Source organism: Saccostrea cucullata, unplaced genomic scaffold (genome assembly GCF_032062105.1).
Source record: "Saccostrea cucullata isolate Sc308-1 unplaced genomic scaffold, CSIRO_AGI_Scuc_v1 ctg659, whole genome shotgun sequence".
In the NCBI taxonomy this organism is placed as follows: Eukaryota; Metazoa; Mollusca; class Bivalvia; order Ostreida; family Ostreidae; genus Saccostrea; species Saccostrea cuccullata.
In genome coordinates this window covers 141974-214062 of record NW_026927632.1, presented here as the reverse complement: position 1 = coordinate 214062, position 72089 = coordinate 141974, and the positions used below count along the sequence as shown (strand labels likewise).

The following is a 72089-nucleotide window of genomic DNA, read 5'->3' as shown; positions in this document are numbered from 1 at the left end:
CATCAAAGAAAAGTATATGATTTTTTGGCATTTTTAATCGCATCATTTACAATGAAAATCGGCCAAAAGTGGGATCAGATGCCATGGAGGAGTGACCTTCACCTGCCTACATGTCACATCCGCCGTGTGCTACTTGACATGGTCGGGAAAACGGAAAAGCAATATAGACAATTTAGTCCATATTTGGTATCATCTGCCCTTTACATCCTGTTGGAATCTATTTGCGATCTTGTGTGTTTGATCAGTGTAATACAATAAACACTGATAAAACAAACTGAATACTTCAGCTGATAAAAAGGAGAAAATTTTTTTTCAAGAACAATAGGGCAATGATCAGATGTTTCGATAAGCAAGCAGCTGCAGCAGATTAAAGTTTGTTCAGTTCTTGCCATAGTGCCAATAGTCAAGAAAATAAATCTTTGAAAAACTTCTCCAGATCTGAAGATGTTTTCAATCATGTATCGTCCATGTTATCTAAAGAACATGACACTGTCAAATTGTCTCTTGTAAGCGTGTTTTTGCCAATTGCAAAGAGTCTGTCACTTTGACTGTTCAATTTTTATTCACATGAAAAAAATTAATTGCTCTTAATATAAACACCGTAATGCATTCTAATATAGACGTTTCTGTTTCATTATGAATATAGGGTCATGAAGAGAGTGCTGGGCAGATCGGTCTGACCATTGTAATAGCCGGAGTAGGCGGGTCAATTGTAGCCGGAATCTGGCTGGACAAAACCAGGACATACAAGTACAATATAGAGTGACAGCTTTTGTACATGTACATACATTTATATGAACAAACGGTTACAAGAATCCAGAAAGACTATAGTGCTAAACAGAAACATTGTACCACCGTTTCAAAATATTAAATAATTTAAAATTGTAGACATTTTAAATAAAGTTTTGACATTTGAAAGGATATTGAATACATGTACTAGTATGATGATTTCATGAACATGTCGGCTGAATTACATTTAAAACTCAAGAAACTCCGGGTTATTTTCAAATCAGTGAATCATATCATTATTATAAAAGATAAGAACATATCCTTTGTTACAGGGGTACAACGTTTGGTATCTATTTCCTGTCAATGGCGGGTATGGTGGCCTTCACCTTTACCCTTGATGTTGACATTTTATGGGTTGTCTTTTTATGTGGAGGGGCATTAGGGTAAGAAATATATACACGTAATGTTCGAATTATTTCGTAATAAATATTACTTGTTGAAAATGATTGTTTCTTACCAAAATAATATTAACTAAATAATAACTAACGACTAGGTTGCATAAATTATTATGTTTAACTGATATTATTGATCCGTAGAATAGATATCTTTAAAGGTAGAAATATTGAAGTATTTTCTTAACAGAAAAAAAAATCAAAATTCATTTTGACAAAATATCTAAAATATGCAGAGCGGAAAAAATGACTGATTTCATATCATTATTTCTGTTGATATAACTAGCTTCTTTATGACCGGGTACCTTCCCGTTGGTTTTGAATTTGCCGCCGAAATCACCTACCCGGAATCGGAAGGAACGTCTTCCGGTTTACTGAATGCTTCTGCGCAGGTACAAATTAGTGGTCCTGCTAATATAATTATAATAATGTAAGGGATTGATAAAAGTCGGGTGGTCCTAAATATAAATAAAATATTATACTTAAATAAAATTTAATGTTTTTCCCTGACATTTAGTAGGTGAAAAATGATTTTATACGGGTCTAAATACATCTATTGAAAGTTCTAAATCTCAGATTCTACATGCTGTATTTTTATGATATCGGAGGTGATCTTGCTTTACTTTGCAGTTCTTTGGGATCATTCTAACCATTGGTTGTAGAGCAATGATTAACAAAGTGGGGACGTTCGGTTCAAATCTCTTAATATCAGGAACACTTTTGCTAGGAACCATATGTACGGGTAAGTATTGTGCATCGATTCAGTCTTCTGCTCATATCACCGGCATAAAAGGCGTCAATTCGTTTTTGAGCCCGTATTGAAGGTTCAAAGGCACTGAGGTTTTTGGTCTATCCTTTCTATTTTTGTATGTTTCTTGTCCAGGCTGCAAAATCTGTAACATTGCTCATAAACTTTTGAATGGTTGATGTTAGCCTAAGACTTTCATATTTCACATGTGAATACCTTTTGACTTTTCCTTGGCTACATGCACTTGACCTCCTGACTTTGACCTACTTTTGCAAAAATTTACAAAACTTTCATCTAAACTTTTGGTCAGTGGTACATGTAGCTTGGAATGTACTTGTAAATATGATTATTCCATTTCTCCAGAGCTTTCTTTAGATACCAGCATTATTTGCAAAAGTTTTCATAACTTATCAGGAATTTCTTTACTTTTGGACAAGAATTTGGTCTAGTCTTGGATGTACTTTCAAATATAATTATTCCATTTCTCCTTTTCACATTTTCGAGCTTTCTTTTTAACCAAACTTGGTACAAAGCATCCTTGGGTAAAGGGGAGTTTAAATTTTTAAAATGAAGGGCCAGCATTATTGACCTTCTTCTCAAGAACCACCGGGCCAGGAAAGCCTTGAAGCCTTAGTGTAGATATTAAATTGTTAAAACCATGCACTTTTTACAGAAATATATATTTATTTTGACAGAAATTTTTTTTTTGTAGATATTAAATTGTTAAAATCATGGGGGGGGGGGGCCACAATAGGGAAGTCAAGTTTTACATAGAAATATATAGAACAAATCTAAAATCTTCTAGAATTTGTAAAAAAAAATTAACCTTGTCTATGTCTTTTGTTTCACCATTTTCGCATTTCTTGTGAGACTTCTTTTTGGACAATTTTTTGCTCTCGTGACATTGACCTCAGAGTATGACCTATCGTATGTACACGTACTACCAAATATTTCTAACTGTATATGCTAGCTTCAATCAGGCTCAGTCTCTCAATCCTTAGTAAAATGTTTCATTTCATTTCCTTTTAGGATTCATTGCAGCTGATTACAGACGGCAGGAAGCTGGGAAAGAGGTAATTATGTGAATCGATTTGTGATGGAAATATTAGGAAGTTTACTGAGAGATTACTAGATATTTTCTTTGTCCCTTTGTATGTAGTATGTACAATTTTGTATGGATCGTGTTTATGTCATCATCATAAAAATATTAAGTCACTGCTAATTGTAAGATACTATTAATATTAAATAATGAATAGTAGGTATTGACCTATTTATAATTAAGAACTGACACATTTTTACCCATTTCAGTACACCAATTTCGAGATCAACATTAAGCCTGAAAATACGTGGTATATGTGTCTCTTTCAATGAGAGTTTTAAAAGTTATTCATTCAGCACTGCACTGGAATTATTCAATCATAAAGACCAACACAATCATACACAATACCTTGGTCCTATTTAACCATTCATGGCGTCTCTTTACCCCCAGCCGAGATTTTTCTCAATAAGTCGAAAAAAACTTAAAAAATAACTTGTGAATTGTATTTTAAATTTTTAACTTTTTTTTTTCATTCTACACTGTTATTGATATCCAAGTTATGGGTTGTCGGTTTATATGGAGCGCTAGAGTTGTCATTAATAGAGGTGTCTAAAGCATCGTCGGAACCCAGGGGTTTTTCTCTCCAGTTCATCCGGGAAGAATGTGGTGTAACGTAGATAGAAAACACGTGAAACTAGCGTGTAATACTACACATGTAGTACTTTTGTATACTAGTATGCTCAGTATTTTTAATTTTTAATTTCCATGATTTTTTTAAGTTTTCATTAATAATAGGGCTAAACACATGCCGTACGTGTAAATCGTCTATTAATGAAACCAAGCATATTTTATTTTTAAAAAAAGATTTCAGTATACATGTGTATCTTTCGTAATAATATTTCAAAACTTAATGCAATTTTCATCAAAAATTGGAATAACGTTGTTTATAATTATACTAATTTGTTAGTTCCTATCAACATAAAGGAAATAATAAAAATATTTAATTCACAATTTGCAGGATTCTTTTGAGCAAAATTTTTATCAACAAACAACATCTGGTGTGAGAAGTTACTTGTTGTACACACGTAAGATCTACAGTACTTAATCTTATATTTTAATTTTACAGATATTGGAGCAGATGGATACTGCTTTGGAGATAGAAATATCAGAGAAAGACAGTGAGAAGTCCCGAATGACGGAATCAAATAACTGTGACAACCAGTTGTGATATCATCAATTGTATTACGTGCGTTAGTCGTCTTTACGGTCTGGATGGCTAAAGAAAGAGTATCACGATCTCGATTTATCAAGATCTCTCAATATAAGCTTAATTTTCTCAATGTTTCCGAACGTAAAAAGGTGCTACTTGTATTGAAAAGCAGTATTGCATCTGATGACCTATGACAGTATTTCTTAATTTATACATGTTTACACCTCTCCTAAAGTTTGGGAAGTGGTGATATCATAGCCATAGGAACTAGGGGCTCGGGGGAAGGCCTCCCCTCCCCCAATAATATTGTCGATATATATAGAATACATGTACTTGTACCAGACCTGTTTACCCTTATCGTTGTCTCTCAGTATTCTTTATAAGATTTGTCCGTGAGAATTGGCATTTCCCAGTAAGATTTCATTTTCCATCAATTTTTCATATATTTAATGGAGACAACTGCTTTTCTGATTACTAAACTAAAACATGGTTAAATAACATGGTCTTTGTCATTTCATACCACATCGTTTTAAACTGAATTTGAAGTAAGCTGAACTTGGCAACCCGACATCACTTGTGTGTTTGAAACCTCTTTTTTTAGAGATAAAAAAGCGTGAAACTGAGGCAAATCATAACGAAAACTAACTGCTCAATTCAAAACAAATGTATTTCCAATTTCCGTACTTTCATAATAGCAAAACGTGAGACGTAATTTGGACTAAAAATCTGTACAAAATACGGCGAAATCGTAAGAGTAAACAGGTTTGTTGTACTATAGAAAACATAGCTTCTATATCGTTGTGCCCCCTCAATAAAAAAAAGTCTTATGACCCCCTTTTTAATTGCATGTCAAGGAATTTTTGGCAGTTGATAGAGCCCCCTAGCTCTCCCAAACTCAAAATGTATGGCAGTGGCCCCTGGGATTCATTTAGGTTTTTGGGAAACTATCCTTTCTGAAAAAATTGTGGAAATCAGCTGGGGGTCTGATTGAATGTCAGCCTTTTTATAACCATTCAGTGCATAAAACAGGGGGGGGGGGAACCCATATTTCACACTTTCTGATAATCCTGATAATTTTTACTTTAAATTTCCAATTTTTCTGAAGAAAAAAATTGTTTGAACTTTTTATTATTGTTAGGGAAATCTTTTACTCCCTAAAAGAGGAAAAAGGGATATTTGGGGAAAAATACCTAATATCAGTAGTAAATTTGCACAAGCACTTGTTTCAAATACCTAATATCAGCACTTGTTTCAAATACCTAATATCAGTAGTAAATTTGCACAGGCACTTGTTTCAAATACCTAATATCAGTAGTAAATACACACAGGCGCTTGTTTCATATAGTACGCTATTTTTTTTTTTATTATATAGTAAAGAAAAAACAACTAGCGTACTGTATGAAACAAGCGCCTGTGTAAATATGCCCTAGATTAGATCACAAAATTAGAGGATAAGGAGAGAAATATTAACCATGTAAAAATCCTTGGTCTATTCAAGGACCCATATAGGTCCCTGGTCTATGGCTTTGGGACTTTTTATCAGTAATTATGCAAGCACAAATTCAGGAGGGAGGAGCAAAGCAATATTGTTGGGACAGCAGAAACTGACAATTTCATGAAATATAATATGCAGGATGCAAAGAGTGTTCCCTAAACAGTATTGTGTGTGGTCTATTAGGGCATAAGGCCGGTTTAGGACGCTTTTTTTTTCTTTCAGATACATTTGTTTGTATGGAATTTAGTATTAGTTATAATTAGTCATCGTATGACTACGGATCTCTTGGTCACTGTGTTGATTCACTGAGAGTATGGTATATACCTGAGGTGATCTAGAGAGAGCAGGATTGATTGTGCCATATACATGTTTCATTATTTTTCATCATCACAAGCAACAGGTTTTGTGTCCATTCTTTTTGCACACACAGAATGGAACAAAATGCATAACTTGTGACTAAAATTTTAAAAATAACTGCAAGCTTAATGTGTAGTTACAAACGCATTGACCTTGCAGTTCTAATTACTACATTGTACCACCGAATAAATGTACCACATATTTTGTTGCAGTAAAACTGACAAGTTTGTGTTTATTTTTAAATTCATTTTTTTTATGGTTTTGTGTTGTGTCTGGTAATTGGACTGTATGTGTTGTTGTATTGGATATGGGTAGAAAATATTTTACTACATTTACTATATTGATGTATAATTATAGGAAAAGAATATAAAGATGACTTCAAAGAATTGTATGTATTTTACAACTGGAAAAGTAATTATTTTGTGGATACTTACAATAAAGCTACCAGTATTCACTATGTGGTTTTCAATAAATTTAATACACATGTACTTATGTGTATATGCTGTAGGAATTAATAAATGAAATAGATAATACATTTAGATCAGTGTTACAACACTTGAAACAAATATTTAAATAATGAAAGATACATGGCAACTTTTTGAGAAAAAAAAATTAACACATTTGTTTGAGTATTTGGTTGCATGCATTTTAATACAAAGAATTTGATGATTTAAATGAAATATTGTGTGAAGAAAACTTCCAGAATTTATTGTTATTTTTTCTTTTAACATTATACATTTTAAATCAAGTGCTGCTGAAATATGTGTACATGCATTTATAATTTATATTAAGCAAGAAAATGTAAATAAAATTAATAATGCTTGTAAAATTTATTGTTCTGTTTACAACAATACAATTGAAACATGTTTATAATGATGGATATAATAGTTCTTTTAGCACCCCCCTTCCATTCCCCCTTTTCCCTTGTAAAGTACAAGTTTTAGTATGATGACTAACTTTCATTCTTTTAAAATGAAAATTCAATAATTACACTGTTTTCTGTAGGTCTGAACAAAATAATATATGTTTAATTTCTACTTTTTATGTGTAGTTGCTTAACATCAAATGTAAAAGGAACCCAGAAACAATTTTACTACAGTTAGCCTAGATTGTACACATGTTATTGAATGTACATTAAAATTTGAATTTTCTTAATGCAACACCATAATTAAATTGCTTTCAACGTATCTTCAAACATTTCTGACCTTTCTTGGTCAACAAAATAAACAACAAAACAATATAAGCAACAAATAACAATAATATATAATGAAATCCAAATGTTGAAATGAATCAATGATAGGTCCAGTCCTTTCCCTGATCTTAATGTCGAGAAACTCCACAGAAGTCTCAGTACATTGAAAACATGTACAAGTTGTCATACAGTAGATATGTGCTACAAGGAAATGTTAAAAACACATGGAATTAATTCTTGTAGTTTAAAATATTAATGTTGTATTCCTATCCTGCACAGATAGACAACATTTTGATAGTAGGGTAAGGGATGATATACATATATAAATCTACTGATGCATATCTATACATCTCCCCTTATGATATGTACTTTATAATACATGAGTAACAAAACATAAGTGCATGCCTGTTATAACAATAACTGTAAAAAATTGAAACAATCAGGGTTAGAAACTCCCTAACTACAAATCAATACTACTTCATAACAAAATTTTATTTACATATAATCTGTGTTTTGTTAAGCTGAAATTTTTCTGAAAACCTTTCACAAGGAAAGAATCAAATTGAAACAACTTACTATGACATTTTGGGGAAAAAATTACCAGAGGGAAAGCAATTCTCCAAGGGGAAAAAAAGACTTTGGAATTTACTTTGTTTGAGGGTTTGTGAAATAAGAAACATTCAGATCATTTTAATTATGATTACCCTGAAATAAACCTATGCCTCATCAACCCCTAAGACAACTCAGATTCTCCGCTTGTGTCGTCTGCTCATCATGGCCTGCAGAGGGTCACCAGAGGGAACTTCTTTTCTCTTTAAGTTCCCTCGAGGTGTTGATCCCTTATTTGATGCCTCCTCCTCTTTAATTCTACTGTCCTCACTCATTCTACCTGAACTAAAGTTTCTCTGCCCTCTAAACCCTTGACTCAACTCTTCCCTTCTGAAATTTTGTGGTACGTTCTCTTTGTGCTGTGCAGTCTCCAGATTCAGCGAGTTGCGTCTCTGTTGCCTGGTCTTGCTGCTGTGAATGTTTCTGACGTAGTTGTTGTGGCTCTGGAAGCTGTCGTCTGGATCAATTCCCAGGGGGCGCTCCTGCTGGTCGACCTTGTGGAGGTGCTCCAGGTGGGAATATGTACTCTGTACACTCTCCGGATAGTTGTCATGGTGACCTGGATGCTGTTGGGGATGTCGGAGTTGTGGTCTCTTAAAAATAGACTCGTCTACAACAAGAATTTATAAACCCTCAAAACCATGAAAATTAACTTTCTTAACAGTCCTGTTTCAAAATTTTCTTTGAACAAGATGTTTACGAAATCTTAAATATAATACAGGGACAGATGATGGAAAGATGTAGGTTGGAAATTTGAAAGTAAAGAAAATTAACTTTAAATTTTGGCTCAAGTAAGAAATAAACTATGAAAATTTTGATATCTGAAAACAGAAAATTTTAAAAGATCTGTACTTTTTTTTTTTTTTATAGATTTAAAATACCTGATTTCAAGCTGTGGCCATGACCTTCACCTTGAAAATAAAATGAAATTTCTTGAATTTCTGATATCCTTTCATAAGCCACAAAGAAAGTGAAAAGATTCTCAAAAAAGAGCAGATAAATAACCAGAAGTCTCTGTCGAGACTGTAGCTCTACTGGTTTGTACTTATCAAAAACCATTGCACTATTTTATGTATCTTTGTGCAAAACTTATTTTATAATCAAACTATAACTGTAGAAGGAGTAGCGTTTTAAAGGAATTTCACAGAAAATTCTATTTTTAGTAACCATGATAACACCGTTCATCAAAATCAAAAACCGATGCACTATTCTATGTATCTTAGTGTAGTCTACTTGTGTGCCAAGTTATATTGAAATCAGACCAAAACTGTAGAAGGAGTAGCAATTAAAATGAATTTCACAGAAAATTCTATTTTTAGTAACCATGGCAACACCGTTCATCGAAATCAAAAATCTATGCATTATTCTGTGCATCTTAGTGTAATCTACTTGTGTGCCAAGTTATATTGAAATCAGACTAAAACTGTAGAAGGAGTAGCGTTTTAAAGGAATTTCACAGAAAATTCTATTTTTAGTAACCATGGCAACACTGTTCATCGAAATCAAAAACCGATGCACTATTCTATGTATCTTAGTGTAGTCTACTTGTGTGCCAAGTTATATTGAAATCAGACCAAAACTGTAGAAGGAGTAGCGTTTTAAAGGAATTTCACAAAAAATTCTATTTTTAGTAACCATGGCAACACCGTTCATCGAAATCAAAAACCGATGCACTATTCTATGTATCTTAGTGTAGTCTACTTGTGTGCCAAGTAATATTGAAATCAGACTAAAATTGTAGGAGGAGTAGCGTTTTGAAAAATTGTTTACAGACAGACGGACAGACAGACAGACAGACAGACAGACAGACAGACACATGAAGTAAAAAATCATTTTCATGTTAACAATCTAAATTTGAAGAATTCAATTCATTATCACTCCACTAAGAACTCTTCACAGCAAGTACATGTATCTGCCTTTTGACTTACTATTACAAATTTGTGTGACTGGCAATTGTCCTGTAGAAAAAACTCGATTAGGCTGATGGGTGGGAGAAAGGAACCGTGGGGGAACACTGGAATAACTGCTGCAGGGATAGGACAGACTCTTCACACTCATATTATCGTCCCCCGCTCCTGTCTGGTACCCCTGCTCCAAGGCCAGCACTCGGTCATTCATCCCCTGCATTATGGCTGTCAGCTGTACGATACAAGTAAAAATAAGGTTCATACTTGATAAATTTTGATTGGATCAGTGTAAGAGCCTATCTTCTTTGCATCATCTTGTTTGATAGAAAATAAAGATTTCAGGTCAGCCTATTAGAAACTTAGATGAGTCCTAAGCTAAAATTTTACAACAATAAATATGATAAATGTTCAACTGTCAACTCATATAAATATATTTTTGTCAGATTTCATTTCTGTTTGTCATATTTAATTTTTTTCTCCATTAGTAGACAGCTGCTTGGTCAAACAACAATACAACTTGGATAATTCACCCACCTTAGACAGTTGAACATGTATATCTCTGATGTTTGCCACACTGAGAATGTCAGACATGTCTGTAGTTTCACTTCTCTCCTTGTCATAGCTTCCAATCTGATAACTAAATATTATAAAATATATTGTCAGTATTTTTTACCAATACACAGCCCATCTACATTTTACACACAATGTCCGTGTATAAGTTTGTTTGTTGTTTAATGTGCCTATTGAATTTTTCACTCATATGGAGATGTCTTTTGTAAGTATGTTACGTATGATGCATTATTTGTCAAATTTGCAAATTTTACATCATTTACAAATTTATAGTCAATTAAAAAGTGGACAATAATGTTATTTACTTGACAAAAGAGAGCGAAAATTAAAATACATTCTCAATATAATGTACCTGGATAACTTGTCAACAAACAGAGTGTATTTTCCTCTTGCTGAGTCCAAGTGATTGACAGCACCCTTATATTTCCGTCCAATTTCTTCTCTACACGTGGCACAGGCCATCTTGTAGTAAGTGCTACAATGAAAATGTATTCAACAGTCCATGTTTGGTCCAATATCAGACCATTCAACTTCTTTTAGAGTCAACTACATGTATGCTGATATATTTAAAGGACATTCAAAGGATTTATCATCATTTATGTGCAAAAGACAAAGATTGAATAAATTTTAAACCACAGCCAAAAAAGTAAAAACCAGACACAGTGCGAAAGCTCATCTTTCTCGCTTAATTTTCTTTTATGAATCTTATAGGGGCTTCAGGTATAAATTTTCGATGAGATATATTCAAATAAATATATTCTAGCTCAAACACATACACATTCAGAAATATAAAAAAACTTTAATTGGTGAAAAAATTCCAAGTAGAACAGAAGTTATGAAATTATCAATGTTGTGAATACTGCTATTTTATGTAAGAAAATTTAACTATTAAAGAGTACCTATTGATGGCACATGAAAGGAAGAAAAATCCGATAAGTCTAGGCAGATTTTTAAGTAACGAGTCTAATTTTATTTGGAAGTATGGCAAACTATATATTTTCGGAAAGGTCTATGCAAGCCCTAATTTTCTGTTTCCATGCCAGCTAAAAAAATATCCAAGATGGCAGCAAAATATCCAATATGGCCACCAGTAGTGAAAATGGCCGATACAGTCTTTTTGATAAAATGCTTTCAAAATCTAAGTTAGGAAAAAAATAATGAAATTTTATAAATATTTACAATTTATTACTTTCAGAAGATTTATAAAATAGTGATCTTAATCAAATATGCTCACTAAAAGTCAGAATTCTGTCTGGATATCACGAAGAAGAAAGCTGTCAATATTAATATGAAAATGGCAAAGATTGGGAAAAAAGAATTCACTACAGTTAATTCACAACTTTATTTAAAATTTGTATTGATCAATCTTTAAAATACATGATATCAAATTTCGGTATCAATCAATAATTGTATATATTCAGTCTAAATTATCCGTGCTTCTTGGACAAGTTGAGTGTTAAGGTTATCCAGACATCTGTTACTACCGGCGGGTACCATAATCATGACGTGGAATGATTCTCGCATTTTCCCGAAGTCTGACTGTTTACACTCACTGAAAAAAAAATAACCACAAAGTATCATGTTAACAAAGAAAATTATTAATATTTTATAGGGCCTAAAAGAACTTCAAGCTATTTATTTATTAATTATAAGTACATTATATGTATTTCAGAATCTAGAGGAAATCCTGGCAACAGAATCAAATTTGTACATTTATATCAGGGACCGTTAGTATATTATAAGGTCCCTGTTTATGTGTAGTACATTGTAGGAAATGATAATATTTTTCATAGATTTTTTTTTTCCAGTAAGTCGATCCTAATATTATTTAATGTCACATTTCTATTTTCACTTGTGGTTTTACGATAAAAAAGTGTGCATGAATTGAAAGGTACATAGAAACTGTTCAAAAGTTGCGTCGGGGTGACGACTTTTGATTAGAATCCGGGTGAATTTTTTTCCGAAATTATTACAGAACCACAATATTCAGATAGGAAATTTTCTCAGCTTTCTAACAGTGTATGTTGCATAAAAATATTTCGATTACTTACCGTAGTAAAATCGACCTCTTTCCTTTGAAACGAAAATACATAAACTTCTGCACATTGCATTGAGATGCAACATTGATAATGTTGATCTTCAAAATGTAAGCTTTCCTGTGATAGGTCAATGTCGTTAATTCCTTCAAAATCGCCTCCCGGAAAGCCAATCAAAATGACGCTATCAACGCCGCGGAAACAAAATTACAGTGCCATGCATCAAAGGGGAAACCCCGTTCCAATTTTAGCACAACTTCAACCGGGTTAATTTTTAATACAAACTTTTCAGAATGACATAACACACACATCATACGAAAGTTCAAACAATGTAGAAAAAATTCATTATATTTAATTTCTAGATAAATGTGAATAATAATGCAAAAATTACGTATATAAACATCAATAAATTGTGTGTATATGGCACGATTACACTAGGGCTGTATCAATATATCGATATATCGATACGTATCGACATTCAAGAAAAATATCGTATCGAAAAATAAGTTCCAATACGTATCGGACAGACAGTTTTTCCTCTAATTCTGTTAAAAAGATGGGAATTTCAATTACCAAAGATTATATTTCACTTTTTTGAATTAAAACTGTTCAATAATTTTATAATTTATAAGGAAATAACACAGTTTTTACAATTATTACAAAATACAAGGAGAATTTTATTTGAACATGTTGATTTTACTGTCATTAAAAGTTTTAATTTGAGGTGTTATTAATAAAGAAAATGAAACAAGAACTTTAAAATGGGTAATAAATCACTTAATTATCATGAAATTTATGCATTAAAATGATTTATAAGCCTATTCTGATAGACATGTTTTAGAATCCAATATATCGCATATCGCTTTAAAAAATATCGTATCGTACCGTATCGAAATTTTTGGTTCAATACACAGCCCTAGATTACACAGGTAAGTCGGGTCACCTGAACCCCCTAAATCTTATAGTTCTAGCTTAGTTTGCAATTTTGATTTTTTCACCCACATGTATTTTGCTTATTAATTTTGATGCCTGTCAGCCTCAAGATTAGGCAAGTCAGCTGCTTTCCGATGTTAACACACTCGGCAGATTTTCTTATTCCAGATTGACTTACCTTCCTGCATCAAAGCCTGAACTGGCAGTCTTCATTTCTTCTTCCACTACTGCACTCGTTACATCTATAATAAAATTTACAGGTCCAACAAAATATTATTCTGGTCTTAATTTAGTGATTTTAACATGTATCTTACAGTAGCTACAGTATATTGCATTAATCAGTTTTATCTATCTATTCAAAAGTCCAACAAAATATTATTCTGGTCTTAATTTAGTGATTTTAACATGTATCTTACAGTAGCTACAGTATATTGCATTAATCAGTTTTCTCTATCTAATCAAAACATTGATTTAACTATTTTGATAAACATTTTTCTTAAAAAAGTTCTGTCAATTATGTTCAATTTTTTCAGCATAGGCCTATAAGAAATGTCACACTAAAGTACAGTGAAAGTGTCAACTTTTATCTCGTCTAAAAAATAATTCACAAGTCTTACTGTTAAGTGTTATTGTCCTAGATATATCGTCTATGCAGACCCATGCTGTTGAGTCCCCAACAATAACGTTACACTGAGCACACTGAAACACCATAGGAGGTTCATCTAGATTGAATGACGACTTGGGCGAACCGGAGTTATGTGGGATCACTTCTTGGTGTTGAATATCACCCATATTACTGTGTTGACGTTTGTCTATCTCAAGTTTATTCATCAACTCAATCTTAGCAGGTTCCCGCAAAATTTTGGAAGGTGAAAGTAAAGCTAGCTTATATTTTTAGTATTAACATGTTATGTGTTTTAAATAATAGTAGAATTTCAATGAATTATTATTTATTTTTGATAAAAGATTAATACATTTACGACAGTTAAATAGAAAAAAAAACATATGGTATGAAAAATACGAAACTGAAGAAATATAAAAACGTAATGTTATTTTTACCTTCTCGGTGCAGAAGAGTTAAACACTGACAGACGATGTCGAAGATGAAATCATGTGTACCCCGAGCCTTAAAACTGATGTCAAGACATAGGTTCTATGGAACGGAACAAAAATTACAATTATCAAACAACGAACATTATTCTATTCGTCATTTACACAACTGTTTCCAGATTTATTGCCGTATTCTGGCCCCCCTCCGAACTAAACAACTAACTTTGTTGGACAAGCACCCAACTAAGTGTCATCCTTGGATAAGATTTAAAACAGGCCAAGATAAAGAGGATGTAACAGATACTGAAGAAAGAGACAGTTTAAATGAGGGTTCAGACGCCAAGCTGATTAATGTAAAAATCTATTTAGTTAAAAAATTAAATAATAGGCCTGTACAAACTTTCCATGCACTTTAGTTTTGATTTTTTTTAATCTTATGAATTAATAATGCATTGTAGAGATCCTTTCCTGATTATGATGAAGATGAGATTGCTAAATCAAAACCTAAACAACTGATGATTGTTGTTGGCTCAACTCGATTAGATGCTGTTATAACAAAAGCATTTGGGATCAGCAGATTGTAGGAAATTTTTGTCTTTTTCTCAAACCTTGTTAAACCCCCTCTTATATTTCTCTCTACCCGGTAATTCATGTATGATGCCACTCAATCCCTGCAACAATTTTGATGACATAAAGGATTTATGACTTAAAAGAAATTATCCCTCAAACATTTTTTCATATACTGGCTGTTATTAATAATACAGTGTTCAGATGTACATATTAAAGTGTGAAAATAATAAAAGAATGAAAAATGAGAAGATTTTAAATTCAAACTACTTTTTCATTTTTTAGAAAAACAGAAGAGAGACTCACAACACAAAACTGCTTAGTCAATGGAAAACTTCCTCAAAAGAAAGCAACACAGGTAACCATTGTAAACTTAACTCTAAACTGGTCTTGTTTTACTTTTAAATTTCTATATAAATTAGGGCTTGGCTTAATACCGATATTTATGTGGTATATTTCAATACAATGACAAAAAATATGGTATTGCAATACATTTGTGTTGTTTCAATACATCGGCAAAATGCTTAATTAAACTAAGGAATTTTATCATTAAAATAATATGTTTTACGGTGTGACCGTTGAGGCGAGCACAGTTGTACCATCAAAACACTTAAAAAATTGATCAGCCACTTCAAACATCAAGTCGCACGAGACATCTCGTCTAGCTGTGACGTCACACGACGTCAGGGAGCTCGTCGGAGCCTATGGAAACGGCCGAGCGTCTGGTTTAAACTATAGACCTAGCACAATTTTGGTCGAAAAACATTGCAGAGTTATTTTTTGTTTCTTTGAAAGATTTCTACAAACTGAAAGCTTTTTATGCTTTAAGTTATTGTTTATTTATTTATCTATTTCACGGAAGCAACCGACATGACTTAATTAGCATATCGTCAAAATTCGTAAGTTTCCGGTGATGTCATATGTATCATTTCCGAAGGGCAAGGTGAAGGCCAGTGTTGTGGCATGGGGGTATTTTTTTGAATAAGGCAAGGCAAAACCATTTCGTTAAGTTACCGTCTCGGTAAGAAACAATGTTCCTTTATTTTTTTTACTTTTTTTTGATTTATTCGCGCAAAGGACATTGGGTAGTGCAGGAATTCTGGGAATGTTGCACAGAGAAATTTGCCTGACGTATGTACAGATTTCATTCCGAATTTCCTCTGTTCTTACACATTAGTCTATTGAGCTCGCTGCGCTCGCTATAAAAATAAATGTAAGAAAGGCTTATTATAAACCAAACAGTAAGACAGAAGCTGTTTTATGGCTCTACTTCAGAGCATAACTTCAATAAAATCAAATTTCCTTTTGGTTACTTTTCATATTTATGTACAATCCTGCATGTAAATTAAAGTTGATATTAAAAAAAAAAAAATGCCATTGTAATTTTCAATGAAAATATTGCAACACATACGAGGGCCGTTCAAAAATTACGCGGACTGTGCTATTATTTACTCTTAGAGACGTCAAATAGTTATAATATTTCACAGAAATATGTATCTTAAAGATTCCAATAAATTTTGGGCAAAATTTCTGTATTTTAACAAAATTCTACTAAAATTATCGGTATGTTGATATTGTTGATGGAGAGGTACGGCGCACGACAAAAAAATTGAAGCAAAAGCATGCGGATTCAAAAATTTAACTCATTGATTTTCTAAAATTCGCGATATTTTTCAACAATTTTCTCAAATGTACCTTTAAATTGTTCTATTATTATGTATTTAGAATTTGGACGTAATATTTGAAGTACTAACAGAAATATAGTGATTTTTCTCTGATGCGATTCCCGTGAAAACGACTGTGAAAATGACGTTTCCTGAATTGACGGCGCACCAAACTTTTGTTAAAATATGTGTAATGCTCAAGATATCGGCAGCATAGATCCAAAATATGCATAATAAAACATGTAGTAAACTAGGCTACTCGTGACATTTGCCCACAAATAGCAAATTGAAATTTTAGACAGTTAGACCTCTGTAAAAAGGCTATACGGGAGGACGGGAAGAAGATTATAGACGAAAAGTTAACTTTATCCGGACTGTAAAGAGCGTGATTGAGAGTCACCAATATCACACTATATCTCATAAGTAGTTTTTGGTTTAAAAAAAAAAAAAGAATATTCTTTACTTGTTTTATAGATTTTAAGCTTGACAAGAAATGGTGTTTTGATGTTGAGTAGCTAAGGTAACTCAAACTATACAGGTACTCAAAGGAAAATGTTGAGAAAATGAAAGCTTAATTACATATTTTTTATAATGCTTGTGACGTCGAAGATTTTGCTGCGCCGTGACTTAATGGTATGTCCTGAAAAATCACTCAAAATCAATACCAATTTACAAAATTTTTATATGAAATTTTGAAGACCATATAAGTAAAGATTTTTTTATATTATTTGTGAAATTTTGCCCGATTATGTCGTCAAATATTTCTTCTGTGCAACAAGTCCGCGTAATTTTTGAACGGCCCTCGTATATATATCGCAATTAATACAGCTAAAAATATCGCAATATACATGTATCACAATACAAAATCTCTGGCCAACACCCAGCCCTAATATAAATCTTTTTTAGCTCACCTGAGCTGAAAGTTCAAGTGAGCTTTTCTGATCACAATTTGTCCAGCGTCCATCTGTAAGTCCTTCTTTAAACTTTTCACATTTTCGACTTCTTCTCCAGGACCACTGGGTCAATTTCAACCAAACTTGCCACAAAACATCCTTTGGTGAAAGGGAGTTAAGTTTTTTCAAATGAAAGGCCAGGCATTAATGATTTAGAATATTAAATGATCCACAATCAAATTTTGTATCACAAGCTATATTGCATTTAAATTATAAAACTGGGGAAGTAGCATTTGGAAAGGGATTCACAGAAATGTCTAATTTTAAATAACCATGACAAGTTTATATACATCCACTACATTGTATACAGTATCTTTTTGTGTTCTGCTTGTATATAAATCTTAATTGTAATCTGATTAAACTGTAGGAGTAACATTTTAAAGGAATAAAAAAAATATTTATTAAATTTTAAATAACAAACTCAAAAAAACTTAAATACAGAATTATGTTTCTCTCTGTAGAATGCTTGTTACCAAATATTGTAGGAGGAAAAACATCACAGTTCATAAAACTCATAAAATGTTATTCAGAACTATCTACATTAGTGTAGTTTACTTCAGTACTTGCAGGAGAAATAGCATGCTATGCTACCAGGCCAGCAAAATATATACACTGTAAGAAATGTGTTTAGAATCCAAACACTTTTCTAAACACTTTTTTGTCACCTTCTTATTTATATGTTTAATTCTTAAACATGTAAAATTTCTAAACATGTATGAGAAAGTGTTTAGAATGGAAGCACATAAGTGTTTAGATTCTAAACACTTTCTCATACATATTTAGAAATTTTACATGTTTAGGAATTAAATATATAAAAAAGAAGGTGACAAAAAAGTGTTTAAAAAAGTGTTTGGATTGATTATTCTAAACACATTATTTCTTATGTGCTTAGAAATTATACATATCTAGATTTAACAAATTCAAACAAGTTTACCTGCAGAAAAAGTATAAACACTTGTAAATTTTTACACAAAGAGCTTAATTAATACACATAATATTATTGTCAAAATTTTCAAATATTAACAGATATAAATTATTTATCATAAGGCAACTGAATGTTTTAGATATATAGACACTTTACAATTGGTGATGTACTTAATTTAGACAAATTTAATTTGTTCTCAAGTTTAAGTTCAATCAGCATGACATATTTTTAATGCAGAGATGGGCAACAAATTATGCATCTTCAAAATTATATACAGTATATTATAAAAAATAAATAAATAATTAAGCAGACAATTCTATATCAAAACTTCCGTGAATGGTTTTTAAAATGCTTTTTTAAAGAAATTGAAATTAAAATTACAAAGGTTTATTTTTACATACATATATATAATGATGATTAATTACAGTTTCAATAGGTTTCAGAGTTTTCCATATGTCAATCACCAAAATGTCAAACTTTATTAATTTTCAGCAGTTCTAAAGCACAACAATATAATATCCCATCAGTAATTAACTGCCGAAAATTAGTATTCCATTTCAAATGCACAAGGATGATTTAAGGTATTTGTATTCAAAACTGTCGAACATTGTCCAATTAACCCAGTACATTTCATAAAAATATGTTTCTTAGTGTTGATTATAGAACAACAATTTGCACTTGAAGATGATGCCAGGTACTTTCATACATGCTTGGAGTTTGATCTGGACTACTCACATAACCTGTAGGAAAGAAAGTCAGATTTTAATTGAAAGTACGCTGCCCACTGAAGTTGACATAAATTTTTCAAGTTGTATTGAAACTGTACTGATATCAAAATAGTTATTTTTAATGAAATTCAATATTGACTCCTCTCCTACAAGTCTATAAACGAACCCCAGTCACTGTTTACATTGTTCATCATGGTGTATTAATGCAAATCTTAAAAAAGAAAACATACCTTTAATATATTGCAGTAAAAAGATGCCTTTCAAATGATTTTCAATATTTCTGCGTGGTTATCCTTTGGGTTGTCAGTAACTCTTATTGATACGTCACATAAGGTTGTTGTGATTTGCTTTGTTTCGATGGCCGCTCAAATTAACGTTCAAATATACGACTGTTTTTGTGTCATTTCCGGGAAGATAACTCTGCACTTTACAGCAGAACGTGTTTAATTTCTAAACACGTTTAGATATAAAACATTTTTAGACATAAGTATTAAGTCGTTAAACATATTTCTATATATGTTTAGATCTATACACGTCATGGAAATGTTTAAATCCCAAATGCAATTTTTACAGTGATACTTTCTGTAATAATACCTGGGACCTATATAGTTAGTATATAGGTCCCTGATAATATTGAGTAACTTTATGATTACTTGTTTGCTATTATCTGTTTTTTCATTGAAGTGTAAAGCAGCTGGGTTTTTCCTATGTATTGTATTATTATTATATTTTATGTGATGCTTATTTTTCATTGTGAACTATACCAATATTTCAAATCTGAGAACTTTTGCAAGTGAGGATCAAACCAATTTTGCATCAGATGCAACCACTACTTGTTAATGCTGTTATAATCATGACTATATTGTTTTTTTAAAATTGTATATGCCTCTTGAGAATCCTTGATTGGTGAATAAATAAATAAATGTAATGAAAAATTCAGTTTCAGTTTTATTGAAGTCGAGAGACATACATCTCATAGACATAACACATGTAATAATGAAATAAACATACATCTTAACACGTGCAATAATGGAATAAACATACAACGTACATGTGCAAAGCATATAATATTTCTGATAATCTATAAAATTGATAAAGATGCTGTTCTTGAGGCATTCGCTAATTGCAAAAATTTTCCTAAATTACATAATTCTTTTATATTCTGTGTACTGAGTAGCTGTACCAATTTGAAGACGCTTGGTCTTCGGGAGTAGTAGGATTTAATGTATTTTTGTCTTAATGTGTTGTAATGTGGACATTTTAACACAAAATGGAATTCATCTTCTATGTTACCTAACTGACAGAGACTACATGTTCTGTTATTTCTCAAAGTTTTATTATATCTTCCTTGTTCAATCATTAAGTTATGCGCAGATAGTCTTAATCTGGTAATTGTTACTCTATATTTTAGATGTATTGGTTTACATAAATAAGACTGAAGGGTAAAATTATCTACCAGGTGTTGATAAATGAGACATTTTGGTGATTTACCTAAATCTGACATAATGTTTTGGATAAATTCGTCACACATTCTCTGATATAAAATATCAATTGTGTTACTATTTATACAATTGCTATCGAATAGTTCTACTAAACCAAGCCTATAAAATTCATTCTTAATATTTACAATCCAGTCATCATTATTTTCTAACCTTTCTTGTAGACATGCTTGAAGAATGCAATTGCACTATTTCTTAATTTTAACCAGTATTTAAAGATTTTCTTTTTCCTGACCAATTCAAGAGGCAATTTACCTAATTCACAATATACCATACTGTTATAAGTATTCTGTCTAACTTTAAGTGTTCTTTTACAAAATGAAAGATGTACTTTTTCTATATCTTTAGCTTTGTGCCATCCCCAAATTTCAGATGCATAACACAGTACAGGGCTAATATAAGTCTCAAACATATCTGATTGTGTTTTAACGTTAAAATTCAAATCTTTCATTCTATTCAAAACACTATACATGGCTTTTCTTCCCTGTGATGCAAAATGTTGTTGTGTTTTTGCAAATTTACCATGAAAATTAAACAACATACCAAGATAATTAAACTCATTAACTACTATATCATATTCCCAGTGTTCGTTAGCTCTAATATGTCCACTGTTTCTAAACACTAATATTTTTGTTTTTTCAACATTAACAGTTAAACTCCACTCTAATGTATATGTATACAATGAATTTAACATATTTTGTAAACCCTCTGGTGTTTCTGACATTAATACTGTGTCATCAGCATACATAAGTAAAAATAAATTAATCATTTGTAGTTCTATTGATGGACAATTGGTAGATATAAAATGATTTTCAAAATCATTGACATACATTGAAAACAATAATGGTGACAAAATTTCACCTTGTAATACACCGGTTGTAATATTAAAATACTCTGACAGTTCTCCATTATGTTTTATACATGCTTTCACCTTCTGATAAAGTGATTTAATTATACACATCATTTTTCCATCTATACCATATAATTTAAGCTTCATCCACAGACTAGATCTATTAACATAATCAAAAGCTTTTTTATAGTCAACAAAACAACAATACAATCTTTTCTTATTTCTAAGCATCTTATTTACCAGAGTTTGTAAAACAAAAATTGCATCAATGGTACTTGCATTGTGTTTAAAACCAAATTGTGCATCTGTCGTTATATTATATTCTTTGTCCCACTCCAACAATCTTTGATTTAAAATACTTGTAAATAATTTAGCTAAACAGCTTACTAAAGTAATACCTCTATAATTGTTAGGATCATCTTTGTCACCTTTCTTAAAAATGGGCACAATACATCCTGTTGACCAATTTTCAGGGTAATGGCCAGAATTAAAAATCTTGTTAAATAATTTACATGTGATTGGTGTCATTATATCTTTACATTTAATGAAAAATTCATTAATTATGCCGTCTTCTGCATTACTTTTATTGTTTTTCAATCTACTGATAGCTTTATCTACTTCGTTCTCAGTTATTTGATAATCTAATTCTTCGTATATTTGTTCTTGATTATTGGTTAGAGTGGGTTCTACTTCAATATCTGGTACTAAATCTTGTTGATACAAATTTTTAAAATGTTCAAAAAAGACTTCTGCTGATACACTTGATTCTGATTTGTTTCTTTTCTTATCAAAAAGTTTAAAAAATTGTTTAGGGTTGTGTTTTCTTAAATACTCCACATTGCTACCCTGATACCTTTCATAATTGTGTCTACACTTTCGCGTTAAATTTAAATCGCGAAAAATTATTAGACAGATGGACAATGGATAGCTTTAGTATCACACAAGTGCTTCTGCTCTGTGACTAGCAAAGCTGAAAAGATGCAAATTGAGGTTTAATTGAAGATTCATGAACCATTGATATAAACAATTGATATACTTATGACATTTTTTCAGATAAAAGTTGGAGACTGTATTGATATTGTCTTGGATCAAACTGACACACACTACAAAGTGCAAAGGACTCGTATTTTGGACATTATTTCAGAAAAGACAAAGGCTGGCAGGACTAAGGTGATAATAAGACTGTGGAAAAAACCTTTCCATGTGGAGATGTCTTAAATATGTTTTATGGAGTTAATCTGAATAAATTGTGATGACATTTGTTTTTTTTTTCTTTTAGTTGAAATAAACTAAGGTAGTTAGCATACAAACAAACATTTCAAAAACTAAGATTTGTACTACAGAAATAGCAATTAAGATTATAACAAATTTTGTTTATTACTAGGATGTTTATTGTGGTCCTACTCTCATTTTAATTGGACAAGATCCAAAACTGATACAATTACACGTATATAACTCTCATCAATATAATACAGTTATAAAGTTTGATGTACCAGTATTTTAACCGTCTTTGAAGCCAAGGTTAAAGAAAAGGTTAAGAACAGCAGTTGAAAATTGGAAGTGCTCACCATTTTGTAATATATATGTATATAAAAACTTGAAGCATAATTATAAGATTTGTTAAAAATATCTTAAGTTTCTCTGAAATTGAGAGAATCACTAATTTAAGAAAGTAAGGTCAAGGTCAAAGGAAAGGCCAAGATCAAAAACTGTTGAAGCAGACAGTTGAATAGCCCTCTTCAATATGTAGCAGCATATGAATTTTGATAACTATCTTTAATAGTTTTTTTTAAAGTTATATGAAAGGTCAAACCTTGTTAAACATCCTTGAGTTTGGTTGAATGAGGTTGGTGCACTAGTAAATTTTCAATCCAACATTGAATTAATCAACTGTGAGAGAGAGAGAGCTGTAACTGCACTAAGTTAATCAATGATTGATGTTAAAGAACTCAAGGCTCTAAAGCACCATGTATCCTGTAGACATGTTAAATATTCAATTTACACTTTTATAACACATTGCCTACATCTGCGCTTGTCTCAGCCAGGAGTAGAGAAATGTACACAGAAGTGGATAATAAAACTTGCATTGCTGTTAAATAGGTCTTGAGTTAACCTACGACCCTTCAAAAATATTTATGGTATTGTCGATTTTGAAATTGATATGTAATAACAGGTTATACTAGAGTGGTTTCACAATATACATACAATATATATCAATAACTGATTTTAGATGTGATTGAAAAAAATTATGCATAAACTCCTTACAAACGTGATTGCTTTTGGTACATAAATTTTTAAATAGCGGGTAAATATCGGAATAACGTTACAGTATACATGTATTACAGCCTGTGATATTTTGAGTTACCAGTACGTTCATTTAATTCCTATCAGACCCACGCACGAGGAATAATTTCTGCTGGGAAGAGGGGTATATGTACAAATACCTCAGGCTCTTGTTTCAGTAGTAATTTTTTAACCAATAGTATTATAATAACACTGTTATTATAATACCATGGGTAAAAATTTATTTCCAAAACAAGTGCCTGTGATAAATACAGACACCTCTCATCGACCAGGAATAATATATTTTGATTTGATTTTTTACAATATTTTATTATGAATGATCATAATAGGATTGGACAATAAATTTTATGTTTGCTATTGACAAGAATACGATGTGTTGACAGATTTTGATTGCTTCGTTAATTATTTAATTAAAAAAAAAATCATTAATGAAAATTCCAATTCCAACCTTGCGTTTTCTTTAACAAGTGTCAAACACAGTTCCATAAATATATTTGAGATTTGATAAATTTCCCTCTAAAATAGAAAATTAGTGTTGAACTTTGAATAAATATTGTTAATTATACATAACAAGTGAAATTAGAGACATTTGAATTTCTGTGGATATTTCAATTACTAATACTCAATCCAATGATCGGACTTCAGTCGTACATTTTAATTTAAATGATAAGGTCAGTTTATATACATGTACATGTTTATTATTTAGTCTAGAAAAATTATAACTGCAAACATTTATAAAAACCCTCAAAATAATGAAGACAAAAATTCTCCATCGTTTTTTGGGACAAGGTCAGTCTATATACATGTGAATGTTTATAATTTAGTCGTGTTAAAACATTGAATTCAGTGAAAATTGTGTTATCCTAGTTTACACAAGTACACTTCTTATGAAGCCGAGTGAAAACAGGTGTTCAAAAATAGTGGACGTGTAATAAATCATAGTAAATACACGTGTAAGGAATCCAAATGGGTAAATGTGTAATAAATCCGAGTGATTACACGTGTTATAAATCCCAACTGATTACATGTTTTATAAATCCTAGTGAGTACACGTTTTAGGAATCCAAATGACAACATGTGTGATAAATCCGAGTGCATGAGTATACGTGTAATAAATCGTAGTGAGTACACCTGTAATAAATCCAAACTTATTTACACGTGTTATAAATCTTAGTGAGTATATACACACATGTAATAAATCCCAACTGATACGTGTAATAAATCCCAACTTATTATATGTGTAATAAATTCTAGTGATAGAGTACATGTGTAATAAGTCCTATTGAGTATACGTGTAATAAATCCTAGTGAGTACACCTGCTATAAATCCTAAATGAGTACACGTGTAATACATCCCAACTGATTACACGTGTAATTAATCTTAGTGTTTATATATGGAACTGATCCCATGGCAGTGAGTAAACGTGTTATAAATCCTAGTGAGTACACGTTCAATAAATCTATAGGTAACTGAGTTCACGTGTAAGAAATCCTGGTATGTACATGTGTAATAAATCTTAATGAGTATACCTGTAATAAATCCTAGTGAGTACATATGAAATAAATCATAGTGAGTACACGTGTAATAAATCCTAGTGAGTATACGTGTAATTAATCCTAGTGAGTATAAACGTACGTACATTTGATCTCAATGAGTACACGTATAATAAATCCTAAATGAATACACGTGTAATAAATACGAGTGGATCCCTGAGCACTCGTGTACTCTTATTGTTAGCTCACGAGTAGTAAATTTAATTAAATAGATCCCTGTAAATGCACGTGTAATCATGATTCCATTTGAATTAAATCTTTAATGGAAATTATATACACAACACTAGCTAAGGAGGTTATAAATATACCGTCGTTTATAGCTCACTTGATTCTAATCTAATTCTTATGTATTTAGAAGAATTCTTGTCCAAAAAATGTTTATTCTGACAAGAAAATCAACCTACATAACGTAAAGACATTGTTTGATGTTTGACCTTATTTAAAAAAATCTTAATTATTACGGCATAATTATATAAAAAGATTGGCAGGCTAAGGATTTATTTTACATGCATTTTAAAATTACATGCATTTAATTAACGGTGCTTGCTTCCTTATATAATAAAAATTATAATAATTTCAATATGTTTTATTAATTCTTTATTAATTGTGTTGCATGATTTTTATCTACAAATTACCTTTTTTTAAAAATAAAAAAAATTGCACGAAACTCGTACACCGATTTATTAGAATGTTCTACGTAAAAGTTCATTTGTAATTTCAATGTTATTGCGTCTGCACATTTTTACTGAGGCGTGAAGAAAGTGAGGGGGTAATTTTATACGACACCTTGTTTGTGGATCCATTGTTCATCCCACATGTAATATACTAGACCTTGTTGATAAACAACACACGCCTCTCGCGGGAGAGGATCGTTTATTATCTTCAGATAGCAGGCAATCTCGATAAGTAAGAGCGATATGGAACGGACCTTCTTGTTTAGAATTTTTATTTTTGGAATAACATTCCTTCTTGCAGGTATGACGTTTATTGAAAATATTATGATCTCAGGGTCTTATTTTGTTATATTAAAATGTTCTATGACAGCTTGAAATCTTTGAAATTATAACATGTTCGGTTTACAAAATCTGTTGTTCCTGCACTGTGACACAAACCGTTATATAGTAAGTGATAAAAAAAGAAGATAGGCTGGAAAATTCTGCAGAACAGCTGATTGGATACATGTATTTCGCCTTCTTATTTCAATTTGCTCATATTTGCAAAATTTCTTATGTCCTAATTTAACAAAAAAAAAAAAAAAAAAAAAAAAAAAAAAAAATGGCATAATTTAAGGGTGGGGTAAGGGGTGCCCCTTTTTGTCTCAATTATGTTTGTGTTAAACATAAGAATGACAATGTAATGCATTTTTATCCACTTTAAAGGTAACTCGTAAACAGCATTACCATTCATCGAAAAAGCTATTTTCAAAACTAATGCATGGCAAACAGTTTTACTCAGGATCACTTGTCGTGGGTCCCAGTATTAATTTTTCACAGTTTTCTTCCAGGCTTTATATGCTTTTGTTAAGTCAGTAGTAAATCAAGCAATTTATTTAATTATCACATTGTTGTCCATTTTATCTATACATTTTGAATTAAATTTTTGTTTCTTAAAAATCACACAATTTAGCATACAGTTAACTTCATTCCTTTTAATTTAACATTTTGAAGGGAATATGTAACAAAGAAATGTTTATCAATTTTATTTATTAAGTTGAATAAAAAACCCGAAATATTTTTTTTTCAAGAAAGAAATTTAAAAAAGTCATAAATTAAGGTGAAAGAATCATGAATGCCTCCCCTATTGTACAAATGGTTTGAGTATATTGTCTATATATTTCAGATAGTGTACAAAGGTTGAATGATGCAGGCCTACATCATAGAGCTAAGCGGGCACTATCACCTAGCCGGAAAACCGAGATTAAAAACATGTCACCAAACGACCGACCATCATGCCCCCCGGGACAAGTAAGTCAGTATACGGAGAGACAGACAGACGGACAAAGGTCTAACATCATTTCAAGTTAACATCGAGAAAACTCGTATACAGTATATAACTTGTATACATATAACGTATATAAGGGATTCTGCACCTAAAAAAATGACTCTGATACAAACATTGGCAAACAGGTAATTAACTAAGGGTGACGAGATTGCAGCAACACGGAGACCGGATGTCTATTTTTAAGTTGACGACCCTCAATTCCTGCATAATGATCCCACCCTGAGAGTAAAAATAAAGATGTAATTTATGTCGCCTGTAAATGCCCCTTTCAGTTACATTATAATCAAAAATCGGTTTTCTAGCGTACTCAAGTCCTTGTCAAATTATGGTCCCTGTAAAACTGAATTGCAGTAATAAACTAACACACAATATTGCCGCCAGGGAATGGAGAACGGCATGTTATGGTATTTACTGAAGATAACCACGATTGTTTCCTTTACATTTCCTTTGTACTTGTAAAATAATGTCATGGATATATTGGAGTAATTTAGGTCGGCAGAGATCCGAAGAAAGTATTGCTGACAAGCCAAAAAAATTACAAAACGCACATGTGCACCAAACCTTCTCTCGTTATCATTTATAATTTATGGTTTGTTTGTTTTTTGTCTTTGTTTTGTAATGTAAACTGTAAATTATCGGCTGAGCCGAGTCCTAAATTGTTCCCTGTTACTTAAAATGCAATTTTTCTTTTCCAGTTGAATATATTTTTCACAAAAAAATTAAAAAACCTTAATTGTGAATGAAGAATTATGAAATTTAAAACAAATCTTTTCATTCAGTGTCGGTTCCCAGTTGAAGAAACACTTGATCTGTTTTTGTAAAATCTGCCTCTGTCTGAGGTCAATTGTACTTCTCCTTAAGCTTTGATTGAAGGGTTGTAATAAGATAAGATAAACCATGCAGCATTTTATTGGTGAAAATTAGTTTAAAATACGTACAGCATTCTAAACCTTTGGTACTGTTGTATTTCTACATTCACGGGGAAGAAAATGTTTGAATAAAATATTTCTATGATACTGGACACAATGGAATTTGATTCGAAAAGAAAATTAAAACTTTCCTTTAGATATATGCAATATCAGGAGGTATACTGAATATGTTAAAGAAAATAGCAGCCCCATACGTGTAAAATAGTCTTCTAACCCATTAGATATCTATTCTGATCGTGATATTTTTACATTTGAAATGCTGTTCTTGGTTATAAAACATGGTCTACGTAGTAAATTATGATATCTTAAAAAATCAGAATTTTAAAATTTTTGCATCGCCTGAAGAAAGTAATAATCTGGCGAACTTGAATACATATACATGTTTTACGTTTTGATGTCTTTTAAAGATTTAAAAGACTCTAGAAATTTTGACTTAAACGTTATCTTGACTTGTGTGTCATTCAGTCACGTCCCCTAAAGAAAGTATAGCAAAGGTCAAGACATTCAAATGAAGTATTTGAACCAAAACATCAACAAAAAGTTGTTTTTTTACAAGAAGCAAAATATTCAAAGGTATTTAACATCTTTGATAAAGAGCACATTCCTGTTGTAAGATGTTAGTTTACACTAAAATAAAATTAGAATGCTAAAAAAAAATTTTCCAAGTAAAGGTTAAAGTAATTAAATCATATTTTCAGACCACCCCTCCCACTCGAGTAAACACCACAAAGAGACTAGAAGACCTGAGGGGTGAGATGTTAACGGCAGGAGTTGAAGCCTATATAATCCCTTCTGAGGATGCCCATCAGGTAACGCGCCAAGTTTCTGCAACGTTCTGTTTTTAGCAACTTTCGGGTATTACCATCCATTCTTAATGAATTGAAAGAGAGAAGGTAGATATAAAAAGGAAACCTTACCCAAAAATCAATAGAAGAGAAAGTGTATATGAACTTATGTTTTTAGACACCACAAATGATAAAGGAAAGAAAGCAAATACGATTTACTTAATGAATACTAGAATATAGTTTTAAAATCTGCAGAATTTTATTGAATGTAATTTTCAGATATGGGAAAAACTGTCTTTTTTTTTTAATTTCACTGCATGTTCATTTATGTACAAATGAGTTCCTTGTTGTCCCCTTTCTTAAAGTCTAATAATCCTTTTATTTGAACACATTTAAAACCTTTACAACACTGTCAAGAATATCAGACAACATTTACAGCATTTACAACACTGTTATAATAAAATAAAAAAAAAACATTTACAGCCCTTAGAGCACAACTACAATAATACCAGAAAATAATTATAGCCCTTATAACGCTGTTATGATAATATAAGAAAACATTTACAGCCTTTGCAACACTGCTATAATAATATCAGAAATCATTAAAGCATTTACAACACTGTTATGATAATATTAAAAACATTAACAGCATTTAAATCACTATCACTATTGCAATATTAATATCAAAAAACACATTAACACCCCTGACAACATCACTGTTATATTAATATCAGAAAACATTCACACCCCTTATAACATCACTGTTATAATTATATCAGAAAACATTTATAAATTTTACAACACTGTTATAATGATATCAGAAAACATTTACAGCTTTAAAAACACTTAAATTAATATCAGAAAACATTTACACCCCTTACAACATCACTATTACAATAATATAAGAAAATATTTACAGATTATACAAGACTGCTATAATGATATCGGAAAACATTTACAGCGTTTACATTGTACAACATCACTGTTATAATAATATCAGAAAAAAATTACAGCTCTTACAACATCACTGTTATAATAATATCAGAAAACATTTACACCCCTTACAACATCACTGTTATAATAATATCAGAAAACATTTACACCCCTTACATCACTGTTATAATAATATCAGACAACATTTACAACCTTAACAACAGTTTTAAAATCATACAAGTATCAGATAGCATTTACAGATTTTACAACACTGCTATAATAATATCAGAAAACATTTACACCCCTAACAACATCACTTTTGTATTAATATCAGAAAACACTTACAGACTGAACAATACTTATCTAAATATCAGAAAACATTTACACCCCTTACAACATCACTCGTCTGTTATATTAATATCAGAAAACATTTACAGCTTTAACAACACTTATATTGATATCAGAAAACATTCACAAATTTTACTACACTGCTATAATAATATCAGAAAACATTTACACCCCGTACAACATCACTGTTATAATAATATCAGAAAAAAATTACACCCCATACAACATCAGTGTTATATTAATATAAGAAAACATTTACAGCTTTAACAATACTGCTATAATAATATTAGGAAAAAAACTTTTACACCCTTACAACATCACTGTTATATTAACATCAGAAAACATCAGAAAACATTTACACCCCTTACAACATCACTGTTATAATAATATCAGAAAACATTTACAACCCTTACAACATCACTGTTATATTAATATCAGAAAACATTTACAACCCTTACAACATCACTGTTATATTAATATCAGAAAACATTTACAACCCTTACAACATCACTGTTATAATAATATCAGAAAACATTTACAACCCTTACAACATCACTGTTATAATAATATCAGAAAACATTTACAACCCTTACAACATCACTGTTATAATATCAGAAAACATATCAACATCACTGTTATAATAATATCAGAAAACATTTACAACCCTTACAACATCACTGTTATAATAATATCACACCCTTGCGTTAGATGCGTGTGCTTGTCGGTAAAGCCACTAGGGTGGACTATTAAATGTAAATGAGATAAAGCCGCTTTACGATTTGCAGACCTTTATTTCTCGTCGGGTCGGACAGTATCAGGGACAAGTGCATCCCGATTCCAACTCCCCGAATCTTAACAAAAATATGTATTTATAGACATGTTGATAATTGACAAGTTTGAGTAACATATGGCATGAGTTAATTTGATTTACAAGTAGAGTTGAAGATAATGATTATAAATAAACAATAATTAAGTCACACAAAGCACAGTCCATCTGGTCATATCACTCATGGCTAATTAAGATAATTAAACATTTCAAAGGATAATTCTGACAGGTTGAAACAAATATGACAACTCATTATTAAATTAAAAACAGATGTGAGAATTTTGAATCGAAAAATATGCAAAGTAATTGTCAAAATGTCCGATGGTACATTTTCATCTGTGACAATACCCCCTTGCCCCAGTAAAACACGTCCTCGTGTTTTGAATCGATACACTAGATGTTTGTTCACATGAATGAATATGATGTCCGAAATGAATATTTTGCCGATTTTGTCCGTTATTTGGAATTTTGATGGAACGATTATAAAGCTCATTTTCTAGTTCACGAATTCGTTGTAAATACAATTCCTGGTTGTTCAAGAGTTGAATGTTTTCGGTTCTCAGGGTCAGAATGGTGTTGTCCCTTTCTTGAAGTCTTGCTTTGTTTTCTCTCCATTCTTGTTCGACGTTAGCACTAATTGAATCTACTAGCTGTTTGTGAGATGACTTTTCAAGCCGTAGAGTCTGAACTTCTTGTTGCAACTTTGAAATGATGAGTTTATCTTCGGCGGTATTGCAGATAGATGAGTGAGATTCAGATGGCTGTCTCGTTGAATTCATATTAACATTTTCTTCCAAGTTAATAATCACATTTACCGCCTCGGCATACATTATTTCCATTTCTTTCACTTTGAAACGTAACTGTTGATTTTCAGTTTTAAGTCCTTGATGTATGTTTAGGGTTTCGTGGAACGCTGTATTTCTCAAACTGAAGAATGGCAATTCGCGGAGGTGAGATTTGGTTTCAATGTATTTTTCTAAACGAACTTGGTCTCTGGACTTTCGTCTACCGGAACGTTGCTCTTGGATTAGTGCACTAGTATTTGCCTTCATGGTCATTCTCCCAGGGGAAGAGAGGACAGTCCTGCACATTCTTGCATAGTGACCATGACGCTTACATCTGTAACACTTCTCCATTTGAGCACGGCAAATCGGTCCATGGACAATTCCGCATCGGCCACAAACTGGATGATGACGCTGAAAGTAATGGTCCTCAGGTCTCCGTTGTGGTCCAAGGCTGCGATTCATAGCGGCGTGTACGAAATGATAGTTACTCTTCTGAATTGGGGGAAATCTCGTAGAAGTTAGGGGAATCAAATGGTAGAACTCGCTTGGCTGTGAGAGGGGGTCGTACCCGGTTATCTGCACCACTTATCACACCCTTGCGTTAGATGCGTGTGCTTGTCGGTAAAGCCACTAGGGTGGACTATTAGTAAATGAAGATAAAGCCGCTTTACGATTTGCAGACCTTTATTTCTCGTCGGGTCGGACAGTATCAGGGACAAGTGCATCCCGATTCCAACTCCCCGAATCTTAACAAAAATATGTATTTATAGACATGTTGATAATTGACAAGTTTGAGTAACATATGGCATGAGTTAATTTGATTTACAAGTAGAGTTGAAGATAATGATTATAAATAAACAATAATTAAGTCACACAAAGCACAGTCCATCTGGTCATATCACTCATGGCTAATTAAGATAATTAAACATTTCAAAGGATAATTCTGACAGGTTGAAACAAATATGACAACTCATTATTAAATTAAAAACAGATGTGAGAATTTTGAATCGAAAAATATGCAAAGTAATTGTCAAAATGTCCGATGGTACATTTTCATCTGTGACAATAATATCAGAAAACATTTACACCCTTTACAACATCACTTATAATAATATCAGAAAACATTTACAACCCTTACAACATCACTGTTATAATAATATCAGAAAACATTTACATTCCTTACAACATCACTGTTATATTAATATCGGAAATCATTTACAGCTTTAACAACACTTAAATTAATATCAGAAAACATTTGCACCCTTTCAACATCACTGTTATATAAATATCAGAAAACATTTACGACATTAACAACAACACAGCTAGGATAGTATCAGAAAATATATACAGCTTTTATAACACTGTTTTAATAATATCAGAAAACATTAGTAGCCCTAACATTACTGTTATGGTAATATCAGAAAGCACTTACACCCCTTACATCGCTGTTATAATAATATCAGAAATCATTTACAGGATTGAAAAATAATAATATCAGAAAATATTTACAGCATTTACAACAGTGCTTTAATTATAATAAGAAGAAAACATTCACAGATCTGACAATATAAGAAAACATTGTCTTTACAACAGCATTATAACAACTTAACAGTTGAATACAGTCGTTACAAAAGTACTGCACAAATTAATAAAAAAAAAAAGGAAAACATTTACAGTCATTTCAATACTGCTTTAATATTTTATAAAAGATAATATTTATAACCATTTTAAACATTGCTGTAATACTTTTTTAGAGCGAGTATCCTTCAGACTACGACTTAAGAAGAGAATTTATCTCAGGCTTGTCGGGATCAGCTGGTAGGATACATTTTGTACAGATTCACATGTTAAGGACCTAATTTACATAATTTTATATTAAAAATACACATGTACATTTTATAATACAATGACTATTTTGTAAATAGTTAGCAGGGAAAAGAATCGCCTAATTTTTTTTTCTATTGTCAAACAATTTCTTTCCTAAAGGACTAGCCGTCGTGACTAAGACACAAGCGGCCCTGTGGACGGACGGTCGGTACTTTTTACAGGCGGAGGCTGAACTGGATTGTAACTGGATATTAATGAAAAGTGGTAGGTGGGGATGATATAAATTAACAATGCATCAATTCAAGTTATATTACTGTATGGTGAATAAATGATCGCTTCATTTGTAAAAAAGATTTTTCAAAAAAAAAAAAAATAATAATACGTGTAATTCATATGCCAAAAGATCTTTATATACATATTAAATATATAATTGATATCACTTCACTTGAATTTTAAGACCAGCAACTATATGACAGCTAGGGAAAATAAACGAAAATACCTGTATAATATAGTACTGTGAGTGCCTAAAATTCCTAAAGACATTTTATCAAAGTTCCACTTTTCAGGCGAGTCTGGTGTGCCTTCTTCCACTGAATGGCTGATATCAGTTTTAGAAGCAAATGCCAAAGTTGGAGCCTATCCTTTTCTTATTAACAGTGGTTTGTAACAGCTATCAGCCTGTGAATTTTTATAAATAAAGAAAACTCTTTTAAAAGTTTATAATTTTAAAAATTTTGCTCTAAAATTTTTATTTTACATCGAGAATTGTTGTATTTTTTATTGTATAAATTTATAAAAATTTCAGGTAGTTATGAGAGGTATGAAAAAGCCTTGTCCCCAAAAAACATAACCATGACGACCACAACAGAAGACTTAGTGGGTAAAATCTGGACCACAGGTCGTCCCGAGGAACCAGATTCACCAATCAACGCTCTCCCCGTAAAATTCGCAGGTAGGTACTCTGTTGTACTTAGATTGCTATTGATATTATATATGGACTACTTCTATAAAAATGTTTGTTGATTTAAGCATATTTTCAACTACCATGGTAATTGATCATTGTACAATTAAGGTTTATCCCGTTCATTTAATATGTATATTACTAGATTGCAAAGGTTTCTTATGAAATATGAAGAAAACGAACAACATTCAAGCTCAAAGAAAGTCTATTCTAAAAATACAAATTAAGAGCAAACATTGATCGCTAAATATCAGGGGTAAGATAAGTTGCATTGGGGGAGTGAGCGTCTCCTGCCAAACTTTATCGCCTGCCTGAATGCTACTTGTCATGGTCGAAAAAGGTGCAAAAAAAACAAAAACAAAACGATTCAGTATGTGAATAATGGCCTAACATTAAGTATACAAAACACTTATCAGCATTTGACTCCATGATAGATTGTATTTGGTGACATGGCCATTGTATCAACCATAGAACTTGCGTAATGATGACTTTAAATAATTCTTATCTTATTCATTCCATATAACTTTCTTTGTTTTAAAAATTGTTCTTACACTATTAGAGCATGCTTTTGTGTATCGAATCAACTGAGATGTATAAATCCCATACACTGGTGAAAAAATTTATTGTTACAAAGGTTTAAGGGAAGTTGAGGGTTGAAAAATCGAAATCATCACGTTAATCATTAAGTTTTATTGCTAGGTTACCATTAATGTATTTTTCTAGTAAAATAAAGATATATTAGACCCTGGTACAATCTCTGCTTTATTTAAAGCTCGTTCGGTATATCGTGTCGACAAACGAACGAGAAAAGGCCTTGGAAATCTTTGTGATGTTGTATTTTCTGTCTTACCAACATTCCTAGCGAGTATTCTCTACAAGCTTAACAAGATCAATCAACATCAATTTTGTTTGTTTTTTAGGTCGAAGTTGGCAGGATAAGTTGGCAGATATGCACGAGGCGATGACGGAAAAAGATGTAGACGCCATGGTTGTCACAGGACTGGATGAGACAGCATGTGAGTTAATCTAAAGATAGTTCAATAAAAATACAACTCTCAGCTTTTCAGCTAGATATTAGTTGAATACATGTATACTGATTTCACTCTTTTGATTTTTTTTTTCCAAATCTGCTTTACAAATGACAACGTGACAAACAGAAGTTATATCAGAGTTTATTTACACACGATGCTGTAAAAGTGTTTGCTTGATGTCAAACCTTGTCAATTTCAAAACATTTGAAAATATATAGAATGTATAGCATATTATATACAAAGCTAATATTCCTCAACACAATGAAAGTAAACCATGTTTAAAAATAACGTGATATAAATACCATGATGAAAAATGAAAAATGCCAAGCGCAACACACTTCAGATGTCTTCATATCATATTTCAGTTGTGACAAATAATTGAAACTGAAATTCTCATTACCGACTTGACACTGAGAATGACGCAAGTTAATCATAATTATGTTTCTTATTTAATTTTTTCATTATCTTTGACAGCGATATTTAAAGCAATAAAATAAAGTTCTTTTCTACTGCCAACCAACGTATGAAACTAATTTTCTTCCAGGGTTGCTGAATTTACGAGGTGCCGACATTGCATACAACCCCTTTTTCCTCTCTTACATAATTGTGGATAAAAAAATGAATGAAACAACGTAAGTTTTCAACACTTAAAATGTCAGTCCTTGAATGCGATCATTTACTAAGAGTAAATTACAATATACATGTAGTTACATCATTATTAATGAGGAACTTGGTTATTCAAAGTGTCCATCTCTTATGAATGCTGGGTCATTGCATTTTTTCGATACACTAGTATTTTGTTTATGACACCTAGAGACTTGCATATATGAACATCCTTACGGCTTACATGTACAATTGTAGCTAATATGTTGCTACTCATAAAAAAATGAATTCCGAAACTTATCTGGCTTTTTAAATGGATTTTCCCGTTATTTCCCGATCATGACAACGATCACTAGGCGGAGGTGACCGGTTCGGCAGGGGATGCTCACTCCTCCATGGCATCTGATCCCAATCTCTACCCAGAGTTATCGTTCCACTTATACCTCAGAGGTATTATAGCGAAGCGAACGATAACTCTCCGTAGAGATTGATATCTGATCCCACCTCTGATGTTTTAGAGGCCTGTGTTTGCTCTGTTCCTATTTCATATTGTTTAAAGGACTTTGATCTTGAATATTGTTCGTTATCTCCATATGTTTAGAAACAGTATCCTTGTTTGCAAATACAATCTGTTCATACAAATTTTACGATTACCGGTAAGATCCTTCCATAAACAAGTTAGAGTAACTCTGTCATATGTGGAAACCGAATGACTGGTATAGGACAGTATTTTCAGTATCATTCCTTCCATTTATTTTTCCTCAAAGACAAAATGCATATACATGTAGCTGTGAAATGTATTTGTATAGATGCAAACCTACTACAAATCACATTTGAATCTCCTAACCATAATACTGCGTATTTAGACAGCAAAGTGTGCAAAATGGTATTTATTTACCATTTTGTCAGTAATCTTTTCGTACAAAATAGAGTTACTGTTATGTTTTACTTGACGGCTCATATCTGTTATCGCTTAGGCTGTTGCAATTGTTATCATACTACTTATTTGCGGATTTATTTGGTTTATCTCAGTCGATAGGGGATGTTTACTCACCCATGTGGTACCTGATCCCACCTCTGAGATTTCGACGGATCTGTGCTTTCCTTATTCTTGATACTTAAATTTCTAACTGTTATTGATATGGATTTAAACCGAAAAAAATGACAATCAAATACTAATGTAACAAAAGAGAAATATTAAATTCCAATTATTTTCCTCTCTCGTTGAATTGAAAAAAAACTCATTTCTCAAGGTCTTATTACTGCACTTAAACCTAGACAAGCACAAAAATGTTCGAATTTGTATGGACTACTTTATAATTACTGATATTTGAATTGTAATCAAAGTCTCCGAAAGTTAATTTTAATCAAAAGATATGAAAAAATTCTCTTGAATTTACAGATTATACATAAGAAATCATGCTGCAAAATTAACTCAGAATACGACGGATGAGCAAAGCAAAGATAAACTTTACGAGCATCTGAACACAGGAATGAATGGGGACTGTTCTGGTAAAGCAGGGTACTGTGTAAAGGTAGGACCTGATACAGTGTAGTACTGGAGAATTAAAGATACGCATTAGTAATAAAATAGGATCAGGGACATTTTCATGTGATTGTTGACAGTCCCCTTTTCCCGTACAAATATTTAAACATCTATAATTATTTATTCGGATATTTTACTTACTGTAGACGATAAAGGCCAACTATCAACAAAATTGTATGGCACATGAGAAGACTTTGAACTTTTCTTTCGTCAACTTTCCTTACTTTTAGTAGAGATATCCCGCTTTCACCTGCATGCATATGGTGTTTACATCTCCCAACTTATTCAATTCTCAAGAGCATGCTCCAAGTGCGATCAATTTTTAAAAGCGAGACATATGCTATTACTAGGACCTTTCATTCTGAATTTGCTAAATGGGTTGAATTTTGTCTGATTTGCAATTCTTGGACCTTTCCTGAATTTGCCAATAGACTGTTCCGTTTACCTGATCAATATATAGGTTTACGACTGGGGTGACGGGTCAACCGGGATGCTTACTCTTCCTGATCCCACCCGTGGAATTTCCAGGGTCCGTGTTTTGTTTCATTAGCACATATTTGTTTGTCTAGAGAATTTTTGATATCGATCAGTGTTCGTTATCTACAGTTTGTTTTTCTTCTTCACTTTAAATTTTGACTTTTTTAAACAATACACCCAATGCCCGTTCTTTACCTTCATATTTCATAATATGAAATTGTCGTGGATGAGAAGGTTATATTTTTTAATTTAAGGTATTTGAGTATAATGCAACAGCAGTAGAGACTAAGGTGCAGACTGTAGCTGCTAATAGTGGCATCGTGCTGGTGTCCTTTTCTTGTAATTATGCCTTGTATTCCAAAATACCAGAGGTACACGTAACTCATTCTTTGTTTATAATGTTTTTAAAGATTCTTGCAAAATAATGCATCATGTGATTTTCTAGATTACATTCACAAGAAAGGAATCGATTGGGATATATGTTTTTATGATTATATAGGCCAAGCGCTTGCAGGAAAACACTCCGGCAGCTGTTCAAAAGTCACAGAAGAATGAAATTGAAAGACAGGGGATGAGGAATTCTCATGTAAAATTTTATGTGTTCAAATATGAGGTTAACTAGGGTTCTTTCTTTAAATAAATGTAAATAACGATCGATTCACGCCAAAATATATTCTTTAATACCTCCAGAAAGCACTGTTACGATATTGGTTGAAAGATTTAGTGGTTTTACAAAGAAGTGTAATATTTTTTTAATTTTCACAATTTTTCATATTTATTTTGAAAAAATTGTATTGTGTAAAGGGTGTTCACAATATACACTTCAGATATACAACTTATGTATGTAATCATAGGTTTTTATTGTTATTAAACTTTTGGCAAATGTGCTCTTTTGTTTAAATGCAATAAAAAAGTTTTATTTTTCTTCAGTTTTATTTACGTTTTTTTCTTTCCTGTCAAACAGAAGCGGGATGCAGAGGCACTTATTACTTTTATGACTAAACTGGAGAAAGAGGTGAACAATTTTAAGATAATTCATAATGCAATTTTAAAGGCATAGCTGTATATGCACGGAGTCTTCGAAATTATACTAATACATGTTTATACTGTTTAGGTGAAAGAGGGAAAACGATGGACAGAAGTGTCGGCAGCACAAGATCTCAAAACGCATCGGGAGTAAGTAAATTTCAAAGACATAACAATGTAAAGTAAAAATAAGATCGATCTTTGATATAAGTATCATTTAGAATTTTAAAAAGTCCAAACTATAATACTTGACGTGCCAATTCATGCAAATTTTAGCATTTGATACCCCAAATTGCTTTTTCTTTTCATTTTTGTACTTTTTTCTGTCAGTGCAATTAAAAATTTTCAGGAAGAAGCTATATAACCGAGGTCTCAGTTTCCCTTCCATATCCGCTGTCGGTTCTAATGGGGCAGTCATCCACTATTCTCCCAGTAACCTCACCGATCGAGAAATCACCACATCTGAGATGTACCTCCTAGATTCGGGTGGACAATATTTGTAAGTGGGGATTGAAATAATGATATTGATTTTCACTGTTAATGCCGCCCTCCTCAAAGATTGAATTAAAAAAATTTCTTCATATATATGTAGAGATGGAACAACAGATGTTACAAGAACTTTTCATTTTGGAACACCAACAGATTTTGAAAAGGTAATGGGCCTATCTTTTATTATAATTGTAATACAAATATAACCAACCGAAAGGCTTTTAAAAATAATGCCACTAAAATGTCATATATGTAAGTTGAATATTAAATGTTCAGTAGACAACAGACAAATGTAACACATGGTCTTATGTTTCTTAATTCAACTGGACGTTTTACAGAAATCGTATTAAATAAATTTTAGAGATGCAATTTTATAGAACAGTTAGAGTGTGAAGTTGTATTGGATAAAAGGAAGAGCACAATTTTATCCTAAAGTAGATAAACTTTTAGAGAACCTTTTTTTTGTCTGCTCTATTCTATATTCTTCTTATTGACATTTTCCGTGATTTTAAATATTTTGACTGTATTTGTATAAGAAAGTGCGGCGCAGAACAGTATAAATAATGCATTTTCAAGAAAAATATCAATATGTCATTTGTATAAATAGAGATTTTTGGATATCTTTATATATACTAGTATATATAACAAATCAATATCTACAACATATTCAGTGCATTGTCATACTTGCTGGATGACATTTTTTTGTTTAAAATCTGGTTCTATTTGTGTATTAGTAACAAAATCTGTTTCAGTGAGCAGTGTTCCATATAAACAGCATAAGGTTGCAAAAACTGCACTTACGTGTATCACGATTAATTGCAGCCCGGAGGACCGGGCTGCTCTATACATATAAGTTTAAGTGTTGGTGTATGGGGAATTGGGGCGGGAGTAGTTATTCAGCGTTAAAGGTTTCCTAAACATTGAAAAGAGTGTTAATCAGAATGTTCTTTCCTTTATAAATTAGGAGATACATAATATATTTACTTCCATAAAGTGAATCTGTAAAAATATGTATGTTTTTCATATTTAATATATAAAGTTGCTTATCATTTACGATGGAAAAAATGAATAACATCGAATTTTACTTCTCGCATAAAAACGTACTCTGCACAGTTCGTGTTTTATATTCGAAAATTGAAAATTAAAATACATTTTTGAATATACATGTAGGTGATGCATGTGTCTAACTTCAATTTATATTTTATGCAGCCAACATTTACTTGAGAAATTGATCAAGTTTAAAATGGTATCGTTTTTGTTTGATTTTTATCCGACTATGAGTTTTCAAAATACTCGCCACTATCGTCTCCATCAATTAGACGCATGCCTTTTCACACATATCAAAGCGGTTTGATGATCAAGACTTATTTCCATTGTTTACTTTATATATTTTCCGGGCGACAATTGATGGTTACATCAATGTTCTCTTGTATTAATTTAATTCGGCTATTTTATTTCTTTAGCGAAATATATGCAATTTTATGGACAATATAACAAAATAAATGCATAAAATGACGCATTAAAAATTTTAAATACATGTATATCAAATCTACTTTGCTTATGACCTAAACTTTCCAGGAGAGTTACACACGTGTATTGATGGGACACGTGGATTTGGCTATGATGAAGTTTATCTCCGGCCTTTATGGTATGATTTAATTTTTCTTGTATATCGTTTGATTTCTGAATGTTGAAAAACTCAGAAATCAAATCATGTACTTAAATAGTCGAGATGGTAAGTTGCATATGGATTTGATAGTTTTATATGCCCCAAATTAACTGATTAAACATTCAAAAATGTATTTGCAAATCCAGTCATTCATATGCAGTTTGCATCTTGATTATAAAATTATATATTTTAAAACTATATATAACGGTTGCATTTTAATATATTTTCATGTATTAGGAATGTTACACTCGAGTGTTGATGGGACAAGTTGATCTGGCAAGGTTTAAGTTTGCCAAAACAGACTACGGTCCTTATGGTAAGAGTTGGTATAGTGTGCACGCGTGCATTACCTGCTTTGGACCATTCCACTCATTATCCTATAGATATGCAATATCCTAAATAGTTTTTGCACGTGTATAGTTAGTGAGTGGGCACCTAAGTGATACATACATATAAATAAACGTGTAGTAATGTGATAGTCATTTGCAACAATTTGCAGCACACAGAGAATTAACTGCATGGAAATGGAGTAATAACTATTTACGCCATGAACGGTGAAGCGTTTTTAGCCTCATTTGCTACCTTCAGGGATGATTTAGTGCAAAAAGGTGAACTGAAAATAGGACAAGGGACACATGTGCAATGTACGAGGGAATTTCACCTACAGCAATTTATTTTACAAAGCCTTGGGCATGTTGTTTGATAAAAATTAAAAATATACTTTGCCACAGCATGAGGTTGTTAGAATATATTGGTATCTAAATGATGCATAGCATGTAACATGTTTGAATACTTACTAACAGCATGAGTGAGTTTATTGTAGATATTTGGTGGTAAGATAACGCAACAGTATCTGTTTTCACAGTAGCTAAAAAAATAAGAATGAATAACGTTTGTTCTAAGTAAGATGATTTGGTGAAATAATGTGAACTCTGTGATTAACTGTTTTAAGGTTATTAGTATCACAATTGCTTAACTTTTTGTCATTTGGAAGTTTTGATTTAATTTGTCAAATTGACTTCATTTTAACTTATAAATATGTGTCCTTTTGAAAATAATCGTTGACAGAATTTCGGAATCTCTTATATCAACCTATTTTTTATACATTTGTTCATATACATTTTTTATGTAATTCTGTTATTGATGTAAAGTAAGATAATGTCTTATTGTATTATGTTTTTCATAATATTTGAACATGGCAGGTCGTGAAATTGATGCTATTGCTCGTCGTCCTTTATGGGAGGTTGGTCTTCAATACAGACATGGCACTGGTCACGGAATAGGGATGTTCTTAAGTGTACATGAAGGTGATTCTAGAGCATGACTTATTCTGTTTAACACTTAACTATGAAGTATACTGGCAGCTGAATATGAAGTGCAAGAATTTTAAAATTTATGTTCCTGACTTTAATAATTGTTCACCTACGATGGTTCAATGCTTCATTCTCTCAGGATAGGAGTTATTGATGTTTTTGCTTCCTTGAATTACTTAACTTTATTAATTAAAAAAATGCAGCAGTTGATTTAAGATGTACATTGCACTAGTGCAGCTCCAATTGTCTAACTATAAATATCTGTTTTTTCTCTCAAAGGACAAATAAACCTAACAGCAAATAAAAAAGTATCATAGAATATAGATTTGTTTTGTTGACTTTAGGTCCAGGGCGGATTTCATTGTCTCATGCGCCTTTTGAGAGTGACTCACCACTGGCAGACGGGAATTTCTTTTCTGATGGTATTTACAAAATTTTCTAATTTTTTTCTCAACTTCATATTTTGTAACACTTCATATTACTTCCAGTAACAGTTATAAAGATCATATAAGATATCGCAGAAAAAATACGTCAGATCTACTCCATTTTTATTTTTTTGAAAATAATGTGTATTTTAATATTATGAAATAATTTATATTACTCTCAGAAACAGTTATTAAGAACATATGTATGATATTGCAAATACGTCAAATCTACTTTTTATTTTGGAAAAAATATGAATTTTCAAAATCTTATCATGTTTATTCCACAGAACCAGGTTATTATGAGGACGAAAAGTTTGGTATTAGATTAGAAAATATTTTTATGGTGAAGGAAGTCGATACAAAGGTGCGCAAAATGATTTTGCACTAATATTTTACTACAAAAAATTTGACTCCGGAAACTTGTAAGCAAGGTGTTTATGTAAAAATTAATTAAAAATTTATTTTCAGTATAAATTTCCTAATACCACTTTTCTTGGATTTGAAACCGTTACAATGGTGCCTTATGAACCTAATCTGATTAAATATGACATGCTATCACAAAGCCAGGTAAGAGTTAAAAATGTCTTTTTTTTGTTCAGGATATGTAAACAGTATAGTGAAAGGATGTAATGACATTCTATATGAATTATTCAGGTGGACTGGATTAATGACTATCATAAAAAAGTATTGGAGTTGATAGGACCGGAACTGCGTGTCAACAATCCGGAAGCCTATAACTGGCTGGAATCTAGAACAAGGACCATAACTCGTACATCCAGTTCAACTACTTTAATTTTTCCATCCGTCCTTTTGATAACACTAGGGATATTTTCAAACTTTTTCTAAGTAACATAAGTATGTGGGACAGAAGTATGTAAAGTATAGTATTGTGTATATAGATAAATGTTTAATTGTTTGAGTTCTTTATTTTAATTACTCAGTATCCCAAAATATTCTGTAGATAATATTTTTATGAACTTTTCCCTACGATGCACCTTATAAGGTACAAGCATAAAATCTTTGTTTCGACTTTATTTAATTTAGGTCTGTGTTTCGACCATTTCAATATTTTTTATTTTTACTGTAAAGTATGTTTATGTGTTTACGTGTAAGTGTTTAAAAAGCCTTGATTGGCATATACTGCCGCATTCATATGTATTAAATAATAATTAGTTCTCATGTATTTTTGTAATAAATAATGTTGTAAAATACAAAGTAGTTGTATGAGGTAACTTTGAAAGTGTGAGCATGATTAAATGAATTTCTGCTTTTCACACTGGTATATTTTATTCATAGAATATTGTAAATATATTATAAATGTAAAAGACTCATTATTAATCGTTTCATATAATCAACTGAATGTATACTTATGTATATAAATAAAAATCTATTGCCATTTGCAGTTAAATTTCTTTTAATACAAAACGTGTATTTTTTCTAAAAATATTTTCCTTTAGCCATTTAAAATTTTAAATAGTCAAAAGTCAACAGAGAATTGAACACTGAAGAAAGACTTTAAAGAAGCTTTCTGAATGTTCCTTTTTAGATTATTCCTAATTATTTATAGGAAATATAGAGATAACTAACGGTATTCAAGGTAAATGAGGTTTTCTTATCTACCATTGTCGTCTGTGCGTGACCACCATGTTAATTTTTCCGTTCTCTATTTCTTCTCTGGAGCCACTGGACATCTTTTATGAAGGAGATTCAAAGAAAAAGTTTAGATGTAGGACTTTCCCCTTTTCCGTATAGAGAAGATAGAATAATAGGGAAAAAAATATTATACAAAACCCAATTATTCACGGAAAGTAAAGACAAAAGGTTTGCGTCACTAGATTCAATTTTAAATTGATTGAATGCATAAGCCTAGTAGCTTAAAAACAAACACACAGCAAACAATTATGTTACACTTCCATGTTTTACGACTGGTATTTCTAATCGCTTTCTAAACATTGGAAGACAATACAATGTAGCTTCACAATTAATCAATTCAGTCGATAAGAGTAGATTGATACATGAATAAAGAAAGTTTACAGCAGAAAAGTCACACTGTTCAAGTTTTGTCCTATTCTATCTGTATTTAAATGTTGATATTTTCAAGTTCATTAGATCCATAAGAGCTTTTGATACCTACGATCCCTTTATATACAAGACAGCCACAGAAAATAAGTTTAAATATTAATTGTATGAACATTTTGCAAATTGTTTGGACAATACAATTATATTGTTTAGATTAAGCCGTAAGCCCAATGTTGATTTACTTTTTATAAACTTTTTTTAAATTAGAAAAATTTTAAAAATGTTAATTTTGAAATGATTCTGTAGTTATTTCTCCCTTAACCTGACGTGACAAGGGGCTATTTGCGGATGAGATTTTAAGACATAGGATGTTTTCTTCTCCTTGACACCTCGTCCCATCGTTGATGTTTTCAAAGATCCAGAGCTTGGTATTTGTCACACTAGCAATTTGTTTTGTTCAGAAGGACTTTTGAGTGTGAATGCTTTTGTTGAATTCATATTGTATTAATATAATCCGGAAATTGATAACAAAAGTGAAATTGCACAAAAATCTTTGCCGTTATTCTTTTGAAAAGATTTTTTTGTTTCATTTTCATTCACATTATATGATGTGTTTTGTCTTCTAACACTTTTTCTTTAAAAAGGGAAATAACATGTATATTCTTGGAAAGTTTGAGTATTTGTTTGTCCTGTTTATGAAAACGTTTAATTTGGCGATTTTTGTAATTTACGTTTTACTCTAATATCTTCATAAAAGATATTTAAGGACGAGTTTTTACTAAAGTGTGCTATTTAGCTGGAGAGATGTTTTGGTTGCCTTGATTCCATATTATATTTTTATAAAGCTTTTACATGACATAGTTAAGTCTTAACATATACTTTATCGACACTGACATTTCATGTAAATCCAGATGAGGATGACTATAACATAACATGCATTTATATCCAATAAATATTATTATCCAATCATTTTAAATAGTATACAAGAATGCAATTAATAAAATGATAAAAAAAGTATTAATTTCTTTTAAAATACGTAAATAAGACATTCAAAAATGAATGCCTGACCTCCAAGGAAAGTCTGTAATATTTAATTTGCTATTGGGAATAAAAAACAATTACTGTAAATTCTAAATGAAAACGAAAAGACAATCAATATACTTAATTCATTTTTGCATTAAAATTGAATGTGTTCAAATATTTGCAATATACTGTATCATGTGTAAAAATATACTAGGTTTGAGTAAAAGGATAATAAACGCGGTACGCTCTTACACGAGAAAATATAAATCCATTTGGCACAACACCAATTCAAGTAGGAGTGATATATTTTATTTATGCCGTCTTAAAAAAAATTATGTGAAACATACATTAACTAAAAAAGATACACTGGTAATTTTTCAGTTGTGCGAGAGACAAATATGAAATAAAACATAACTGATAGGTAAAATTTGAATAAACAGAAAAACAAATGAGATATTTAGTTTGGTATTATTTTGGGGATGCTTCGTTACAAGTTCCTTTGACCCCATACCCCGACCAGACCTTTCGAGTATCTATAAGCACGATGTTTTTTTAATTGGCCGTATAAAACCCCATTGTAAGAGATTGTCCGGGAAGACGGAGGTGATTTTTGACATGATTATTTTATTTTTAGAAAGAAAACAATGTTTTTTTTTAAAACATAGACTATGAAATATATGGAGATAACGAAAAGTATTCAAGCTCAAAAGTCCATCAAACAATACAGATCGAGAGCAGAAGAAGCACGAATCTCTAAAACATCAGAGGTGGGACCATGGAGGAGTGAGCATCCACTGCTGACCGGTCACATCCGCCGTGTGCAATTTGTCATAATCGGGAAAGAACGGAAAAATCTGTCAAACAGTGCCTAAATAATGACCTAACAATTAGTATTAAAAACGTCAGTCAGTATTTGACCTAATGCAAAACAGGAGGAAAAACTGCAGACGTTAATTATGTTATCTACACGATTTTTGTTTATAATAATTAGTTTTAAGATGCATTGTATTTTTTAATGAAGTCAAGACAAGAAATCGCACTTTTTCCTTACATTTACGTTGCTTACATACAAATACCTTTAACAAAATGCTGCATACATTGTAAACATGATAAACACATTTTACTTTTTTTTTATTCTATAATTTACACATGCACTCTAAAAAGGTTATTCCGAAATAGGTCAGGCCTATATTCATTTGCAGACATAAACAACGCAGAGGTAAAGATACATTGGGTTTGAAAAGAGACAATACGTGTACATACGGTTGCATGTTTTGAACGCTTCATTACTCAGTAGTGCAGCACATTCCCTGTGTGTAAAAACGCCCTCAGCCTACTCGTAGTCACAGAAAATCATTTACTGCCCTACAAAGAAGAGGGAAGATGCTATTTTTTAATCTAGTTATATTCGGATTGATATTCTACCATACAGGTAAGCTTATGCTGACGAATGCCTTTGATTTTTGATCCGATTTATTTTACACAAATGCATGTATTGACAGGCAAATTCTACAATTATTATTGTTAATGTTTCTTTAAAAGTTGATTATGGTTTCTATGAAAAAAAAAAACAAATTTGCGACAAAAATGTCTAATTTAGTTTTGAAACATTAGAAGGGATTTGTGTGACATTCTATTTTTAGAATACATGTATATTAATTTTCAAATTGAAATGTCTATGATAAATAAATTATAAATATAAACTAAGAAACGCCTAAAAGAGGTCAATTGATTTTAATTTTTATGCAGCTCAATTGACCTCTTTTTTAGCATGTATCTGCAAGTAAAACATCTAATTATCTCAAATTTCAGACGCTGTTCAAAACCTGCATGTGGAGGATATTCATTATCGGACAAAGCGTGATTTGTCGAGAAGCAGAAGATCAGAAATTCAGAACTTATCTCCAGACAGCAGGCCATCCTGTCCATCTAGTCAGGTAATTCAAGACTGGTATTATCACATTCAGAATATGAAAATTGAATAAATAAAAGTGACGGTAGATTTATTTGCTTTTGATCGCAAATACAACCGGAGTATGCCAACATGAAAAGGAAAGTAATGTCGTACAAAGGTGTCATTTCTGTATATTAACCTATAAATATCAATCATTATAAAAGATAAAATGAAGGCAGTGATGGAGGTATTCAGGGTGAAACTTGTCTATCTTTGATTTATATAATTATATTTTGAGAGAAATTCACAAAAAAATGCAAATATGGGAAATACAGACATAGTACGTTAAAGCAAAACACCAAGCTTAACGTTTCCAAATAGGACTTAATCAATTTTTGCTATATTTTCAATTTGAAAAGTGAAATCTAGAATGATGCAAGAAAGTATAACGGCAAAGAATAAAAATTCTTTGCTAGGCTATACGTCGAATTACACACTGAGTACAGTTGTTGTGATGTTTTATAATGAGTTGTTCCTGTCTCAGTGGGTTCATTTACTGCTGACTCGTCAGGGTAAATTACGGGCTCCAGAACGTGCATAATCGTGTTATCATGTTTTCATGTAGAAAACGCATTAGTGACGCAAGATTTTTTTCCTATATAGTTTATAAGGTACCAATAGTTATACAGTTGAACTGAATTGCCATTATTACGAATAAATTTTTACTGACTCCTTTCACTTGAATGTTCTTTAATTAAAAAACTTTAGGAAAGCCTTTTTAAACAAATATTTATCTAAACTTTATAATATATACTAGTAATTTAAAGAATCAGCAATATCCCATCTTTATCCTGCTTTGTGAAAAAAAATTATGTTTTCTTTCGTTCCGTCAATTAGAATTCAATTGATTGCAATGTTATATTTGATAACATGGAGTACATTGTATGTACTTGAAATATATGGAGATAACGAAAAGTATTTAAGCTCAAAAGTCCATTAAACAATACACATTAAGAGCAGAGCAATCAAAGACCTCAAAAACAGCAGGGGTGGGATCAGATGCAATGGAGAAATGAGCATTCCCTGCCGGTCAAACCCGCCGTGTGCTACTTATCAAAATGGGGAAATAAAAAAAAATCCGTGACTAATTCAATATGTATATAATGGCCTAACAATTTCTGGTAGTATGAAAAAAACTTCAGTCAGCAATTAACTTAATGATGAATTGTATTTTCTTGCAAGGTCATTGTATTAACGATAAAACTTACAAAATTATGACTGCTGGTATTCTTGTTTCATCAACTTGCTTGTCAATAATTTACTTCTTTATAGAAATTGTTCATAAGTTCAGCATATAGAGTGCACGCGTCAAAGGAATCACTGTCCTGTTAAATTGGTATTCCAGGGCATCAACGATAGTTGGAAACGTAGGATAATTTGCATAACGGGTGAAGCCCTTTTATGTATGAATTATCCCACGTTTCTAACTATCGTTGATGTCCCTGGCGTACCCAACAAACTAGACATTGATTCCTTGTACTTACAATTCATCACGAAATTTGTAAATTAAGATTAAAAAAAATGTTTTGTAATAGATAAAATTTACACGAGCTTTCCCATAACAATTTCAATAGTCCCTGCCCACTGACGTCTGATACAGACAGCCGCACGAAATTTACATGCATATTAGGCTAACTTAGCTCGGCGAAATTTACTTAGTATATTCCGCAACTCATCTCAACTTTTACAGAGTAAACACAGGGAAAACAAATAGAATAGATATGATCGAAATATATTTAAATCAACTCCTTTATTTTCGACTTCAGGTGAATGGTAATGGAAATTAACAAGTACGAGGGTGAACCAGAAGTAGTGCCATTCTCACTAAATTTAGAACGAAATTAAGGTGATAGACAAATGCAACCCAGTTGGGTTTTGATTGGCATGACATCTGTGACAAAGAAATAGCTTGGTTATATCTACTAGCGTTTGGCAGTCAAGGTCAGGGTCCTTGAGTAGCAGTGGTGCTGGCACAAAAAAATACCTCATTACTTAATGACCCTGAGAGCGGAGTACGAGGGTCTCGTATAACCCTCCTTCGGCAAGTGTGGCACCTCAATATGAGTGAACAATAGTCGAAGGGGACATTAAAGAACAACGTTTTTTTAAAAAAAACAAACAAACAAACAAAACAATTGCATTATAACGACTTTCACACAATCGAACTTTATTACTTTAGATGTTCGAAACCCTTTAGAAATATTCATTTGCCAAAAGCTTGACTCTGTTTAAAAATCTATCTTACTCTTAAGTATAAAATAAGCTCGAATACAAAAACTCTGTATGCACGCCAAATTAATAATAACATGAATGTTACAAAGTGGAAATTCACAGTGAAAAATGTTTGTCTCTATAAACTGCAATATGAATTTTCTTTTATCTTCTGAGAATGTAAAGCCACGGTAATGTTAGGGTCCATAGAATATTTTGATATGACGCATTACATGTATCATTATTTTTGTTGTTTTTTTTTTATATTAGTGATAATCGTTCTTAACTTCTTATAATTGATATAAGGTAAGATTAAATTGAAATTGAATTTGGTTACATGTTTACAGATACATAACAAATATGATGAAATTATATTAAATGATCAAACATATCAATTATTTTATTTTTGTAGTCTGTTCCTCCAAACAGAATAAATACAACACAGAGATTAAGGGACCTTAGAACTGAGATGAATCGGTTAGGAATCCAAGCTTATATTATACCATCAGAAGATGCACATCAGGTAAGGTTACATAACTGATATGAATTGTGGTGATAATGAATATTTATCACAGAAATAGTCAACAAACTCTCATCAGGAAGGTAACAAACTTAAAGTTTGCATTATTTCCTTTTCTAGGGACTCTAAAAGTAATTTATAAATTGTGTCTCAGATTATATGAACCAATTTTACGATTTTGTTAAACCCAATGTAATGAATTTTGAATTGAACAAAATGTGTTATAAACATTGTATATACTGTCCAAATTGTAACATATAATCTTGGCGGCCTGTATACTGAATGTCGTGCATATTAAATAAGATTTATGAAAAGAAATGGTATGATATTTTGGAATTGGTGAAGTTGTTCGATAATCCTGTTTTTTCTAAAGGAACCGTTGTTCATTTTAGAGTGAGTACACTTCTCCATATGATAAAAGAAGACAATTTATATCGGGTCTTTCGGGATCTGCTGGTAAGTCTAAATAATTGAGTGCATTAATCCATGGCTAAACGTCAGTCGTATAAAACGCTTCATCTTATTTAGTAAAATACAAAAAATGTTACATCAGCAAACATTTCAATGTAGAAATTATGATAATATTACGTTTAATATGTAAAAGATTGCTTTTACATGTTGGATATTGTAGATGTATATAGCGTGTTTCTATTTTTCAATATACATTATGCATGTTACATAATCATAACATATTGTGTATGAAACATATGGAGATAACGAATAATATGCAAGATCAAAAGTCCATTAAACAATACAAAAAAAGGAGCAGAGCAAACACGGACCTCCAAAACATCGGAGGTGGGATCAGGTGCCATGGAGGAGTAAGCATTCCCTGCCGACCGGTCATACCCGCCGTGCGCTCCTTGTCATGATCGGAAAATAACGGAAAAATCTGTCGTCAATTCAGTGTATAAATAATGGACTAATTAGTACGAAACACTTCCGTCAGCATTTGACACAATTAAAAATTGTATTTGCTGATAATTAAGGTCATTGTATCGACCATAGAAATCATGACTTTAAACAAGACAGGTGAAATTCTTGTTTCATCAACTTGTTTGGCAGTAATTTACCTCGTTTTAGAAATTGTTCATACGTAGAGCATGCTGCTCTTGCGTATCGAATCAACTGAGATATAAAACTCTGTATGCAGGTGATGAGGGTATATTGCAGCATAAGTAAGGGAAATTGGCGATAGAAAAGTTAAAGTCATCACGTTTATCAGAGAGTTTTGTTGTTAAATTATCATTAACGTCTTTTTCGTATCATTCTTTTAAAATGAAAAGAAAATACTAAGATATGTTATAATTAAATTTGTAGTGGAGCATGTATCATATTTATGCTTACATGACAATAACATTAACATGCAACCAACAATAACACTAACATTCATCCATGAATATTATATCAATATGCCAGAAATTTAATTTTTCAAAATTAATTTGTATATAGGGAAGGAGAGAGGTTAAAAACATTATACTTAAGCTATTTTTCCAAAGTATTTTTTATTTTTGATTTATTTAAAAGTAAAATGACTTTTCTGTAAGGTTATGCGATTGTGACTCAGACACAGGCAGCTCTGTGGACGGACGCACGTTACTTTTTACAGGCAGAAGATGAGATGGATTGTAACTGGATTCTAATGAAATTGGGTAATAAATAATACATTTTATAAAGATGTTCGCGTGTGTTGAAGTCAGAGAGAGAGAGAGAGAGAGAGAGAGAGAGAGAGAGAGAGAGAGAGAGAGAGAGAGAGAGAGAGAGAGTTTATCTGAATAAAGGAGACATTGAATTATACCAGTGTTTGTGTTTGGAGTTGACAAAAATGTCTTCTGTTTTTAAAACATATTTTAAAGCTTGTTTCTTCTTCCAATTTTATAATAGGTGAAACAGGAGTACCTTCTGCCACAGAATGGCTAGTATCAGTCCTTGAAGATTCACCAAATGCCAAAGTTGGAGCGTATCCGTTCTTTCTTGGCAGTAGTATGTATTTTAAGTGTCTTAAGAAGAGTTTGAAACATTTCTGTTATATGTCTTTCCCCTAATGGTAAATAAATATATTGATGGTTGACAAAAGTCTACCTAACTTTCTGCCTGACAGGCTGTTTGTTATAATTTAATATTCTTAAAATGGTTTGAAATAAAAAAAATGTTAAGATTGTGTTCGCTATGTCGTTAGGTATTACTTATAGGTATAATTATAATCTTGACGTAAGATCTTGTCATCAAAGTCATATAGTATTTGCAATGGTTTGATTCTACAAGCTAGAGATTTCTTCTTCTTTTTCTGGAAGAAAAAAAAATATTAATCACAACAGTAATACAAAGTTGTTTTTCAATGCATTGCTCACTATAGTGACGCATTATTTATCCTTTTATTAAAGAAAAGTGGGAGAGCTACGAAGAAGAACTTTCTAAGGAAAACATCACAATGACAAAGACAGATGAAGACTTAATTGACAAAATATGGACAACTGGACGTCCACAGGAACCTAATTCTCCCATAAACGCTCTTCCATACAAATTCTCAGGTATAGGTATATAACCGGGGGTGCTTGGGGACATAGCTCGAACCATTTCTGTTAACGGAATATCTTCTGTGTAACGTTTAAAAAGCATTAAAAAATCTTAAAATCCAAAATATAGTCATGAAATTAAAATAACCTGTAATGAAAAAAAATACTCACAAATACTGAAAGATTAATGAATATTGTTCTTTTATAAAAGATAAAAAATATGATATTTTATTATAATCGAAGAACCCTTGAGGTAGGCATAGGAGCCAGGCTAGAAGTTCAGTCACCGAACACATGTAGGTGCTAATGGGAAAATGCACTGTGAATGTACTTAAATGAAGTGTACAATGATTATTTTTAATTTCCCTGTTTCTATTTTCAAAAAATGTATTCGATTTTATATCTAATGCGATACCTTTGCTTTGTGATGGTATTTCGAGCATACAAATAAAATATATAAGATGTGGAATGTAACAACTTTTTTAATGAAACTTTAGGAAAAACCTGGCAGGATAAGATTACTGACATTCACAAAGCTATGGAGAAAAAAGGAACTGACTCTATGATTGTATCAAGTCTGGATGAAACAGCATGTGAGTTTATTTAAGATAACTTTGTTGTATTTGTTAAAACAGTTTTCCGTTTATTAACAGCTGTTTTGTAAAAGCATAAATGTGAATTTATGACTTAATTAAATCAGGGGCTACCTAATCCCTCATCTTAAATTTCCAGGAGTCAGTGTTTATGCCTAATGCAGAATTCTATTGTTTATAGTTTATATGAGAATGTTCACTGTTTTTATCATTTTTAACTTGATTTAAAATTTAGAAGACAACTCTTTGAGCGCTATTTTTGCCCTTTATATTGATTCACATAATTATTATAAGCAAATATTTTGCTGCATTTACAGCATTTAATACTTTTTAGGGTTACTGAACTTGAGAGCTGAGGACATTTTATACAGCCCATTCTTTCTCTCCTATATAATTGTTGACAGGAAAAAGAACGAAACAACGTAAGCATTCTTTATTTTTTAATTTCATTTAATTATATTTATTGTTTTAAAATAACGTATTAAAAAAGTTCTATAATTTTGAAATCAGTACTTAGATGTATACAAAAGAGTAAATACTGCGAACATATTGGTTAACTCTATGATTACTGCTTCCCCAGATTTTGCTGTTATGCTATGAATTTATTTTGAAAGAACTGCTTTTTTTTTTTTTATTAATTTCATTGACTAGGTTGTATATAAAAGATCATACCAGGAAACTGACACAGCCTCCAACAGATCCAGAAACTACTAAAAAACTACATGAACATCTTAACACAGGAAGTACAGGTTCTTGTAGTGGACAGATGGGATATTGTGTAATGGTATGTGAAAAATATATCTTATGTCAAACAATAGACTCGGAATGTTATTTTTAATAACATAGTAAAATTGTTTATTTAATGTTTTACATAAAATGATTACATTGGATTATGAACATGCGCCTTGAAACATTTAAATCAAATCATTGTATATGTAGCCAATCAATGTGTATTTCTCAGCTTATCAGAGCTTATAAATTATGAACCACTTAATACTTATCTGACATTTGCAAAGAACATAAATGAAATACAATCTCTCCTGTTTGGTATTCTAATTAGGAAAGCTAATTGCGGTAGAATCACTGCTTCAGTTTGTTTCATAAGCTGCTGCCGAGAAACAGTAAACTACTCTGATCACTTAAGATCTAGTTCTTTAGTCTCTCATTGTCTAAATACCACAGTGCTACAGGTGTCTTGACGAGGTTAGTTTATGACTTGGTGACTTGACCTAATAAAGTACTACAGGTGTCTTGATGACGTTAGTTTGTGACATGTTTCTTGGTAAATTTTTAGTCAGTTGCGTCAGGCCTTTCTTTCTATTATTTCTGTTCTTATTGTTATTTTTGAAGCTGCTTTCATTCAATTTAATCGTGATTCTAAATGGAAACTTAAGTTGACTCAATTCATAGTCCTGTGTACATCATGATTGTAAAGATATTAAAAAACATTTTGATTTTGCTTCATTAGCCATGATGGCTATGGCTAGGAATGTTTAAAAAAAAAAACTAGGTTTCCTTTCTGATATAAATATATCTTTTTACATTTAGGTTTTGGAATATGAACCGAAGGAAATGATAAATAAGCTGAGTTCAGTGGTTGCTAACAGCGAGAAAGTCTTGATTTCACCTTCAAATGTAGCTATGCAATATTTTCAGTTGTACCAAAGGTAATGCATTCCTTAATTGCCATAATTAAATGCAATATGCACATCAAGTTTTCTTCATCAAAGGAATATGGAATTATACCAAGTTTCAACATCTGATGACATAACACTCCAGGGCTTTCCTGTCACCGAGGAGCAAATATTCTGGTATGTCACCCTCGAAGCCACCATGTAATATATGTATAATATATCTGTCTTCGACAACAGTCAAAGACAAATATATAATACGAAAACACTACAGATCTGCAATAATAAATTCGTTTGCAATCATTTGCATTGTCACTTTTTAAAAATATACCAGTAACTCTGCGTACTTATCACCAATTCAGCATTCTTCTATAAGGGTCGCCCGCATGGTGCAGTGGTTAGAGAGTCTGCTCCAAGGCTTTTCGGCATCGGGTGACATAACACTCCAGGGGCAAATACTCTGGTATAATCGCCCGAGAAGCCATGTGGTATATGTTATATGACATTTTTAAAATTAAAAGAAAATTGAAAATCATTCAGAATCGTTAAAATTTACACAAATAATCCAAAAATGCCTTCTTGACGTTAAGAAATACGCCGACTTGTTTACTTTTTCTTGGCAACCGACGTCATAAAATCTCGAACCCGAACTAAAATGCGCAACGTAAAAACACGTGAACATGATCGAAAGGGTGACATAACTGTTTCCGTCGGGGGTGACATAACTGTTTCCGGCGTGACATAACTGTTTCCGGTGTGACTCAGAGTAAAGTTCATTGGAAAGCGGTATTTGTGCAATTTTTCAGGGTTTATAGCGAAACTTATTACATTTGTGATATAATAAGAAAACTTATTCAAAAATGTTAAATATAATGTCACACTCGAAGCCATTTAATATATGTATAATATATTTGTCTTTGACCATGGTCAAAGACAAATATATAAAACCAAAACGCTACAGATCTGCAATAATGAATTCGTTTGCAATCATTTGCATTGTCACTTTTTAAAAATATAACTCTGCGTACTTGTCACCAATTCAAGCTTTCTTCTATAAGAAAAAATTCTCGAGGGGGACGTTAAACAATGAATGAATGAATCAATCAATCAATCAATCAATCAATTAATTAAGCAATCAATCAATCTTTTGTAAGGTTAAACGCTGGCCATGGGTCGGCATTTATAAGCTATATTCCATTCTTTCATTCTTTGATGTGTTACTTTATGTTTTTATAACTTAGGAAAAGAGGGTACAGGAAAACACACCCATAAAATTACAAAAGGCAGAAAAAAATGAAGTCGAGAAAAGCGGAATGATCAATTCACACGTAAGATTTCTTCATGCAAAATCTATACGTTTTTAATGTAAACATTATTAAAATTATTTGCTAATAATTTCTTTAAATTAAACTTCAAATGTAAAAGTAAATTTTAATGACTAATGACTTTGAATAGGTACGTGACGCAGCTGCATTGATATCTTTCATTGCAAAGTTGGAGAAGGAGGTAAGAAAGAATACTGTGTAAGAAAGAGAGATATATAAGAAACATTAGTCCAAACGTGATTTGAAAATAAGATTGCAGTTTTCATGTGAAAAACAGTGTCTTTTTTAATGCCATGATAATAATAATGTATTTCTCAAATGTATTTTTTCAGATTCCTAAAATGTTTTTGGAACAAAATCTTCGCTCTTGTAGTTTTTTAAAAGAGCTGTGCTTTTAATAATTTAAGTGATTAATCTTAAGGCTCAATCAGGCACGTAAAAAGATCCTATTTTGTTTCAAAGTCTAATACCCGGTATGAAGATTTCAGATAGTACATTTTGTCGCCATGCATGTGCATACTGAAGCCAGAAAATTAAATAACAATTTGTCAAACACCGCATCTATACTTTCTTTTCTCATACTGTTTCTTTTAAGTTTAACTCTTGTAACTCTGCAAGATCACAAAAGATAAGAAATCCTTGAAAGGGTATAAGTTAAATTCAGATAAAAGGTTTGTTCGCCGAGTAAAGAGATTCATTTACATTAAAACAACTTTTAAAATTAAAATTACGATATAATTATGACCCATATAATTAAAAATAAGGGTCATAATATGACTATGTCTACTTTTATAAAATTGTTTACTAAGCAAGTGAATGAGATATCAGAATTGTTTTTTTTGCGGCTTTTTCTAGAAAATTATTTAAATTAATTTAGAAGGATTTGATAATAATAATGACTTGCATTTGGCTATAATTGTGTTTAGGTTAAAGCGGGAAGGAAATGGACAGAATTGTCAGCGGCTGAAGATCTGGCCAAATTTAGAGGGTGAGAAAAAAATTACAAACTCGTAAAATTTTACCTCAAGAAAATAGTGTTCTCAGATAAACAAACATAAAACATACATTGTTAATTTCATTGAAACTTTAAACGATATTGACTCAAATGTCAAAAGATGCATCAAGGAAGTTCTCAACTAAATCGTATGAAAAATGATATCAACTTTACAATTAAGAAATTTTTGTCATTTACATTTATATATATATATATATATATATGTTTAAATAGTGCATCTATTGGTAATTTATAACTTTAATTACTTCTCGTATTTCTACAGGAAAACCATTTAAAGACGATGACGTAAAGATATAGAAATAATTAAGCATTGAATTCATATTTTGGGCTGTCTTCGGTCCTATAACACACCTGGCCGTGCCGACAAATTGAATACCGCGCGTTAGCGCGGTATGATAAATTTGTCGGCACGGCCAGGTGTGTTATAGGACCGAAGACAGCCAAAAATATGAATTCAATGCTTATATTTACATTCTCTAATTTTCATTCTTCATAATTGCTTATTTTGTTAATCTTTAATGTGAATTTAGCGCCCTTCAAAACTGACGTGGTTAATAAACGTAAGAGCCGTTTGTGACGTCAGATGACATTGCAAAGTTAAATAACGCAAAAAAACTTTGCGAGGAAAAAAAGTGACAAATTAATTTTAAACGCACATTTGTAGTATTTCTACGGTAATTTAACAGGATTATAGTCTTTAATTAAATTGAGTCAAAACATTGTACATTTTTGTGTTCCTAGATTGTAGAAAATGCATATAGTTCCTACTGTGTATTCTACCGCGCGGTGACAAGGTTTCGCGTGTGTTATGGAAATTTGAATGTCGTGGATCTCTAATGAATTTCATAAGGAAAACTACACGGAATGTAAATATATCTTTTTGTTTGCTATTTCTGAGAAAATACATGTAAATAATGTATTCAGTTACTTAATGTTGATATAAGATAATGTGAAAAATTGTTCTATTTTAAATTTAAATCGTATTATATTTGTTTCTTTGTTTATCGATCATAGGAAGCAACAATACAATCGCGGTCTGAGTTTTGATACCATCTCCTCGAGTGGATCCAATGGTGCAGTGATCCACTACGCTCCCACAAACCTGACAGATAAAGAGATAACAACAACAGAGATGTACCTACTGGATTCTGGAGGACAATATCTGTAAGTTAACTAAGACCAATAAACAAACATTTATTTTAACCCTAAGGTCTTGGAATACAAATACTATTCATTCAAATGTTTTTTTACAAAAAATATACGAATTAATTTTATGTTTTTGAATGCGGAAAAAATATCTTGTTTATATTAAAAATACGAAAAAAGATATACTAGTACTTACATGCATTATATAGTCTCAAAGTTTTATAAACCTTTTATGTTCTTCATGCGGTAGAGATGGGACAACGGATGTCACGAGAACATTTCATTTTGGAACTCCAACGGATTATCAAAAGGTAGAAAAAAGAAAAAAAAGGATATGCTTTCTACAGAAAAATGTAGTTAGAACTTCTCATTCCTTGTCAGGAATTTCAAGGACATTATTTTTTGTTAGGTTTCTAAATACCTATTTAAGTCAATTCTTACTTTTACAAATGATATAAATGTAAAAAAAAAATAGAAATGAGATCCCGCCCTTAGAGCCACCAAAATTTTATTTGTTTTCTAAACAATTTAATTCACAGATTTTCATTGTTTGCGTTTTGGTTAGATGACTCATTAAAGACAGATGGACTCGTATGGACAAATGTTGGATAAAAAAGCCCCTCTGTGCTTCAACCATGATGTGTATATTTATAATGAATAAAGATTAAAGAGTAAACAAAATATTGATTTGCCTATTCTAACCAACAGGAATGCTACACTCGTGTGTTGATGGGGTCGGTAGATCTTGCCAGAGTTAAGATCCTGAAGAGTAAAAACGGTCCTCACGGTGAAAAACATGATATTTATATTCTAAAACTTATTAATGAAATGAGTTAATTAGCTATTGGCTTGATTTTTGTGCCATCAGTAAATGAATTCGTTATAATACATCCCTCTGTTACAATTTTATAAAAGGGATTTAATGTGCGTTAACTGCAAAAGCAAAACCATGATTTCACTTAATGATGATCAGGAAAATAATGCCATTTTCGTTTCTCTTAGGTCAGGAACTTGACATTCTGGCTCGTCGTCCTTTATGGGATGTTGGACTTCATTATAAACATGGAACTGGTCATGGAATAGGGATGTTCCTAGGGGTTCATGAATGTTAGTATTTTTAGCTCACCTGAGCCAAAGGCTCAAGTTTCTGATCAAAATTTGTCCGTTGTCTGTCGTTGTCGTCGTCGTTGTCGTTGTAAACTTTACACATTTTTATCTTCTTCTCAAGAACCACTGGGCCAATTGCAACCAAACTTGCTACAAAGTATCCTTGGGTAAAGGGAATTCAAGTTTGTTCAAATGAAGGGCCACACCCTTTTCCAAGGGGAGATAATTATGAATTAGAGAAAAATTAGTGGCATTTTTAAAAAATCTTCTTCTCAAGAACCACTGGGCCAGGAAAAATGAAAATGAAAAAAAAGGAAAATGAAAAATGGGCCATGTAGAATCATCTTCAGGTAGGGTAGATTCAAGTTTGTTCAAAGCATGACCCCTGGAGGTAGGGTGGGGGCAAAATGGCCGATCAAAGTTTTACATAGGAATATATAGTAAAAATCTTTAAAAATCTTCTCCTCAAGAACCACTTGGCCAGGAAAGATGAAGCTCATGTGGAATCATCTTCAGGTAGTGTAAATTCAAGTTTGTTCAAATCATGACCCCCGGGGGTAGGGTGGGGCCAAAATGGCCGATCAAAGTTTTACATAGGAATATATAGGAAAAATCTTTTAAAATCTTCTTCTCAAGAACCACTTGGCCGGGAAAGATGAAACTCATGTGGAATCATCCTCAGGTAGTGTAGATTCAAATTTGTTCAAAGCATGATCCCCGGGGGTAGGGTGGGGCCAAAATGGCCGATCAAAGTTTTACATAGGAATATATAGGAAAAATCTTCAAAAATCTTCTTCTCAAGAACCACTTGGCCAAGAAAGTTGAAACTCATATGGAATCATCCTCAGGTAGTGTAGATTCAAGTTTGTTCAAATCATGACCCCCGGGGATAGGGTGGGGCCAAAATGGCCGATCAAATTTTTACATAGGAATACATAGGAAAAATCTTCTTCTCAAGAGCCATTGAGACAGGAAAGATGAAACTTGTGGAATCACCCCCAGGTAGTGTAGATTCAAGTTTGTTCAAATCATGACCCCCAGGGGTAGGGTGGGGCCAAATGGCCGATAAAAGTTTTAAAAAGGAATATATAGGGAAACCTTTTAAATCTTCTTTTCAAGTACTTCAAAGCCCATCTTCGCTAGCCAAGGGTTTCCGGTCCGATACCTACTCTAGTAGAGTAGGTATCGGATCGGAAACCCTTGGCTAGCGAAGATGTTCAAAGCCATGCTTAGTGATATTCATAGGGAATCATCCTCAGGTATTGTAGATTGTGGTTTGTTGAAATCATGACCCCCTGGGGGGTTAAAATTCAAGACCCCCCTCCCCGCCCTCAGTAAACTTTCAGTTCTGAACTGATATGTGCATTTTTCTAGCCATTTGCTCAGGTGAGCGATGTGGCCCCTGGGCCTCTTGTTATGGTATAATAGGGTACATGCTTTGTGGTACATTTTAGGGTATGCAGTGTATGAAAAATCAAGTCCATGTTTACTCTTAAGTGATCATGGATCATGGTATATATATATATATATATATATATATATATATATATATATATATATATATATATATATATATATATATATATATATACATTGAAGTACTTAGTAATTTGCAAAATTGATTAGGCCCAATAAAGCAAAAACTTTCATGTGCTCGTATGTATATATACAAGAAGCACATGTATTATTAGTTACACAGTCAGTTAGTGACCTAATACGGATTCATACAGGGTGTGAAATGGAAATCCGTATTGGGCGAGGCGAAGCCGAGTCCCAATACGGATTTCCATTTCACACCCTGTATGAATCCGTATTAGGTCACTAACTGACTGTGTAACGAATTTATCCCGCTGAAGACCTTTTTCAATATAAAAAAAAATATTTGTGCATATTATGAAAATATTAGTTTTTATCCAATAACAATCAACATAAAATATCGTTACGGTAACAAGAAATTTAATTGAACTACCGTAGACTTACTACCTACGTTTAACCGTTTCTTAGCCGCCATTTTTATTTACAATAACAACGCTTCGAACGGAATCGCGTGCCCGATTTTCATATTACGCCTCGACGGAGACGTAATATGGAAATGGAGACGTAATACGGAAATTTTCAGGGCGTCATGTGATCAGCCTTTATCCAATCAGCAATCGACAAATTTGTCTGAAGCGGGATAAATACATTTACCCCACCTCTGTCGATTTTTCCGTGAAATCCTGGCTTACGATTGGTTAAAGTCTGTCACGTGAAGACATTGGATTACTTATACCCAGTCAGTTGTAAATCTATACCCGGTCAGTTGTGAATCTATACCCGGTCGATGTATTACGTCACAAACACAAACGTGGCGTCATAATAGGCATAGTATAAGCGTGATGAAGCATTTAGCAAAGAAAACCATTTTTAAACTACAGACAAAACGTAAATGTTTCATCGGTGGGGTAAATTCGTTACACAGTCTTTTAGTGACAGGGTATGGGATATATACCTGGTTAGTAAATTTCATACCTGACTCGGCTCCGCCTCGCCAGGTATGAAATTATATATATATATATATATATATATATATATATATAGACTATGTAACTAATAAAACCAAACGTATAGACTTTAAACTTTAAGGAAAACGTCCCAACATTGAGCCAAATATCAGTCATGGTATACATGTACATATATGACAAAGAATAGCGAGAATGATCCAATAAATAATCCTTCCCAGTCTTAAAATATTCTGTCATCTGAAAATGCAAATATTCTTCGTTAATCTAATATAATTTGAAGAAATTTTTAGTAAAATATTTGTTTATACAGAATCTTTCAGATATTAATTTTCAGTTTTCGTTCAGACCCTCCATCGATAGGAATGAACGGACGTCCCATTTCCTCCAATGATGCCCCAATCAAAGAGGGACAGTTCTTTTCTGATGGTATTTGTAATCTTTTTCTAAAATCTGTTACGAATCCAAAACGTATATTTAAATTGTAAGAACCAATTAAGAGATTTTATTTACATACAACAAACTTATCAAATATATATCTATAGAACCTGGTTATTATGAAGACGGCAGCTTTGGTGTACGAATAGAGAGCATACTGATGGTTAAGGAAGTGGAATTGAAGGTTTGTAATCTAAATTCATTTGAAAATATTGAAGTATAAAACTTTTATGTTTAGAAAAGTAATGTATAATATTTATTGTTGAATTAACTGGTACATTAATTTGCCATCAGACATTGCATAAAAATTGAAATATTCAGTAGTATTTGTAATATTTCAAGTTTATTTTTAAATGCCTTAATCCCAGCTGAACTAATTGACAACTTTGTGATAGGATTTTTTTCTCTTAAATAAACTCTAGAAATGGAATAATACGTTATTGATGAATCTTGTATCATTAAAGGGAAATTCTTGAAGAATATGAAGGTTTTTATTCTTTGAACAAGTATACACGCAGAAGTTTGAGAATACATTTAAAACATTAACAAATATATTTTATCCTACAGTATAAGTTTTCCGACTCTAAATTCCTTGGATTCGAAACTATCACTTTGGTTCCATTTGAACCGAACCTCATCCAATACGACATGCTTTCCGGAGATCAGGTATGGCCAATTCATATAACATATTTTTTGGGGGATTTTCATTTAAAATACTCTGTTAGATATTATTTATTTCAAAATTTTTAATGCAATTGAGAATTATACTTCTTAAAAATGCTGTATTAATAGGCATTTGATATAATTCATTTTTGCTTTCTTCAGATTGAATGGATCAATGCATTCCACAAAAAAGTTCAGGCAACTATCGGTCCTCTGTTGATGAATAATGACAGACAAGCTTATGATTGGCTAGTGAGAAGAACAAAGGCGATAACTCGTCAAACTAGCGTTTCTCTAGGTTTAAACAAATCGCCATCTCTTTTACTTTTCTTGATATCAGCTGCTCTGATGTTTATTTTTTAAGTTCTTATTTTTGAAAAAAATTGCTCTATATAATTATTTAATATTTTTTAATACACTTAAAAATTTTCGAGAAGCTTAGGTAAGTCAATTTTGATGTACGAACAGGAATTTGTTTCAGTGAAGATCTTTTTATGACAACAAATGTATATATCTTAAATGAATTTCCATGCATAAATTTATTACATTTTATTCTGTTTGTTGATATAAAAGTTAAGATAGGCGTCTGAAAATATAAAAAAAACCCCTTAAAACACTAATGTTATGGGGAAGTGCACAATCAGGTTAATGCAGAGGCACATTTCCGGTAATAATACATTACTGAATATATGTTTTTTTTCTTTACCACTCAATTTCTCTTTTATCAAACCTGATACATATACAATAATTTATAGTTTGCAAAAAAGTATATCACCATATCATGTTTGAATTTTGCGTGGATATTGAAATCTATATTTTGATAAATTTTAGATTAAAAGTGGAATAGTTAATACTAAATTTACCTTATATGCGTGTCCACCGATGAATGTTATTGATACTTTCTAAGATCTTTTTCCCTTCAAAATATCCACTAATTGATTGCCTCATAGATCAAATATTGTATTGTTAAACAATGAACAGGGTTTAAATGTGTACGCGGGCCTGGTTTTGGTAGTATATGATCTTAAAATATTGGAAAATTATATGTACTTTAGAATATAGTTTATGGGCAAAGAAAATTATAGTTAATAAAATTACAAATATTATGATATGTCATAATTGAAATCATACAATTATAAAATAGGTACGAACAATTAAGCCGTTGAGGAAACAAACCTATCACAAAAAACTTTAATATTTATAACGTGTAAAAGACTGAAAAACAATAAGTAACTAATGCTTGAAGAAATATCACTAACAACATAGGTTGTTTGCTTGTATATTGTTTAACGTCCCTCTCGAGAATTTTTCACTCATATGGAGGCGCCACCAATTGCCGGTGGAGAGCTGCAAATTTCTGTCCTATACTGGACACTTAGGGCCATTGAGCAGGAGGGATCTTTTTCGTGCCAGTACCTATCGGGATACGAAACCTCGGTTTATACGGTCTCATCCGAAAGACTGATCTACACGTCCCACAGTGGATTCGAACCCGCGACTTTAAGATTTACTTCGCAACTCTAGGGCATACGCTGTAACCTGTGTTACGCGGGCGACTTGACAACATAGAAAAAAATAAAACATCTTATATCAAAGTTTTAATTTTTTTAGAATATTTGTTATATTCTTTAACTGAACTCTTATCCCCAACCCACCCACCCCCCTAAATGAAAAAAAATCTACATGCGGGTGTGACCAGTCTTCAGGGGATGCTCACACCTCCATGGCACCTGATCATACCTCTGATGTATTGGAGGTCCGTGTTTTTTCTGCTCCTATTTTGGGTTGTTTTATAGACTTTTTGATCTTGAATACTGTTCGTTATATTAATTATATCTCCATATGTTTCATTCTAATAAAGAATTAGCAGGAAAAAAATCAATTATTTGAAATGGATGAGACAGCAGTTTTTATTTGGAAGATGTTATTAAAATATTACCACTTGTCTTTAAATTATATTCAAGTTTTAAGAGTACTGTTCAACAATATATTCAAGAAGCGGTGTGACTCAAATGTGGACACTCAAAAATTCCAAAGAATCTTTGGACAATTTGAAATCAAATAATTTTACCAAAATTCACCGCTCAAAGACATACAACATGTTATACACATTCATTCCCCACAATAATTTAAAGTCTACTAGGCTTTTTGATATCATTGACAGCTGCTTTTTAGATTAAAATGCAACTCATAAATTTACTTATATGGTCATTGGTCACTTGCAAAATTATTTTGTTAAAACATTCTGGTTGTACACACAAGTACTCTGAAGTTGGCATAAAAACGATGCTTGAGTTTCTGATTGACAATATGTATGTAGTTTTTGGAGATCAGGTCTTCCTACAATCTGTTGGAATTCCCATTGGTACCAATTTCGCTCAGTTATTAGCAGACTTATTTTTGTATTTATATGAAGCAGAATTTGTGCAAAACCGTATGTGTGAATAGAAGAAAACGCTTGTTGTATCCTTCATCTCGATATTTAGATATACCGACGACGTACTGTCAATTAACTATGGTAATTTCCATTTTTATGTCGATACGATATATCCAGGAGAGCTTGAGATAAGAGATACCACGGAGTCTGACACACCTGTTTCACACTTGGATAGTTTACTAGAAAAAGATGTAAATTGTAATCTAACAACCAAACTCTGTGATAAACGTGATGATTTTGACTTTTCTATCGTCAACTGCCCTTACTTATGCAGCAATATAACTTCATCACCTGCATGCGAAGTTTATATACCTCAGTTGATTTGATATGCAAGAGCATGCTCTACGTATGAACAATTTCTAAAGAGAGGTAAAGGTAAATTATTGACAAACAAGTTGATGAAACAAGAATATCAGTAGTCTCCTTTAAAGTCATAATTTCGTAGGTTCTATGGTCGATACGATGACCTTGTCAGCAAATACAATTCATCATCGAGTCAAATACTGACTGACGTTTTTCATACCAATTGTTAGTCCATTATTTATACACTGAATTGACGACGGATCTTTTCCGTTATTTCCTGATCATGACAAGGAGCACACGGCGGGTGTCACCGGTGGGCAGGGGATGTTCACTCCTCCATGGCACCTGATCCCACCTCTGATGTTTCGGAGGTCCATGTTTGCTCTGCTCCTGTTTTGTATTGTTTAATGGACTTTGAGATTGAATACTGTTTGTTATCTCCATATCCTTATCTGTTTATAATGTAAGAAAAATCTCTATTAAGACAAATCTTACAATATTATGAGTTCTTAATATATTTAAAGTCAAAAGCAGTGATATCACCTGTTATAGTTTTCATAACTTTAAAGGAATTTCGGGTTAAAATTTAAGGTGAGTGCGATTTTAGGCTAATTAATTGATTATATTTAAAACATTCTTCACACCGGAGGAAGATCTTTTGAACATCTGATGAAATAAAATATCTATATATTTCAGTTATTTGAACTTTTTCATCGCTTTTATCTTAGTAATTTACAACTTGACAGAAATATATGTAAACAATGTATTATCTCCCCATGTGATTCGGTCGCGCTATGACCCCTGGCCTCCAAATATGTTCATACAAAGCTAAACATGTTTTCTCTTCAATAGGTTTATATAATAAAAATATTTGCAAATGTAAATGTTCTTGTTTATTAACATAAATAATTATTAACATAATTCAAGATATAAAGCTATGTTTGAATTCTTTCTTGTGTTTTCCTAATGAGGTTTTTGGACTACAAATATTTACAATTTTTATGACTTTTTGGGTTCTATGGTGTTAATTTTAAATTTTACTGCAGTCAGGGGTGCAAAAAAATTGTTTTACAATTATCAATGATCTTCAACGACTTTTACTGAAAATAAATGAAAAATTAGTTTGATACTATTTGATGTTTAATTCATTATGTCTATCAACAAATTAAAAACATTCAGCAGTCCCTTCAGGAATATTTTTCATTACAAATTGCAAATAATCATGTTTTGAATATGAAAAAGAACGTGCTGTAAATGATTAAAAATATCAAACTGACAAACTAATCTACAAACTAAGGATTAGCTTTTGTGTGTTATAATTTTTAAAACAAAGTTAAATAAAAAAATATAAGATGTCGGGAATGCAACACAATAATGCAAAATAGGGTCACTTCAAAATGTAGGTTTTCTTTTTGTAAAATAAACTTGTATATCAATATTCTTTTAGCTTATATTTAAAGAATTGATTTAAATTTTGGGGAATTTTATCGCTTAATATTTTTTCCATATTAAAATCTTTTAATCCAGAATTAAAAAAAAAATGTTTTACAATCAAAGGCCAATTGTGTGTCACATATCCAAGAGGAAAAAAAAACTCAATCAAGGTTTAGATTTAATCTTTTATATGTCTGTATTTATTTTGAGGCATAACAACTATCATATCTATTGATTATGTAATTAAGAGAGTCTTTTAGGAAGAAGTGATATTTTGGAGAGGGCTCATATAGGCTATGCCTGCTGCCCAATCCAATTATGTATTTTACATAATAAAATATGTTCAAATCGAAGTGATATTTCCTTTCTTAAAATAAGCGTTTACTTAACTTTTTTAAATTCATTTTTCTTTTCTTTTACTTCAGGAAATTTAACAAGAATGCATGTACAATATGATGTTGTAAGTGAAAAAAATATGTTATGAGTGGTTTAAAAAAATCAATTTGGTGGTCATTATTTTTGTATTCACCATAAGCATCTTTCATAGCTTATCATATTCTAATATTTTTACCAGATTTTCATACCAATATATCGAAGAAGGAAAAGATTTCCTGTTCTTACAGAGCGTTTCTTAGGGATCTAGATATATGTTTTAAATATACCATTGGCAGTCACGGTTTGACGTTGCCAAGTCGTAGTACATTTTTGGATATATGTACATTAAATAGCTGCATGTTTTCCACCGGCTTGTGATTTCCCCTGTTTATGATATATTGTTTATATATTGTGAACGAGATCTACGATATGCAGGGTTGGTGACATTTCATTTTATCTTTACCATTTTATTTAAATGAAAAAGTAGACATTAATTATTTGTCAAAGCTCATAGGACTTAAATTAAAATAATATCCTAAAATTGCTGTTAATTGATAATTATATAAAGGTCAAACAAAGCAACCGTGCCCACATTCAAAGTACTTTCACATTTGCATATAAAGAAAACAGGCATGCAGTGTGCTCCACATGTGTATACATTTTTCTAAGGACCAGATCAACTCATCTGTAGCCTGTATAGAAGTTCTCAGAAGTATAGATAAACTTTCAAAGCAAACACAATCACGCTTAATATTTTATTCAATAGGGGGGGTGGGGGTTAAAATGGTTTCTAAATAAGAACTGTGATTCCGAAGAATTTTATGATGCATTAATTTTATTGTCAAAAATACATATATTTCAAAAGCATGTCATTTAATACTTAAGCTACAAGAAAACAAAAAGCAAAATATTATAAATTGAAGTAAGTAAGTAAGTAAGTAATCATTTATTATAGTGACACTGTGCATTATAGACATTTAAATATACATTGTAAACAAAATACAACAAACTGAATCTCCACCCGGCCCATTTTTTCCATTTAAATACATACATACATGTATATATATATATATATATATATATATATATATATATATATATATATATATATATATATATATATATATATATATATATTACACATGCAGATAGTTAAATGCTGTATGTACAAATTTGGCTAATTTGATTTGGTAATTTTGAAGTTTAAACAAATAATCATTATCATACTATTTGGGTGCTCCTTGTATACAATATCAATTATTTTTTATAACATTATCATACATTTGACAGTCTAATAAGAAATGTTTTTCATCTTCAACAGAAGAACTAGAGCAGAAAACACACGTTCTTTCACTTAGGGGTTCACTTTTATAGCGACCGGTTTCAATGCGTAAGGGAAGAACAGGGAAGAAAGTATTTCAGCAAGCTGTTTTTTGTTTATGATAAACATGTACTGGATAAAATAGCTTCAGAAACAATATGGAAATGTGGCATGTATAGCAGACATAATTCATCTTCTGTCAATTGCTTTTCAGAATGAAGTCAATATTGCGTGAAATTGGTTGAGTTTCAACAACAGGTGTAAGATTTTCCAATTCTTTGCTTCTTTGAAAATACGTTCCTTTTCCATCAATATTTAATATTCAGTCAATCAATCAATCCATCAATATTTACATTTCTTATGTGCCAAATTAAAAAAAATCTTTAAAAAATAAAATACAAAACAAACTCAAAGATAATAAATATTGATTACTTTTAATATAAAATTATCTTTTCTAGGTTATAAATACAAGATAATGAATATTGTAATGTTTAGAGTAAAATTCTTTTTTCTGGATTATATATATGCAATGAAGAAATGAATACAAATATGATTTTATATGTACATAAACATTGAAAAACTCTTTACAAACCACACAAGTTGATAACACTAAGTTTTCCATAAAAAACAGTTCATATGTCTTGTGATAATGAAAATTGTACGTTTAGATTCCAAGTATAAATCAGAAAAAAATAATTCTCAGACTCCTTATTACATTCCTTATATTTTATAAAAGCAGGTCAAACGAAGGTAATTACAAAGTTTTTTAATTCTGATGACTCTAGTATTTTTGAGAAAAAGGAGAACTTTTTACTATCATACAATGTCTCCGTGAGCAACTAAGGAGAAGCAGATTTTGTAAAAATTAATCGTAAAAATCCTTTGGAGCATCTTTCTTGGTAAGACGTTTGATAAAGTCGTTAGCCTTTTGCATCATGGTCAGGAGATAGAAGAGGGCTAGAATGTCCTTTTCCAGTGTGGGAAGATTTTCCTCGTGGTAGTTTGCCATTGGGAAAACATTCGTTAATGGGATCTGCATGTACTCGGCAGCTTTCGTACATGTATCTCTCACATTCTGACTTCGAAAGATATCCCGCAAGCTATTTGAGTTTGAGATGCGAAGCTTATCAACCTTATTGAAAAGAACTGTCTGTGGTAAATCTAGAAATATGAATGTAATCATATAAAATTTCAATTGTAATATTTGCTACATGACATAAATAATTTTGTCACATTCCGTCCATAAAATACATTGTCAAGAGTCCAAGTATAACTTGGGTGCTACTGGTATTATTTCAGAACAGGCACATAGGGTTGTGTAAATAAAAGCGCTATATTTTTTTTTGTCAACAATAAAACGGTCTATATCAATATCATGATGACATTTTGTTTTCTAAGTTTTAAGATCTACATGTAAGATGTACTTATTAAAAAGGTTTGATGATTTTTTCGAGCTCGTATTTTTATGCCCCTGGATTAAAAGATCCCGAGGGTATTTTTATTTTGTCTTGTCTGTTAGTCTGCCTATCTGTCTCTTGTCAACTTTAACCTAGCCCATAACTAATGATTCCACTTCAGTCTACGTCCCACTCCAGATTTATGTTACCAACGGTGGCATATAATGTTTCACAAACATATCTTATTTGCAATATGCTTTAATTAATTGACGTAATAATTACGAGTTTAAAAAGTAAACACTTTAATGTGCGTATTTCGGTCTAACATGCATCAATAACTCAAACGACGATATGGTCTGTGTGAAATGAATAGCCAAAAGGATACAACAAGTGAGTAATCATTGCATTTCTGTAAATAACTTACGTTTTGCTAACCCTAGGTTTGTGTTTTGTTATGAACTTTTATCGGGATTGTTGCAATAAAAAGCGAATTTATTATCTATTATTGTTATTATTATTATTATTTTTTTTTTTTTGCACTTTTTGATACCGGTATATCAATCCATAATCCATGATCGCATTCACGTAAAATCATTGTAACACTAAAACTTGGATATTTAAAAAAAGATCCCATTATATAAATGATGCCTATTTTGGAGGGTAACATTTGAAATTGACACCCCAAGGAAAACCATTGTCAACCGACGCGTTAGCGGAGGTTGACAATGGTTTTCCGAGGGGTGTCAATTTCAAATGTTACCCTCCAAAACAGGCACCATTTATTTTATTATACTGAATGTCTTATTGATTAAAGA

The 72089-nt window shown here is 31.7% G+C and overlaps 6 protein-coding genes across 8 annotated transcripts in view; 4 read left to right on the top strand and 2 right to left on the bottom strand.

The window, feature by feature from the left end:
* Positions 1 to 5410, top strand: part of LOC134275052 (heme transporter FLVCR2-like) — an 11642-nt gene extending 6232 nt beyond the window's left edge. The window contains exons 6-11 of the mRNA XM_062757293.1: positions 647 to 750; positions 1062 to 1172; positions 1468 to 1573; positions 1812 to 1923; positions 2959 to 3002; positions 4095 to 5410. Coding sequence (XP_062613277.1) covers positions 647 to 750; positions 1062 to 1172; positions 1468 to 1573; positions 1812 to 1923; positions 2959 to 3002; positions 4095 to 4196 — 579 coding nt within the window. The 3' untranslated portion in view covers positions 4197 to 5410. The remainder of the gene's footprint in view (positions 1 to 646; positions 751 to 1061; positions 1173 to 1467; positions 1574 to 1811; positions 1924 to 2958; positions 3003 to 4094) is intronic.
* Positions 5411 to 7878: 2468 nt separating this feature from the next.
* On the bottom strand, positions 7879 to 14153 carry LOC134275053 (uncharacterized). 2 transcript variants are annotated; one of them, XM_062757294.1, is made up of 7 exons: positions 13895 to 14153; positions 13456 to 13519; positions 10661 to 10783; positions 10273 to 10375; positions 9760 to 9970; positions 8713 to 8742; positions 7880 to 8441 (listed from the first exon to the last, which is right to left on the bottom strand). In XM_062757294.1, exons 1-7 carry the CDS (start codon positions 14106 to 14108, stop codon positions 7966 to 7968), a joined length of 1221 nt encoding a protein of 406 aa, XP_062613278.1. In that variant the 5' UTR covers positions 14109 to 14153; the 3' UTR covers positions 7880 to 7965. The 2 variants fall into 2 exon arrangements, with proteins under 2 accessions (XP_062613279.1, XP_062613278.1); XM_062757295.1 differs by lacking the exon at positions 8713 to 8742 and having other exon boundaries at positions 7879 to 8441.
* Positions 14154 to 14326: 173 nt separating this feature from the next.
* On the top strand, positions 14327 to 22774 carry LOC134275039 (uncharacterized). The gene is made up of 4 exons (XM_062757277.1): positions 14327 to 14680; positions 14786 to 14907; positions 15180 to 15252; positions 22567 to 22774. Exons 1-4 carry the CDS (start codon positions 14372 to 14374, stop codon positions 22729 to 22731), a joined length of 669 nt encoding a protein of 222 aa, XP_062613261.1. The 5' UTR covers positions 14327 to 14371; the 3' UTR covers positions 22732 to 22774.
* Positions 22775 to 26125: 3351 nt separating this feature from the next.
* LOC134275051 (xaa-Pro aminopeptidase 1-like) lies at positions 26126 to 44761 on the top strand. 2 transcript variants are annotated; one of them, XM_062757292.1, is made up of 22 exons: positions 26126 to 26346; positions 27211 to 27335; positions 29000 to 29110; positions 33733 to 33796; positions 33965 to 34069; positions 34372 to 34464; positions 34611 to 34757; positions 35687 to 35782; positions 36342 to 36429; positions 37803 to 37935; positions 38678 to 38794; positions 38923 to 39009; positions 39388 to 39438; positions 39538 to 39599; positions 39799 to 39948; positions 40042 to 40102; positions 41517 to 41586; positions 42810 to 42914; positions 43265 to 43342; positions 43633 to 43709; positions 43814 to 43912; positions 44000 to 44761. In XM_062757292.1, exons 1-22 carry the CDS (start codon positions 26289 to 26291, stop codon positions 44189 to 44191), a joined length of 2169 nt encoding a protein of 722 aa, XP_062613276.1. In that variant the 5' UTR covers positions 26126 to 26288; the 3' UTR covers positions 44192 to 44761. The 2 variants fall into 2 exon arrangements, with proteins under 2 accessions (XP_062613276.1, XP_062613275.1); XM_062757291.1 differs by lacking the exon at positions 41517 to 41586 and adding an exon at positions 41845 to 41923 and having other exon boundaries at positions 26127 to 26346.
* A 2909-nt stretch (positions 44762 to 47670) lies between these two features.
* Positions 47671 to 64415, top strand: LOC134275050 (xaa-Pro aminopeptidase 1-like). The gene is given in 23 exon segments (XM_062757290.1): positions 47671 to 47819; positions 48200 to 48324; positions 50965 to 51075; positions 51465 to 51528; positions 52620 to 52724; positions 52957 to 53055; positions 53457 to 53603; positions 54086 to 54181; positions 54516 to 54603; positions 54833 to 54965; positions 55730 to 55813; positions 55816 to 55848; positions 57054 to 57140; positions 57268 to 57318; positions 58064 to 58125; positions 59167 to 59316; positions 59549 to 59609; positions 60007 to 60085; positions 60301 to 60405; positions 63255 to 63335; positions 63452 to 63528; positions 63912 to 64010; positions 64170 to 64415. Coding segments are annotated over 23 exon segments (2187 nt in total). The 5' UTR covers positions 47671 to 47770; the 3' UTR covers positions 64371 to 64415.
* A 6270-nt stretch (positions 64416 to 70685) lies between these two features.
* LOC134275038 (interferon-induced protein 44-like) overlaps positions 70686 to 72089 on the bottom strand; it is a 7184-nt gene continuing 5780 nt past the window's right edge. The window contains exon 6 of the mRNA XM_062757276.1: positions 70686 to 71038. Coding sequence (XP_062613260.1) covers positions 70743 to 71038 — 296 coding nt within the window. The 3' untranslated portion in view covers positions 70686 to 70742. The remainder of the gene's footprint in view (positions 71039 to 72089) is intronic.

Coding starts and splice junctions, on each gene's coding strand:
- LOC134275051 (XM_062757291.1), top strand. CDS start 26,289: ATGGAACGGACCTTCTTGTTTAGAATTTTTATTTTTGGAATAACATTC. Junction 37,936..38,677: donor AAGCAGGGTACTGTGTAAAG/GTAGGACCTGAT, acceptor TTTTAATTTAAG/GTATTTGAGTATAATGCAAC. Junction 43,710..43,813: donor TGAAGGAAGTCGATACAAAG/GTGCGCAAAATG, acceptor ATTTATTTTCAG/TATAAATTTCCTAATACCAC.
- LOC134275053 (XM_062757294.1), bottom strand. CDS start 14,108: ATGAATAAACTTGAGATAGACAAACGTCAACACAGTAATATGGGTGAT. Junction 9,971..10,272: donor TACATGTTCAACTGTCTAAG/GTGGGTGAATTA, acceptor TGTATCGTACAG/CTGACAGCCATAATGCAGGG. Junction 8,442..8,712: donor TGGCCACAGCTTGAAATCAG/GTATTTTAAATC, acceptor TTCTTGTTGTAG/ACGAGTCTATTTTTAAGAGA.
- LOC134275039 (XM_062757277.1), top strand. CDS start 14,372: ATGTCGAAGATGAAATCATGTGTACCCCGAGCCTTAAAACTGATGTCA. Junction 14,908..15,179: donor GCATTTGGGATCAGCAGATT/GTAGGAAATTTT, acceptor TTCATTTTTTAG/AAAAACAGAAGAGAGACTCA. Junction 15,253..22,566: donor CTCAAAAGAAAGCAACACAG/GTAACCATTGTA, acceptor ACATTTTTTCAG/ATAAAAGTTGGAGACTGTAT.